Source organism: Apium graveolens, chromosome 11 (assembly GCF_009905375.1).
Source record: "Apium graveolens cultivar Ventura chromosome 11, ASM990537v1, whole genome shotgun sequence".
Taxonomy (NCBI): Eukaryota; Viridiplantae; Streptophyta; class Magnoliopsida; order Apiales; family Apiaceae; genus Apium; species Apium graveolens.
Genome location: NC_133657.1, coordinates 116,032,699 through 116,104,787, shown reverse-complemented (window position 1 = coordinate 116,104,787; position 72,089 = coordinate 116,032,699). Strand labels below are relative to the sequence as shown.

Genomic DNA, 72,089 nt, shown 5'->3' with positions numbered 1-72,089 from the left:
GCCCAAAAGCAAACATATCTTTAATAGCGCCTCTATTCCTGATAATAATCCAAATTGGAGGAATAGTTTCGTTGGGTTACGTTGGGAGAATGGCGACTGGGGCACGCTCTTTCGATCTTCCTTCGGGAAGGTCAGTGATGGTAGCCTCAAATCCATTCACTTAACTCCTGAAGAAACTATCATTTACAATGGGCTCACTCAGGATGATGGCACCACCACCAGCTGGACTCTTTTAGAAGAGTTTTCCCTGATTCATGTGGGACTATCCTCTGTTTCTCAACAGGGTATTTCTCTTCCCTTCTCAATTTTTCTTTATTTCACGCATTATTAACATCACTTATTTTGTCTTTTGCTTTGTTTCAGCTACTAAGGAGATTAACGAGGATAATGTCCCCTTGGTCGAGGAAACAGCTAGGATGAGAAAGCTCGGTTAGCAGGCCTAGACACCCGAGGAAAGGCGACAAGAGCCTATCTTCTTGAGAAAGCACAAGGAGCCTATGGGGGAGGCTTCAACTGAAGGAGCTGAGGGCCATAATGCTCCTATCACGTGCTTGCTGCCTCCCTGGCTTGCTGCTACAGGCGCCTTTCAGCCTCTCTGGGGATTCCGCCGAGGGGATACCGTGGTTGGTTCCACGAAGCATGCTTGGGATTGTCCTACCATAGCGTGACTCCAAAGGACTTTACTGATGTGGTGGCCACCCCTGACCTTGAGAGGATTAGCTCATGGGAGCCCAATCTCTGGCTTCGGTATGCCTTCTCTTTTTTAAACTTATTTCTCGTTCTTGTAACACTTTCTTGCCTTATACTTTGTAATTGTTTTGTTTCAGTCTAACGCCTACTTTCAAGGCGCTGTGAGGCAAGCCGAATCATGGAAGCGGGCTTCTGATAAGGCCGATAATGCCCTCAGGAGGCAGCAGAAGAAGTATGCTACCCTGGAGAAGAAGCTCAAGCGCAAGGAGGAAGAACTCGGAGAGTCTAACGCCGAGCTGGTGGTTACTGTCGGGCGGATAAGGATAAGGCTATAGACAACTATCTGGACTCGGAGGAGTTTGCCCAATCTATGAGGACTAGGGATGATTCAGTCTTTCCCGAGTTTTTTAGGACTGGTTGGGACACGGGCCCTTGGGACCGTGAACGGGGCTTGTCCTGATATTAACCCGGCGGACTATATCTGCCCTGATGACGAGGCTTTGCTACAGAGGTTTCGTACCCGAGTAGTTGTCTCAAGACCATGTTCCTCAGGATCCACTCCTTCCTCCTCCCGAGTCTTCTTCCAGACCTGCTGAGGACGACAGCTCTTCCTCCTCCTCCGAGACGACAGAGACATCCAGCGAGAGTGGAGAGGACGATGATATGGATGCCGAGGGTACTTCAGCTCCTTAGAGCTTTTTCAGCCCTGCGTGGCTTTTTTTTATTTTTGAGACTTTATTTATCAAACTTTTGTAACATCTATCAGATCTATTTCATTTATCACCTTTTATGCTTGCATCCATGCATTTGATTTTTATTTGTTAGGCCACAAACATACTTTGAAGAACTTATGAATTTCATAAAATTGTCTGGGATTCGTCCCTTACACAAGTCTTAATAAATTTCGTAATAAAACTAAAACATATAAATCCTAAGCAAGCAAAGCTTCAAGGTGCTTTTCAACCTACTCGCCATCCTGACGAGTGAGAATCGTACTTCGATCATCTCACACGTAGTAAACCTTCAGGTTTTGTGCGTGCCAGGTTCTCGGGACTTCAAAACCATCCATAGTCTCCAGCTTGTAGGTTCCTCTACCCTGAACGCTCTTGACTCTATACGGCCCTTCCCAATTTGGGGCAAGCTTTCCTTTCTGTTCGACACCAGAAGCCTCTATTTTTCTCAAGACTAGGTCACCTTGTTTGAAAAACCTCTCTTTAAACCCTTAGGTTGTAGTAGAATGAAGCCTTTTTCTGATATTCTACTATCTTTGCGTGTGCTTTATCTCGCACTTCATCGATTAAATCCAGGGCTACTTCTTTGCCCTTCCTCATTTTCTTTTTCATCAAAAGCCTGAATCCTTGGAGAAGAATGTGATATCTCCACGGGAAAACTACCTGCTTCCGCCCCATATGCCAACATGAAAGGAGTTGCATTTGTCGTGACTCTACAGGTAGTCCTATAGGCCCACAATATGGGAAGTATCTCCCACCCAGTTATTTCTTGACTTTTCGATCCTCTTCTTTAGTCCATCCAGGATTATCCGATTTGCTACCATCCGCTTGCCCATTGGCTTGCGGGTGAGCCACAGAGGTGAACCGTAACTCAATTTCATTTTCTTCGCAATACTTCTTGAATTCCTCGTTGTTGAATTGTGTTCCATTGTCAGTGACGAGGATACGGGGAATTCCTATCGGCACATAATGTTTTCCCACAGGAATTGTGCAACCTGCTTAGTTGTGATTTTGGCCAAAGGTTTGGCTTCGATCCACTTGGGTGAAATAATCAATGGCTACAATCAGAAACTTCCTTTGTGCTGTGGCCATAGGAAAAGGCCCTAGAATATCCATCCCCCACATAGCAAAGGGAATAGGTGAGTTGATAGAGGTCAGCATCTCGGGGGGTTGTCTGGCGACTGGTGCATGCTTCTGACAACGATCACACTTCTTTACATATTCTTTGGCATCAGCCATCATTTCTGGCCAATAGAAGCCTAAACGAGTTATCTTATGAGCCAAGGCCCTGCCCCCCAAGTGTTGCCCACAAATACCTCCATGCACTTCCTCAAGAGCTAAGCGTGCCTCATCGGGCCTGAGACACCTCAAGTAAGGAACCACGAAAGATCTTTTATATAGAATCCCATCTATCAAAGAGTACCTTAGTGCTCGAACAGTTAACTTCCGTGCCTCAATTGTATCGCTTGGCAACCAACCGGTCTGAATGTGAGCCTTGATGGATCAATCCATGACGTCCCCAAGCCTACGGGAGCCACAAGCTTAACATCTATGCTTCGTGTCTTCAAAACATGGAAGTACACACTTCCTGAACTTTCTTCAATCTCAGATGAAGCAAACTTTGATAGCGCATACTGCTTTAGCATTTTTCTTCCCTTGGAATGTGTTCAACATGGCATTCATTAAATTGGGTCATCACAGCCCTTACTAGGCGAACATACTTTGCCATCGTATCATCCCTTGCTTCAAATTCTCCCTTTACCCTGGATATGATCAACTTCGAGTCTCCACGGACCTTAAGTTTTTGACTCTAAGTGTCCCAGCTAGACCAAGGCCAGCAATCAGGGCTTCATTACTCTGCCTCATTGTTTGTGGTTGGGAAGTCTAGCTTCATGGCATACTCAATTAAGAATCCATCAGGGCTTTGCAAAACCAACCCCTGCTCCACTGGAAATTTGTTTTTGATGCTCCATCAAAATAGAGAACCCAATATTCTTTCTCCTTGTCCCCATTGTCGACTCCCTCTGTCTTGAGGTGTGGTATCTTCCATGCCCCCCGACTTCTTGGTTGGGTATGGTACATTCCACCACGAAGTCAGCTAGTGCCTGGGCTTTTATGGCCATACGTGGCTTATACTTGAGATCGAACTCTCCCAACTCTATTGACCCACTTAATCAGTCTCCCACTTGCCTTGGGACTGTGAATGATATTTCTCAGTGGCTGATTTGTTAGCACTTCAATTTGGTGAGCTTGAAAATAAGGAACGCAGCTTTCTTGAAGCCATTACCAAGGCTAAAGCGAATTTCTCAATGGCTGAATAATTCAACTCAGCACCATGCAAAATTTTGCTGACATAGTATAACGGGTTTCTGGACTTTCAGTTCCCTCTTAACCAACACCAGCGCTCAAGGCGCTTTCTGAAACAGCCAAGTACAAGAATAAAACTTCACCCAGAACTGGCTTGGCCAACAACGGGGCCTGGCCCATATACTTCTTTAACTCTTCAAATGCCTTCTGATTTTCCTCACATCCATACAAAGTCTTTAATGTTCTTTAATGACTTGAAGAATGACAAGCCACTTGTCTCCTGACTTGGAGATGAATCGTCCTAGCGCAGCAACCCTTCCTGTGAGTTTCTGAACATCCTTGACAGTTTTTTGGGGTTCCATGTCCAGGATTGCCTTTATTTTATCGGGGTTAGCCTCAATTCCCCTCTTTGAGACCATCAATCCCAAGAATTTCCTAGATCCTACTCCGAAAGCACACTTCGTGGGATTCAACATCATCTTGTGGTACCTCAGGACCTCAAAGCTTCCCTCAAATGGGTTATATGATCAGTCTTTTACTAGACTCTTGACTAGCATGTTCATCAACATAGACTTCCATAGTCTTCCCAATAAGATCCTTAAAAATTTTATTCACCAACCTTTGATACGGTGGCTCCTGCATTCTTGAGACCAAACGTCATAACAAGATAACAATAAACACCAAAGTCGTGATAATGATACCTTTGGAATGTCATCCTTATGCATTTTGATCTGGTTGTATCGCTAAACCCATCCATGAAACTCAGCATCTCATGTCCAGCGGTGGCATCAATCAAAGTATCAATTCTAGGCAGCGGAAAATAGTCTTTGGGGCATGCATCATTCAGATCGGTGAAGTCTATACACATCCTCCACTTTCCATTAGCCTTCTTCACCATTACAGGGTTTGCTAACCACTCCGGAAATTGAATCTCCTCAATGAAACCAGCCTCTAAGAGCTTTTCCACTTCCTGCTTTATAGCCTCTTGTCTTTCCGGGGCAAAATTTCTTTTCTTTTGTTTCACTGTCTTCCGGCTTGGATCCACGTTTAACTTGTGGGTAATTAACTCCGGGTCTATGCCTGGCATATCAGCTGCTGACCATGCAAACACATCACTATTTTCTTGCAAAAATTTCACTAACTTCCCTCTAAGGGGCTCCTCTAATGTAGCTCCAATGAAAGTCATCCTCTCAGGATTCTTGGGATCTAAAGGAAACCGAAACCAATTCTTCTGCTGGCCTTCCTCTATTCTCATCATTTTCTCGAACATCCATATCTTCAATAGGGAGAACCTGCCCCCCGACTCCATCTGCCCTCAAAGAGGCCACATAACAGCTTCTAGCCATTTTTTGATCTCCTCTCTCTTCTCCAATCCCGTTTCGGGTGGGAAACTTCATGACTGAATGGTAGGAAGAGGGGACTGCCTTGAAGGCATGTATCCCTGTTCTCCCCATGATAGCATTATAAGTTGAACTAGCCTTTACCACCACAAAATCCAGCATCTGCGTTGCTTGCCTTGGCTCCGTACCTATGGTGGTTGGCAATTTAATTATCCCTTCCACAGGACATTCTACTCCAGCAAATCCATATATCGGCATGTCGGTTGGTGTCAACTGGGAGTCGTTATACCCCATCCTTAGAAAGGTGTCGTGGAGCAAGATATCCACAGAAGCACCATTATCCACAAGGACCCTCTTAACCGGGCTATTTCCTATTATCGGCGTTATGACCAGCGGGTCGTCATGGGGAAACTTCACACCCTCTAGGTCGGAATCATCAAAAGCCAATGTTACTTCTGTCCTGGCCCTCTTCGGGCTTCTCCAACAATATGCATAACCTCTCTAGTATATGCCTTTCTGGAATTTTTGGACAATCCAGCAGCAGTTGGACCTCCAAAGATCGTGTTTATCACAGGCCCTCGAGGTCTCGGCCCTCCATAAATGGTGTTTATAACTGGTCCTCTAGGTTGGGGATTCCGCCCCTGATCATCTTGGTCCCTCCTACGATCTTCAAAGTTCTTCCTTCCATTATTATTTCTGTCTCCTCCATCTCCAGTATACTTGTTCAATCTTCCTTTTCGAATCAAAAACTCAATTTCATCTTTCAACTGCCTACACTCATCGGTGTCATGGCCAACATCTTTGTGAAACCTGCAATACTTGCCCTTATCTAGCTTGGCGGATCAGCCTTCAAGGGCTTAGGCCAGCGAATATCTCTGTCTTTCTCAATCTCCATCAAAATCTGACTTCTGGGAGCATTCAGCTTAGCGTATTCAGTGAACTTTTGCCCAGGTCCTCCCTTCTTGGGGGTTGAATCAGGGTTTTGTTCAGTTCTAGGATATTTATCCTTAGCGATATACTCCAAATCAGTTTTTCGTTTCTTGCCTCCAGTGGGCTCATTACTTACTACGGTCTTCCTCATACTTTCTTCAACCTTGATATACTTCCCTGCCCTCTCTGGAGCTGCAACATGCTCTCAGGGGGTCGTTTGGCCAAAGACATCTTGAAAAACTCATCCCTAGTTCCTTGTTGCAGTGCTATCATGGCTACCTTATCATCAAGGTCTGGGACTTTTAAAGCCTCCTTTGTAAAACGATTTAGGTAATCTCTTAAGGATTCTTTAGCTCCCTGCACAAGACTCATAAGAGATGCTGAACTTTTCTCATGGACTCTTCCACTGATGAATTGCTTAATAAAAGCCTGACTTAATTCTCTGAATGATCCAATAGAATTTGGGGGTAGGCGACTGTACCATCTTTGAGCCATACCCGACAGGGTTTGAGGGAAGGCCCGACATTTTATAGCATCATTCACGGGTTGCAGCAGCAGTGCATTAGAGAATGTCCTAACATGATTAGCGGGGTCTCCCGTGCCATCATAGGCTTTGATAGTGGGCATCTTGAATTTTCTTGAGATATGGGCATTCATTATCTCTTCTGTGAAGGGTGGAGTTGGATCATCAGGATCTCCAAGGGGAAGGAGATTGCTTGGATCAGTTCTTGGGACAGCAGCCCTTCTTCTTACCGGACCATCCAGGTCTATGATAGGAGGAGGATTTCTCCCCCTAGGAGGTATGTGGGGTCTGGTGGCTTGGTGAGCCTCCAAATCACGCCTCAGCCTTTGGATTTCAGCCTCATGAGCCCTGATCTTTTCCTGCACTTCTTGGGATTCGCCCCTGGGGTGCTTTGGGGGCGTTGCCTTCCATTGGCCATTGGCTCTTTTCCAGGACGCCTCCTTCTCGGGGCCACTTCATCATCCGAAGATTCGGAAGTCTCTCTCAGTGTATGGACCAGAAAATTCCCGATCCTCAGGGATAGGATCCAAACCTCGTATATAGGGGGGCGACCGCCCTCGTGCTTCGCTTCGCCCAGCATATCCACTTCCTCCAACCTCAGGGTGAAGGGGCATCCCATAAGGGGGGGTTAGTAGTAACAATAGTTGAATATTCATACCCGACGGGTCGAGAATTCACAGGTATATGTATTTGTTGAACTTGAGGATTCGTACCTTGAATAGTCGGGGGAGTTGACCCTTGTGGCTGAGGATGAGTTGCCCCTGTCTGGGCTTCCCCTGAGTAGATGCATAAGTTGAATGGGGAGGAACCTCCACGGTTGATGAAATCACCTGGGTTGTCCCTGATGGTGTTTCCCTCCTCCAGAGTGCTGGTTGTTCTCCGTGTTCTCGCCATGGTTGTTGTTCCGTTTGTCCCACAGACGGCGCCAAATGTTATGGATTAAAACTACTATATATAATTGCTGTATTTAATACTAAGGAACGTGAGCTCCAAGGCTCGATTTGACTGCTCTTGTGTTTCGTGACTCAATCTCCCTTAACAAGATGCCTACGTACCTTGCTGATTGCCAAGGATCAAGTCAAAAAACGTAGTTCTGATTTGTGGGGTGAGGCCCCTTATATAGATGTGGGAGTCCTTGAATTGGACTTGGTATAGGAGACTTGGTGGACAAGCCTCTGAATTAGGATAGACTTAGGAGTCCTAGGAAGTAGGAAGCTGATTCCTTATCCTTTTAGGTCCCCTTGAGGCTAATCTATAAGGATTTATATCCTTATCGGGACTCTTCTCAATAGCTGATTTTTCCCTTATTAATTAATTACGAAATTAATTAATAATTAGGGCTTTTGGGCCTTTTTTATTCCACCAGGCATGATCTGGTCCATCAGGCTTCACCTTTCTGGTCTGAATATTATACATCTTATTATTGGGCCTATCAGCCCATTAATTATAAAATCAGGACTTATTTATCCCTATCAAGTTTGATGATAAGTTAAACAAAACACTTAAGTAGAAATCTAGTGTTTGTAGCCTCAACGGATAAGACCATTCTGGCTATCCGTTGATGGAGTAGCTTTACTTAGAAATAAGTTTAGTATTGTAGCACATTTCAGTTTCTGTATTTAAAGTTATAATTCTTAGATGATTGTGGGAAATTATAAGTCATGTTGACTGCTAGTGGATATGCAAATAGGAGGGTTAATTGTAAATATATCATTCCTTGTAATTTTGTATAAGTGAAGTAGTATCAACTGATAAATTAAAGGCCTTCAACGGATGAGAAACAAAGCTTCAAACGGATGTCTCTAAAGCTTCAGCGGATAACATCCATCAACGGATGAGTGCATCAACGGATAAAGTTTCAACTGCTAATGCATCAACGGATAAAGCCATCAACGGATGAAAGCTTCAACGGATGCTCAGTTCAATAGCAGTTGACAGTGACAATTCATAAGCTGACAGAGGCACATGGGTTGACAGAAACAATTGGAATGCGGTAGCCTCTTGGAGGAATCAAGAAAATGCAGCATTTCCATTCTGGTGCAAACAAGGAAGTATTCAAAGATTCACAGATTATCCTAGATTGCATTGGATAGAGAAATGAAGAAGAAAGATGTGAAGAATCTTTTTAAATTATATTTGTACTTTATCTTCACTTGTAAACTTGGTGATATATAAACCAAGTTACAGCTAGTAATTAGATGGTGAATTTTCCAGAGCTGTTTAGAAAAAACATAGAGACTAAATCATCTAGTTTGTACTATGACGCAGCTGTGATCAATTCTTTTTGAATCACAGATTTTCTGAAATACACATCTATGGTGGAACAACAAATCCACCAGAAAAGTTTTTAAAGCCTTTGTATTTTTTACATTTGTGTTTTGAATATATATCTGTATGCACCTGTCCAAAGCAATTCACACACAACTGTTCATCAAAACACTTAGCCTTTGAAACTACTCAAAACTTGAAAAAGTTTTGAGATTTACATTCAACCCCCCTTCTGTAAATTTCATTGTTAGTTTCTTGGGAATAACAATGATTAATTTGTTTAAGATCTAATGATCCTTATTGAATTGGTAGTACAAGGAACATGACTACCAAAAATTGGATAAAATCGTGTTATGCATATTATATAGCATATAATATAGAAGGATATATTTTGGTTATATTTATAAATGTTATGTCTATTTTTTGAAATAATCATCCATATATATATTCTCAATATATATTTATTTTGATATTGCACTATATTGCACAAAATAGTCAAAAATTTAAGTCAAAAATGTGATTTTTATATAAAAAATACACAAAAAATTATAAATGATATAAATATACAATATTTGAATTATTTACTACCCTGTAAATTTAATTATATATTTTTGTCAAAGTATATTAATTCTATATATGTACTCTCAAACTATATTTATTTTGATATTGCACTAATATTGAACAAAACACTTTAGGTCAAATATGGAGGAAAAAGTACTTTGTTTACACTATGGTTGTCAGACCACTTGAAATATTATAGTTCATAAATTAGCACTTGCTATACTGTTCCAATTTACTTAAAAAGTGTGGCTGGTCATCAATTTTGTTTAACTCTGTTACTTCTTCCAGGGGTAATTAAGTCATATCACTTCATCTTCTTCATGTCTTCTTCCTCATCCTCATTTTCACCATTAACACATATTTGAGAAATTAAAACATGAATATCTTATTCGTATTTTAACGAAATCATGCATTCTAGTAATCAAATTGAATCCTAGATCATCCTCTATCCATTTATATCATCAAAATCATCAAAGGATGATGTTTTAAATTTCTCGATTTTTTATAAATTTTCATCGAATTTGGGGGTTTCATTTTCTCTTCTCTTAAATTGATTACATTGCACTTGTGTTATTGTACGTATAAAAGAAAGAGGGAAAAACTAGTTGAAAGAACTTCTGTTTCAAGTTTGCCAACTAAATGGGGTCTATTTCAAGCTTACGCTTATCGTTCGAAGTTAGATGGGATCGAGTATATCGTTCTTGTGAAGGTAACATTAAGTTTGTATAAGAGATCGTTTTGCAAATTATCTGCTGACTAGTCAATTCATAATCATAGGGGAACAATGATGATGGACAAGACGTTCTCGTAGGAGTTCACTTAGAATGCTTGACTGGCGATATATATTTTGGTTCGGCTAAGTGTGATTGTGGAAACTAGTTAGATTTCGAAATGCAGATTATAGATTATAGAGCAAACAGGTAGAGAAGTTGTCTATCTACGAGGTCATGAAGGGCAAGGAATTGGCCTTTGTCACAAACTTGATTGGGTCATGAAGGCAAGGAATTGGCCTTGGTCACAAACTTGATTGAGGCATATAATTTGCAAGATCAAAAAAGTTAATGTTACAAACTTAATGTTACAGCCTTTTGTATATATATATATATAAAAAAGTTTTTCCAATTAGGCTATTTTTTTATTCTCTTTACAGAAAACTAATCAAAATTCTGAACCACTGGTTCACTTCAGTTGGATGTGGACTAGTTTATAATAGGGAGAGCACTCAACTCCCATAGTCGCGTTTAGTCCAAATCCTCTGTACAGGTTTTAACTTAATACTAGCTTTAGATATCTTTTTTTTTATATAAACTTTTAAATTAGATTTAATTAATTTTTTTTTGAAAAAATTATAAAATAACATCTCTAACTCTAATTAGTTGCTAAAACTTATTTTATGAACATTAGTTTTTTATTTTACTTTAATTATTTTTTGCATAAAACTTCATATTTTTCTAATTTTAAAATTTTTAAATTTATACATGTTCACTTAATAAATTTATTATATCATATACAGTTAAATTTTTATTTTTGTTCTTTACTCCAATCATGTATAGGATATAATAAAATATTAAGATAATGATAGAAAATATGAGAATTATAATTATCATAAATAAGTTGATAATATTCTTTAGTAGTATTAACTTGGATTTATTTACTTTACTTGCTTTACTCATGAAATTTATGTTTTTTGTAATTTTTAATTAATTAAAATTTTCTATTTTTCACTCTATCATTTTTAGATGGTGAATATTATGAATTTCAATTTATTTTGTCTACTTTTTTATATTAAAAAGTTTTTAATAAAAAATTTGTGGGTGAAATTTGGTATAAAGTCCAATTAATCTTGTAGACTATGTTACTATCGTTATTAGCTTCTTTTTAAATTTTTATTATAGTTTAGTATTTATTGTGATTTTTATATTATTTTTTCCGTTTATAAGTATTATGATCTTTTTTTGCAAATCTAGTACGTATTATATTGTTTTTTTTGCTTAGCTGTTGTTCCTTGACACCCCCATCATCTTACCCTACCACCTAAAGGGCCTTACATAAATAATTTATTTTTTTGAAAAAATTATAAAATGACATCTCTAACTTTAATTAGTTGCTAAAACTAATTTTATTAACACTAATTTTAAAAAATCATTTTTTTCTAATTTTAAATTTATTAAATGTATACATATTCACTTAACAAATTTATTATACTATATTCAATTAATTTTTTTATATTTGTTCTTTACTCCAATTATGTATATAGAATATAATACAATATTAAGATAATGATAGAAAATATGAGAATTTATAATTATCATAAATAAGTTAATGATATTATTTTTATTAGTATTCATTTGAATTTATTTACTTTACTTGCTTTATTCATGAAATTTAGGTTTTTTTGTAATTTTTGATTAATTAAAATTTTCTATTTTTCACTTTATAATTTTCAGATGGTGAATATTGTGAATTACAATTTACTTTGTGTATTTTTTTATATTAGAAACTTTTTAATAAAAAATTTATGGGTGAAATTTGGTCTGACGTCCAATTAAACTTGAATTCTTCTTTTATAGACTATGTTTACTATTGTTATTAGCTTTTTTTTAAAAAAAATTATTATTATTTAGTGTGATTTTTATTGCTTAAAACTTAATATTTTTCTAATTTTTAAATTTTTAAATTTATACATGTTCACTTAATAAATTTATTATATCATATACTATTAAATTTTTTATTTTTGTTCTTTACTCCAATCATGTATAGGATATAATAAAATATTAAGATAATAATAGATAATATGAGAATTATATTTATCATAAAGAAGTTGATAATATTCTTTTTATTAGTATTAATTTAGATATTTTCTTTGCCATAATATTAATTTGGATTTATTTACTTTACTTGCTTTACTCATTAAATTTATGTTTTTTTGTAATTTTTAATTAATTAAAATTTTCTATTTTTCACTCTATAATTTCAGATGGTACGGTTAGATTTTTGGTCGTGAGGGTTGATAAGCTCATTTAAAAACTAAAGCCTAGAGTTGGGTTGATAAGGTCATTTAAAAACTAAAGCCTACTCAAATTGTTTTAAATAGTTTTCCTAATGAACTCATATATAATAAAAATCTAGTTTGTTCAATTAAACTCATTCTAATCATTTATACACTTTAGCACCCCTTATATAATAAAATAAATAAAATAAATTAATATATCTACACTTTAACGCGTGCAACTTGACTCTGACACCACCAAACGTACCACTAAAACCGCCTTACTCCAATTACATATCGATATAATTACAATATTACATGCCAACCTGCTCTGCATTAACTTTACGAGCGCCTTCTGGATGCATTGTGCAATTGGCCTGGTTCAACTTCGGTGACCTGATATTGTGAAGTTCGGAAATCTCCTGTTGTTAGTGAGATGTTCTGAAACAGAAATGCATTTGTATACATATATAAATGATTAACATATGCACAAGTTTGTCTGATCCAGCACTTGACTATTGCAGCAAAGTGTTACACAAGTTGCAAATGCACATGATTGTATATGTTCATTATACAGATGATGAAAGGAACAGGTAGGCTACCATGAGCACTAGCTGCGATGCAGTTAGAAGGAAGTTAACTTTTTAATCATGTAAGACTTGTACGCGTACTCTAAGTTGTTTAGGGCGAAGTGAGTCATCATCCTCTGAATTGTCCACACTGAGAGTCTTGCTCATCCTGGTATAAGTGAAGGAACTTAAGTATAAAAGAGTTGGAGATTAAAGAGAAGAAACTTGTTCTCAACAATCCACACAACTAACTCACACAGAAAAGATATAAACTCACACTTGTATTTTCACTCAAAATATTATATAAAACTTGATGATTACAAATGTTGAAAGAGTGTCCTATTTATAGGCCTCCATGGAACCTACTACAATATGTCACTCCCTAGGTACATGAAAAGCTAAAGGTCATAATCTCAAAAGACCATGAACTCAATCTCAAAGGTCTATTATAGGTGCTTCCATGAACATTCAATATTATTAAAATAATAATCTAAGTTTAGCTTATAATTATTTTAACATCCCCCTTAAGCTAAACTTTTTTCTCATGCCAAGTTTATTCTTCAACTCCTTAAAAATATCGGGCCTCAAAGGTTTCATAAAGATATCACCAATTTGATCTTGTGACTTGCAATGTTGAATCACAACTTCTCCTTTCTTCACCAAGTCTCGGATAAAATGATATTTGATTCTTATGTGCTTACTCTTTCCATGAAATACCGGATTTTCCGTGAGTGCTATCGCTGACTTGCTATCACAATAAATAATTGGACTTTTTTTAGCGGCATGCTTGAGATTCTCCAACACCCATGTGATCCATAATGCTTGACAACTAGCTAATGATGAAGAAATATATTCCGCCTCCGCTATTGAGAGAGCCACAACTTGTTGTTTCTTTGACATCCATGTGATTGCACAAGAGCCAACAAAGAAAACATTTCCTGAAGTACTTTTACTATCATCAACACTTCCGGCCCAGTCACTATCACAATATCCAAGCACCTTAGAGTCATTTTCCTTTTGATAATAAAGTCCATCTCCAAGTGTTCCCCGAACATACCTCAAGATTCTCTTTCTGGCCTCCCAATGTGTCCTCTTTGGTTGCTCCATGAATCTAATAATCAAGCTAACACCATATGTGATATCCGGCCGAGTGGCGGTCAAGTACATCAAACTCCCTACAAGACTTCTATATAATGTAGGATCAACAAATTTAGAATCATCATCCTTACTTAATTTCAAGCCAACTTCAACGGGAGTACTACATGGTTTCGCCTCTTCCATTCGAAATTTCTTCATCAAATCCTTTGCATACTTTTCTTGAGAGATAAAAATTCCCTTTTCATCTTGCTTTACCTCAATACCAAGAAAGTAGTGAAGTGAACCCAAATCGGTCATCTCAAATTCTTGTATCATATTCTTCTTGAATTCTTCAATATCATCATGATTATTTCCCGTAAAAACCAAATCATCCACATATAAGCCAATGATTGTAATTTTATCTTTGTTCTCCTTTATGTAAAGTGTATGCTCAAATGGACACCTCTTGAATCCCATCTTTACAAAATACTCATCTATGTGGCTATAACATGCACGTGGGGCTTGTTTTAAGCCGTATAAAGCCTTCTTCAACCGATATACTTTATTTTCTTCATTCTTCTTCACATAGCCCAGTGGTTGATCAATATACACCTCTTTTTGCAATTCGCCATTCAAAAAGGCAGATTTGACATCCATTTGGTGAACTTGCCACATATTTTGTGCGGCCAAAGAAAGTATCAAACGAATTGTTTCAAGGCGTACCACGGGAGAAAAAACTTCTTTGTAATCAACACCATACTTTTGTTTGTAACCTTTAACCACCAATCGCGCCTTATGTTTCTCAACTTCACCTTGTGCATTCATCTTTTTCTTGTAAACCCACTTGACTCGAATAGGTTTCTTTCCTTTAGGAGCTTCAACTAACTACCATGTTTGATTTCTTTCGATTGCATCAATTTCTTGATCCATGGCATGCCTCCATTTATTTTCTTTAGCGGCATCTTCAAAAGAGACCGGATCCGCATTTGCATATAAGACAAAATCAACAAACTCATCTTCCAAAATTCTTCTTGTTTCTCCATAGAGATCCGCCATAGTTCTTGTCTTTCTAGGTAGAGATTCGGAACTTGAGGATGATGATGAGTTTGGCGGAGTAGGTGGAGTGGAGCCTTCTTCTTCAATTGGATCAAAGGCATCATTATCAAGAAAAACACTTGAACTTTCTTTCTCATTCTTCCATTCCCATGAAACCTCCTCATTGAAGATCATATCACGACTAATTACAACCTTTCTTGTGATATGATTGTATAACTTGTATGCCTTGAAAACTTCACTATAACCAACAAAGATGCATTTTTCAGATTTGTCATCAAGTTTGCCTCTCTTTTCATCGGGCACATGAGAGTAACAAATGCTTCCAAAAATTCGGAAGTGAGAGACACATGGCTTCTTGTGGCTCCAAGCTTCTTGTGGAGTTTTCCCTTGTACACTTTTAGTAGATGCATGATTAAGAACATAACAAGCACATGCCACCGCTTCAGCCCAAAACATCTTAGGCAATCTTTTTGTTTTCAACATACATCGAACAAGCTCCATAATTATTCGGTTCTTCCTCTCGGCTACTCCATTTTGTTGAGGGGTTGAACGAACCGTTAGTTGATGGTGAATTCCATGCTTCCTCAAAAAACTTCCAAATTCTTCGGACATATATTCACCACCATGATCGGATCGTAGTGTCTTTAAAGAACAACCACTTTCTTTCTCCACATATGCTTTAAAATCTTTAAACACTTCAAATACTTGAAATTTTTCTTTGAGAAAATAAATCCACATCTTGCGACTATAATCATCAATAAACGTGAGGAAATAATGGCTACCTCCAATAGAGTTTGTGCGCATGGGTCCACACAAATCTGAATGTACTAATTCCAATGGCTTTTTTGTTCGCCATACCTTGCCTTTTGGAAATGGATCTCGATGATGCTTTCCAAAAACATAATCTTCACACACTTTATCTTGCCTTTGAATATTTGGGATGCCTCTCACCATATGACCTTTACAAATCTTGGATAAAGTGCTAAAACTCAAGTGATTATATCAAAGATGCCAAAGCCAAGACTTGTCATTCACAATATTAAAAAAGCATGGAAGAGACTCATTTTGAATTTTCAATGGAAACATTTTAGTTGATGTCATCTTGACTCTTACAACAAGAAGGCCATTTTTGTCTCTTATATCATAAAAATCATCTTTAAAATTCACATGATGTCCCTTTCTTAAAAGTTTCCCAACATTTAAAAGAATATGCTTAAGATCGGGAACATAATAAACACTAGAGATATAGTTTGTACCTTGCTTTGTTTGGATTGGAACATCTCCACACCCTTTGATGACGAGCCTATTATTGTTACCCGTCTTGACTTCTCGTTGGACGCTTTCATCAAAAATTCACAAAACAATTTTTATTTCCGGTCATGTGGTTGCTACAACCACTATCGATATACCAAAATAGACAAACTTGACTCGAATAGGTTTCTTTCCTTTAGGATCTTCAACTAACTCCCATGTTTGATTTCGTTCGATTGCATCAATTTCTTGATCCATGGCATGCCTCCATTTATTTTCTTTAGCGGCATCTTCAAAAGAGACCGGATCCGCATTTGCATATAAGGAAAAATCAACAAACTCATCTTCCAAAATTCTTTTTGTTTCTCCATAGAGATCCGCCATAGTTATTGTCTTTCTAGGTAGAGATTCGGAACTTGAGGATGATGATGAGTTTGGCGGAGTAGGTGGAGTGGAGCCTTCTTCTTCAATTGGATCAAAGGTATCATTATCAAGAAAAACACTTGAACTTTCTTTCTCATTCTTCCATTCCCATGAAGCCTCCTCATTGAAGATCACATCACGACTAATTACAACCTTTCTTGTGATATGATTGTATAACTTGTATGCCTTGGAAACTTCACTATAACCAACAAAGATGCATTTTTCAAATTTGTCATCAAGTTTGCCTCTCTTTTCATCGGGCACATGAGAGTAACAAATGCTTCCAAAAATTCGGAAGTGAGAGACACATGGCTTCTTGTGGCTCCAAGCTTCTTGTGGAGTTTTCCCTTGTACACTTTTAGTAGGTGCACGATTAAGAACATAACAAGCACATGCCACCGCTTCAGCCCAAAACATCTTAGGCAATCTTTTTGTTTTCAACATACATCGAACAAGCTCCATAATTATTCGGTTCTTCCTCTCGGCTACCCCATTTTGTTGAGGGGTTGAACGAACCGTTAGTTGATGGTGAATTCCATGCTTCCTCAAAAAACTTCCAAATTCTTCGGACATTTATTCACCACCACGATCGGATCGTAGTGTCTTTAAAGAACAACCACTTTCTTTCTCCACATATGCTTTAAAATCTTTAAACACTTCAAATACTTGAGATTTTTCTTTGAGAAAATAAATCCATATCTTGCGACTATAATCATCAATAAAAGTGAGGAAATAACGGCTACCTCCAATAGAGTTTATGCGCATGGGTCCACACAAATCTGAATGTACTAATTCCAATGGCTTTTTTGTCCGCCATGCCTTGCCTTTTGGAAATGGATCTCGATGATGCTTTCCAAAAACACAATCTTCACACACTTTATCTTGACTTTGAATATTTGGGATGCCTCTCACCATGTGACCTTTACAAATCTTGGATAAAGTGCTAAAACTCAAGTGATTATATCGAAGATGCCAAAGCCAAGACTTGTCATTCACAATATTAGAAAAGCATGGAAGAGACTCATTTTGAATTTTCAATGGAAACATTTTAGTTGATGTCATCTTGACTCTTACAACAAGAAGGCCATTTTTGTCTCTTATCTCACAAAAATCATCTTTAAAATTCACATGATGTGCCTTTCTTAAAAGTTGCCCAACACTTAAAAGATTATGCTTAAGATCGGGAACATAATAAACACTAGAGATATAGTTTGTACCTTGCTTTGTTTGGATTGGAACATCTCCATACCCTTTGACGACGAGCCTATTCTTATTACCCGTCTTGACTTCTCGTTGGACGCTTTCATCAAAATTCACAAAGCAATTTTTATTTTCGGTCATGTGTGTAAGTCATATGTCATAGCCTATTTGTATATTCGAGGATTCAACTCAACTCAAATAAGAATGTAATAAGTAAATAGTGGATCGACCGTCAAAGAGATCTCGCAAAGTAATATATGTCAAAGGATTCAGAAACAAGGTTCATCTACAGACTTGAGGAGTTAATTCACTGGAAGAAGTTCAAGAAGTTGATCATGCCTCAGTGATATAAATCAAGATCGTGGATTTAATCAAGTGACAGAGATCTCGTTAGAGTATCATTAATTACAAGGATTTAATCTGAAGAAAATCAAAGTGTCAGAGTCAAGACATGAAGAAACGTCACGGAAGTTAGTCACTCATGAACCAGACAGTACATCGAGTGTCAACGTTGAAGTGGTGGAATTGATTCATAATTTTCAGTGATTTTCAGAAGATTTGCAAAAGAATGGTTGCTGCTCAAGACTAGAATTAATTCTCTATTAATTAATTAATTCATCTAATTTAATTAAGAAAATAAATTATTTCTGCGAAGAATAATTTATTTATTAATTGAATTAATTGATTAATTAATTCTGAATTAATTCTAGGAATTTTAGGAATTTTCAGAAGCTTAATTGGATTACATTCAAGCATTAAATCAGCAAGACAATTGAAAATGAACTAGCATGACAATCAGGATTGTCATACCGATTGTCATGCTAGGCCATTGTCAATTGTCTCACCGAAAGTTACTCTAGGAGGATGATTGTCTTGCTAGTTCATTCTGATTGTCATGCTAGTTCATTCAGATTGTCTTGCTAGTTCATTCAATTGTCCTACCGAAAGTCTTGCCAGCTATAGGATTGTCATGCCAATTCAATTCTATTGGTTTGTTGATTAAAAAGAAGCAGAAGACTTTCTTTCAATTATCCATCATTCAAACACAAGTCAAGAACAAAAGAGCAGCCGCCTTGAAATATATCATCCTTCATCTGCAGAAATTCAAGATCAATTTCTAGTTTGTTAATGTTAAATCCAAACCACTAGAATTATTTATCTTGTTCTTGTGTAACAATCTAGCGGATCAAAATCCCTAGAACTTAATCTCAAATTGCGTTTAGCATTTGAATCTTTTTATTACAAAAATAGAAAAAGTTCATGTCGAATTTATTCTAGATTTGTGATAATTAATTTGAGATTAATACCTTGTAATCGATACAGTTGTTGTAACACCTTTCAAGTTTAATAATATTTTTATTTAACTTGAATTTTGTTTCACATTTTTTATTCTGCATTTAATTCGATTATTAGGTACTGTTTGTATTCAACCCCCCCTTCTACAAACACATTGGGACCCAACAATTGGTATCAGAGCCTTCTGATTAACGAACAAATCAAGATCCTAGACTTTTGTGATTTTTCAACTCCTTGAATTTTTATTTATTCAAAAATTCATAATGACTTCACATAAAGTTGGAACCGTTAAAATTCCACAATTTGATAAAGAGAATTATATCATGTGGAAGAAGAAGATGCTATTATTCTTACAAGTTGCAAATCCCAAATATTCAAACTTGTTAAAGAAGGGTATAAAAACTCCGATGGTTATTGAACCGGAGGTAATAATAGATGGTGTGGTGACTACTGAAGCTAGAACCTATCCAAAAGAGCCTGAAGATTTTACTCCTGCTGAGAAGGAAGAAGCCTCCTTGGATGCCAGCCTTCAATTAATATTAATTGATTCCCTTGATCCCCTGATGAACAGACATGTGATGAACTGTAAAAATTCCAAACACATGTGGGAAACTATTGAGGTGATTAATGAAGGCACAGAGGAAGTTAGGGAGAACAAGTTGGAAATCCTAACCTCTGAATATGAACATTTCAAATCAAATCCAGGAGAAGGAATTACTGAAGTGTTTGAGAGGTACAATGCGTTGATCAACAACCTGAACATCAATGGAAAGTATTATTCAATCAGGGAGGTCAACAAAAAGTTCCTTTTAACACTGCCAGCTCATCTTGAACATAGAATCACTGCCATTAGAGAAGCTAGAGATCTGAGTGAGATTTCTTTGGACAGGCTCTATGGAGTGTTAAAAACCTATGAGTTGGAGCAGATTCAACAGAAGGAAGTCTACGGGAAGGATAGAATGGTCAGCACATCTACTGCACTTGTAGCTGAAGGTCAACAACAACAACAATCTCAACAGTTAGAAAGAATGGTACAGTTTTCCAAGGGTGAGGAAAATGAGTTAGTAGCAGAATATGATCCTCCTACTACAAATCAATCAAGTGATGATTTTTATTCCTTGGAAGAGCTGGAGCAATTGGAAGATGAATCAATGGCCCAAATTGTCAAGAGATTCTCCCATGTCAGATTCAGGAGGAATCCCAAGCTTAAGTACAAGTCCAACTACAACAAATTCCAGAAAGGTGGATCTTCATCCTATAACACCAGCAGTGGTGGGTACAAAACAGGGATGGTTGATCGAAGCACCATTAGATGCTATAACTGCAATGAGTTGGGACACTTTGCCACAGAATGTAGGAAGCCAAAGCAAGTAAGAAAGAACTCTGAAAGGGCTTATCTGGCAAAGGGAAGAAGCTGGGATGATACTGACAGTGAAGATGAAGATGAAGGAAATCTTGCTCTTATGGCTATTGATGGAAAAGCTTCATCGTCAAGAATAGAGGTAAAACTTTCTGATGCTGAAATGGTTTATCATCTAAGAGGTAACTTAGATTGTGCACGTCGTGATAATGAACTGTTAAGTTTACAGATCACAGACCTTGAGAAAGAGGTCAATGAATTAAGACTTGTGCACATTAATCAAGACAAATTAAAAGAACAGGTATCTTTTCTAGAGAATAGAGTTGACTGTTATAGAAAACTCGAAATTATTCTCAAAGACAAGATCACCGGTCTTGAGACTAAGGTTAGAGCCTACTTCAATTCTTGTTCGAAGGCTAAAGAGTTCTACAGTAAGCAAGCTGTTAATCAAACATCTGGAATAGGTTATGATTACAATGCTGCTATTGGAGAATTAGGCATAAACTCCCCTCCTCATGTCTGTGCTAAAGGGAGGGAAGTACCACATGTGCTTAAGGGTGTTGATGAACCCCTCTATAAAGCATCAATTGCTGAACCATTTGATGCGACCTCTTCTGTTATTCAAGAGGAAATACGTGCTGAGGATCATGCTAATGAGAAGATTGTTTCCAAGTCAAGTGAGTCGAAAGTTCCAGTCAAAGTTGTGAAAGCAACTGAGACTAACTCAGACACACATGAGTTGGATAACAATAATGCCATGTCTACCATGCATAAATTGCCTGCTGTTAATCACTCTCATAAAGCATGTGGTGTTGCTAATTGTATGTCTTGTGCTTTTAATATGATGTATGCTTATTTTAATGGTAAGCATGTGTCTAATGATAAGACTACTCCTCGTCAGCATGTGAATAACAAGAAGCATGATAGGTCTAAGACTGCTAGTCCTTCTAAGGCTAGAAAGGAGACATTTGTGCCTAAGCTTAAACAGAAATTTGTTAACGCTGTTTACAAGGTCAAATGTTCAGTCATTGAGAAAGTTGAGGCAATTAAAATTAAAAATGTTGTTTTGCCTGACAAAGGACAGTTCTACAAGTATGCCGGGCCCAACCAAGTTTGGGTTCCGAAGAAGGTCTAATCCATTTGTAGTGCAGGGCATTAAACAAGTATAACCGGTAGTGTGGATTCTTGACAGTGGATCATCAAGACATATGACCGGAGATAGAGCCCTGCTATCAAATGTGGTTGAGAAAGCTGGCCCCCTGGTTACCATTGGAGATAACAGCAAAGGTTTATCTGAGGGATATGGCTGTTTGCAAGCTGGGAATGTTATCATTGTAATTTTGTATATTGTGCTAGGTTATTATCAGGAAGCAGTATCTAACATATAGCACCAGTGACGAGACTTGGGAATATTACGACATATCAAGCACCTGATGCACATTACACTTGGAATTGGACTCTAGTAAGATGTGTACAAGTGTACTCCTGGTTGGTGAGTCAAAAGAGGAAGTCAATGCACCACAGTTCATGGACTTTGCAGCTGCAGATCTATTGGACTATGCAATCTCTTCTTCACAATCTCACTTCAGGTTGGTATGAACTAGTGTACTACTCAAGCAATCGTCAAGGACATGGTATGGCACTCTAACAGAAGTTATAATTTTATATGAACTAGTAGAGTCGTCATATTTATAACTATCATATCATTAGGCACAATCATATTGTTTTATATGTGCAGTGATATATTGATTATGCAACATAACAATTAGTATCTAAAGTACTTGACAAGTATCGGTCAATGATATGTTGTTAACATTATGTTGCAGATATTTGTAAGCTTTTGACATGAATGAGAATTACTTAGACTTTACCCTAAGTGATCAATGTTTTATCAAAAACTCATTCATTTTGAAAAACAAAAATCAAACTTCTTTCTACATTAGTGATTTCTTATTTCATGTAAAATCTTTTGAAATCACTATTGTAAATCATTTTCTCTCTATTACCATATGTTCTATGATACAGGTTCAGTCTCCAATGACTTTCTTTCATTGACAGTCATGAGGTTGAAAACCCACAACGTCTATCCCAGACTGTAAAGACGAACACAAAAACAGAACCAACCAACACTCTTTTACCACTAAAAGTAGTATGAATGAGCGTGAGGGAGATAGTGCCTAGTGCACCACATAAGGAAGGTTCTGTAGTCAACCCAGTAGCTCTGTCTCCTACATAGATGAGTAGTATTTAAACCGAGACAACTGCTAGCCCCCATACATCTTCTCAAAAAGATGTAATGGCTGAAAAGGCACAAAAACAGTTACTAGATTCATTCTCTCAACAGGGTGAGTCTATTGAATTTTGCCTGTCGGCCAAGGTATCCGATGTAGTGTCACCACTTCAAACATAAACAATTCTTGATGCACAAGAAGAGGTTACACACACAAAGGATGAGTTGACGGAAACAAGAGTTTCGACCATTTTAAGGTCAGATTCGATTGTTCAAGGTTCGTTAACGGACCAATTGCCTTTACAGGTGTTAGGAGAGGATACTGATCCAAAAGCCATATGTCAGTGGTCAGTATCTACCTCCCCAGGCTTAAATCCCCTGGATGCATCTGCGGATAGTGGATCTGACATAGGTGCAGATCGGCAACTTGTTGACAATGATTCAGATATTACCTGATGAGTCACAAGGAAATGTCTTCACAGACATTAGAAGGGAACTTTGATCTTTATGCTAAATTCGTTGGATCATTGTTTACCTTCCCAGAATTCAAATCTGGAACCCTAAAAGGGAAACTAGCAACTTGTAAATTATGACTCAGATTCATCTGACGAGTTTAACAAGGATGGGGATTTGTGAACTCCCATTGCACCACCTGTGACCTCCTTAAGGATGGCTAAGGTGATTTTCCTTGCAGGTACAGCTGGATTATGGAGCTATGAGAGAAGAGTGATACACTTGTGAGAATGAGTGTAAACACGAGTGGAGAGAAGAGTGAAACACATGTGAGGTACACTAAAACACAATCACACACTCACAGTGAGGAAGAAAAAGAAACTACTTGTTATTTCTTTTCCAACCAAGTGAAATATGAGAACTCCTTCAGACGACGGCATACATTCCTTCTTTAAGGGGGAGATAGAAGCTTAAGTAATAGTTTGGAGGATTCCTCAACTAAGGGGGAGAAATAGCAGGGAGGAAGAAAAAGATCCTATATGTACACTATACCACACCATTGTTGTTTGTAACTACGGATCCTATTGTACGGGAGAGGTGGTAAACACAAGGTGATTTCCTAGTAAGGGAAGAAGCTGTTAGGGGAGTACCATTGGTTTTTATCTACGGATCCTATTGTACGGGAGAGGTGGTAAAACCAAGGTGATCTTCTTTAATCAGTTGATTCTCATAGGGGGAGAAGCAAGAGATATGGGCTTCTCAAACAGGAAATGTGGTTGTACAAATGAAGATGGAACTACTTGAAGATATGTTCAGTCTAGAGGAACATCTACTTGGAATCTGGAAAATGTTAAATCTCATCCAGAAATTTTCTGCTATTTACTTTGTATTTCTGTTTATATCTTTTTCTTATTTGTTAGTTGAGTTATCCTCTAGGTATTTGTGTGTTATTGTCTAACAAACAAATAGGGGGAGATTGTAAGTCATATGTCATAGCCTATTTGTATATTCGAGGATTCAACTCAACTCAAATAAGAATGTAATAAGTAAATAGTGGATCGACCGTCAAAGAGATCTCGCAAAGTAATATATGTCAAAGGATTCAGAAACAAGGTTCATCTACAGACTTGAGGAGTTAATTCACTGGAAGAAGTTCAAGAAGTTGATCATGCCTCAGTGATATAAATCAAGATCGTGGATTTAATCAAGTGACAGAGATCTCGTTAGAGTATCATTAATTACAAGGATTTAATCTGAAGAAAATCAAAGTGTCAGAGTCAAGACATGAAGAAACGTCACGGAAGTTAGTCACTCATGAACCAGACAGTACATCGAGTGTCAACGTTGAAGTGGTGGAATTGATTCATAATTTTCAGTGATTTTCAGAAGATTTGCAGAAGAATGGTTGCTGCTCAAGACTAGAATTAATTCTCTATTAATTAATTAATTCATCTAATTTAATTAAGAAAATAAATTATTTCTGCGAAGAATAATTTATTTATTAATTGAATTAATTGATTAATTAATTCTGAATTAATTCTAGGAATTTTAGGAATTTTCAGAAGCTTAATTGGATTAAATTCAAGCATTAAATCAGCAAGACAATTGAAAATGAACTAGCATGACAATCAGGATTGTCATACCGATTGTCATGCTAGGCCATTGTCAATTGTCTCACCGAAAGTTACTCTAGGAGGATGATTGTCTTGCTAGTTCATTCTGATTGTCATGCTAGTTCATTCAGATTGTCTTGCTAGTTCATTCAATTGTCCTACCGAAAGTCTTGCCAGCTATAGGATTGTCATGCCAATTCAATTCTATTGGTTTGTTGATTAAAAAGAAGCAGAAGACTTTCTTTCAATTATCCATCATTCAAACACAAGTCAAGAACAAAAGAGCAGCCGCCTTGAAATATATCATCCTTCATCTGCAGAAATTCAAGATCAATTTCTAGTTTGTTAATGTTAAATCCAAACCACTAGAATTATTTATCTTGTTCTTGTGTAACAATCTAGCGGATCAAAATCCCTAGAACTTAATCTCAAATTGCGTTTAGCATTTGAATCTTTTTATTACAAAAATAGAAAAAGTTCATGTCGAATTTATTCTAGATTTGTGATAATTAATTTGAGATTAATACCTTGTAATCGATACAGTTGTTGTAACACCTTTCAAGTTTAATAATATTTTTATTTAACTTGAATTTTGTTTCACATTTTTTATTCCGCATTTAATTCGATTATTCGGTACTGTTTGTATTCAACCCCCCCTTCTACAAACACATTGGGACCCAACAATGTGGTTGCTACAACCACTATTGATATACCAAACATCATCAAGTGACTCTTCTTGAACATTGCTAACAAGAAGCATACTTTCATCTTTCTCCTCAATATCCTCATGTAGAAAATTGGAATCTTTTTCATCATTAATTCTTTTATAACAATCTTTTTTCATATGCCCAATTTTATGACAATAATGGCATTGAAAATTAAAAGAATTACCTCTTCCTCTTCCATTTAAACCTCCACGAGCTCTTCCTCTTCCTCTTTGATTTGAGTTAAAATTTCTACTTTGCACATTTCCTCTTCCTTGTCCTCGAACCCACGAAATGATCATCTTCCACCTCTTCCTCTAAAACCACCACGACTAGTATCTTGAACTTGAAAAACTTGCTCGGAAGGAGAGGAGTCAAATTGCTTGATGCGGAGCTCGTGAGATTGTAGTGAGCCCAACAATTCTTCAAGAGAGAAAGTATTTAAATCTTTTGATTCTTCTGTGGCCACAACAACATGCTCATATTTTCTAGTCATACTACGAAGAATTTTTTCCAAGACTCTTTTATCCGAAATATCTTCTCCATTAACACGAAGTTGATTAACAATTAAAATTGTCCGATTATATAATTCCTCCACCGTTTCACTTTCTTTCATTTTTAGTAAATCAAACTCACCTCTTAGAGCTTGAAGTCTCACCATTTTTACTTTTTCTTCACCTTTGTAGGCCTTGTTGAGGATGTCCCATGCCTCCTTTGATGTTGATGCCGTCGAAATTCTCTCAAAAATTACTTCATCCACAGCTTGATAAATAAAGTAGAGGGCCTTCTTGTCCTTCTTTCGGTTCTCCTTTAAAGTGTTCAATTGTTGCGGTGAGAGATTGGCTTGATTTGCCGATTCTTCATAACCATTTTCAACTATCTCCCAAAGATCTTGAGATCCATATAACACCTTCATTTGGATTCTCCATTGTAATTCTTTCCCGTCAAACGTGGAAGTTGAGGTTGCAACATATTGTTGCTGGAAGACATCACTTAACCTGGCTCTTGATACCACTTTGAAGGAACTTAAGTATAAAAGAGTTGGAGATTAAAGAGAAGAAACTTGTTCTCAATAATCCACACAACTAACTCACACAAAAAAGATATAAACTCACACTTGTATTTTCACTCAAAATATTATATAAAACTTGATGATTACAAATCTTGAAAGAGTGTCCTATTTATAGGCCTCCATAGAACCTACTACAATATGTAACTCCTTAGGTACATGAAAAGCTAAAGGTCATAATCTCAAAAGATCATGAACTCAAAAGTCTTGAATCTCAAAGGTCTATTCTAGGTGCTTCCATGAACATTCAATATTATTAAAATAATAATCTAAGTTTAGCTTATAATTATTTTAACAATAAGGTTAAAGACGTCTTTCGTGTGAAAATGATCTGTACCAAAGCTTGTAATCCTTTCGCTTTGTTCCCTTCAAGGAACTCAAAACCTCAACATACTTTAGGGGCAGAAGCTGGTATCACTTATCAGCCTTGGCGATAAGTTTACTTATATTTTAAGCTATACTAAAAACATTTTTAGTATAGCAATGTTCCGACTATATTTAGTTAAGTATACTAAGAATTGTGTTCCGGGATAAGTTAATATTTTTAGTATTAACTTATGTAAATACTAAGTGTTTATAATTCAACCAAACACTTAACACAATCAAAAATGTTACTTAGTGTTTATAATTGTTTATAAATATTACCTATAAGAATTGTGTTCCGGGATAAGCTATTGGTTCAACCAAACCAAGTGTTTCCAGAAAATTTTCTCCTAGTGACAAGAACGTAATTCCTAAATCATCAACAAAGAATGATAATGCAGCTGGTCCTAGCAAAGGTAGTGGTTCAAAAGCCTCAATAAAGTGCTTCAAATGTCAAGGTTTTGGACACATCGCCTCTGATTGCCCAAACCGTAAAGTTGTCACAATTTTGGAGGAAGAAATAGGAGGAGAGACTACATGGGATGAAGGAGGAAGTGAGAAAGAGGAGGAGGAAATCACCTATGAAGATCAGGGGGAATTTTTGGTTATTCGAAGAAGTTTAAATTCCATGCAATCTCCGGATGATTCTTGGCTTCGTAGCAACATATTCCACACAAGGTGTACTTCACAAGGAAAGGTGTGTAATGTCATCATAGATGGAGGGAGCTGTGAGAATGTGGTGTCCAATGAAATGGTCCAGAAATTAAACTTGAAGACAGAGAAGCATCCATGTCCTTATAAGCTTTCATGGTTTCGCAAAGGTAATGAAGTAAGAGTTGAAAAACAATGTTTAGTGCAATTCTCAATTGGAAGTAAATATAAAGATGAAGTGCTATGCGATGTTGTTCCTATGGATGCATGTCATTTACTTCTTGGTAGACCTTGACAATATGATAGAAAGACTCAGCATGATGGTTTTAAAAACACGTATAGTTTCGTTAAAGATGGTGTAAAAATTATTTTGGGCCCTTCTAAAATGGACAACATTCCTAAACCTTGTAAAGGGGAAGGAAATAATCTACTATCAAGGGAAGAAATTTACAGAGCTATTCATGAGTCTAGAGAAACTTATGCTTTGGTTGTCTTAGAAGAAAATGAAGAGGTGTTTGACATTCCAGCTCTAGTGCAGCCTCTACTTCATGAATTTTCAGATGTAGTACCTGAAGAATTACCTCCCGGGCTGCCTCCAATGAGAGACATACAACATTGCATTGATCTTGTTCCGGGAGCTAAATTGGAATTAACTGTCATTCAGTTAATTCCAATTTAGTATACTTAACGAAACAGCTGAATTATAAATATTTTTAGTATACTAAAAATATTATGTCACAATTCTTAAATTCCGGTCCGAGTAGAGCCATTCAGTTATTAGTCACACTTATTTTTAAAATATTATTAACTGATATTCACACTAAGTAATATTAAGAATTGTGTTAAGAATTGTTTACACTAATATTACTTATTTTAACCATATTAAAAATTAGTTAATAAATTACTAAGAATTTTAGCTAGCCCGTGCATATAGGCTAGTATAAGTAAAGATATGATCATTATCATAAACTTGCCAAACAGTAGGTAAAAACACGAAATGGGCTTTAAACCCATTTAAGCAAAATGATTACCCTGCCAAACAAGCACTTATTTTGCTCATGTTGAGTGTAATGGCTGTACCATGCACAGTTTATGCCGATTTCAAGCCTTAAGCTTCTGAAAATGTTACTCAAAATCAAACAGTGTGCAACTGATAATTAAGATCGACTTTGAGTAGAGTTCACCCTTCAGTTAATATGGCTTTGACACTAAGTAATATTAAGAATTTTTACCGTTTATAAGTAAACCAATTCCTAAAGATAGTGTTATCTGATTAATATTAAATTTCAATTATTAGTTTCTAAGCAGATTTGGGAAGAATTGTAGTCATTTAATTGAAATAATAAAAGTTGGCGTTTACTAGTTTCGTGTTATCTGATTATTCTCTTTGTGAATAAAATATTTTGATTCTTAAACATTTAATTAAAAAAGTTTAAAATATAACAAAAACCTATACATTCAATTTACTTTAAAATACACATAAAAATTAAAGTGTATTTTTCATCTATTCACAATAACACAATATATTATTGTATCCGTAATAGGAGAATACAAATTTAATTTTTGATACCGGTCCACTTTAACTTTTTCTCCAAATTCAGGGGTGTTGAACACATATCTCTATTAATTATTTAAAACTTTTTTATAAATAAAAAATTTAAATCACCTTTAATCATAAAAAAATTGAATATAAATATGCTTTTGGGACCGAATGAGTAACATATTTCATCCAATGACGAATAATTACCTCACGGAATCCAATAATTATTTTTAGTTTTGTGATTCCCGTGTGCGTAGCACGGGCTATAAACTAGTATTAAAAACAATCCCATCACAAGTTAATATCCTCTTAAAATGGGATTTTAAAATTTTAATTAATAATCCTATTTATCGGACCTAGTAAAATCACAAAACTAAAAATAATAAAGATTAGCATCTAATGAAATAAAATATAACTTTTTTGCAAAGCAAGAATAAACTCTTAGTAAAAAAAGGAATATTGAGTTTCATAACAATATAAAAATTATATTTTTTTATGAATTTTTAATGAGTTTATTAAATTCATATTGGAATACTTTAAATTTTAAATATATATAATAATTATCTTATTTGGAAAAATTGAAGCTTATTGTGAATTCGAAATAAAGTAAAATATAAAAGATAAAGGAAAAAAGTGGAAACGACGACGTTTGGCATCATAAGGCTCTAAAGCAGAACATAGTAGCAATCAATCTCCCTCCGGCCTCCATCTCGATCTCTCTACTCGCATTTTCATTTTTAAAATCTCAAAGATTTAAAATTTCATCAATTAAATCATGGATAACCCTAAAGTTCAAGAGGTACTCATTCAATTCCCTCTATCTTTCTTATCTATACACATAAATTTGTATGTACTTGTGTACGCATACATTCCTCATATATGTATGTCTATGTTTTACAATTTAATTTTTAACCTAGAAATGTATGTTTATTGATGTTTGTTTGGTAAATGTTTGTGTTGTTGATTAAGAGAGAGAGGGAGAGAGAGAGAGGGGGGGAGAGAGAGAGGGAGAGAGGGAGAGGGAGAGGGAGAGGGAGAGAGAGAGAGGGACCAAGGCTAAATATAGTCGGAACAATTCTTAATATAAAAATATATTTAGGCTAAATAGATAAGTTTCATTCAATCATAAATATTTCTAAAAACAGCTGAATGTAAAAAATATACTGTATCTATAAATTCATTATGTTAGGATTAGAGAAATATATTATCTTAATGAAATTATTACTTTATCGATGGTTATTTTATCACGGTTCAACTATCAAGTTTCAACTATATAAGAGAAATATGATGTTAGTTAAGTTATACTTCCTCTGCCCCAACAATTTTTTTACACTTTCCTTTTTTTTGGGATGTTTCATCCAATTCTTTACATTTAAAAACTTACCACAAATAGTTAATGGGTCGCACTACTTTCCTACTTTCCTTCGTTTTTACACTACTTTTACTCCACTATCTCCCTTTTATACATTAAAAATCAATAGATCCCACCACTTCACTCGCTTTTCTTTCTCTTTTTTAACTATTTTATACATATTTCTTAACCTTCGTGCCCAAACCAAACGTAAAGAATTGATTGGCATGGAGGGAGTACATAATTTTAAATATCGGTCAGAGATGAAGCAGGGGATCTAAAGAGCGGCACCGATGGAGGGGGGTAATGACCAGGTCTGCCTTTAGTAAAACAACCATGCAGTGTTGGGAAGTACGTTGTTTTATGACATATTGGGCTTTGACAGTTAATTCTTAAAACAATTCTTAGTATACTTAACTTCTCTTAATATGGTTAAACTAATATTATAGGTTAAAATATTATTAACCTATAATATTATTCCGGGTAAACAATATTAGTAAACACTTGGTTTACTAATATTATTCCGGGTAAACAATTACTTAGTTTACACTAATATTATTAACTGATATTCACACTTATTTTATTCACACTTATTTTTAAAATAATGGTTAAATTTTTATAAATTGTTAGAAATCTTTTTTTTAAGAATGGTTTTCTCTTGCTACACAAACTCAGTTTTTTCACTTCTTTTAATTCAATCAAGTATTGAGTTCTATATTTTTTCAACTTCCTTGCACAAAAACACGAATACAAAATTTAGCAAAAATATAAAAAAGAGTATCCAACCATTGGAAAAACTTACAACCAAAGTAATAGTGATTTATAAATCGACACCTAGTATTATGATCAATCTAAAACAACTCTTTAAAACTTTTCCTTAAGTGACAATATGTCATTATATTGAAAATTTAAAAGTGTAGTCATTATTTTAAAGATAAGTGTAAAATATAGCCACATTATGTAATTTACGTTTTAAATATATTAGTTAACGGCGAAGATCTAACGGGAGTTGATGATAATAATTTTTTTGAAAGGCGGAAAAAAAAATTGACCACTGTTTTGATAATTTGAAAATTTAACCATTATTTTGAAAATCGATGTAAATTACGGCAAAACTCTTAATTTACTCTAAAAACAATCAGGGTATTAAATTTGGTGGAATTGTTTTTACACAGTTTAATGGTTTTAATTTTTACACCCTTCTCTTTTAACCACTTCGATGTTCATAGATGGAGGTATAGAAGAGCTTCCCTGAGCTTGCGCCCGGATGATTTAAAAAACAAAATTTACTAGTTATATTTAATTAGTTTTTTCATGGCCCAGCTTTTATTTAATATCTAGTTACAAATAAGTATAATTAGATAGCTAAATACCGGTGAAACTTTGCTAGCAACCAGGCAATCAAATTATTTGAATTTCAAGTCACCTGTTGTGTTTAATTTCAGTTACATTCTCTCATTATTGTGGCGTGAAATTAGTAGTACTATTTTGACTAGCTAAATTTCTGTTGAGTGTACGTAGTTTTGAATCTTGCTTTTCTTACACCTTTTACACTAATAGCAAAGGATAAAAATTAGTGCAATGTTGTTATCTCATGAAATAGAAACTAAGTAGGAAAAAGTAAAAGCCACGCAATATTCTTAGTCCATTTAAAGAGTAGAATTCAAAGATTATATCACTCGTAAGATAGAGTAATTCGGTGAAAATTGCTTTTTTACGTGACGTGTTTGTTTAAATGTTAAAAGATGGGCCTCTTTATTCTCTCAAAGTGACTGCCCAGACAAGTAGGAGAATCTTGCATTATTTGATCTATAGTAATTTAGTCTGCATAAACCTTAATCCCTATATTTTGGAGTATTTAGAATAAGTCAACTGCACCCTTCTTAATCCCAAATATATAAAATATGATAAAAAAATTGCACTCCCACAATATTTTAGTGATTCTTTATATCACTAATACAGCTCTCTCATATCTTATTTTTAAGGAAGCACAAGTTATTCTTTATTTCATTTTCATCAATAAAAAATTATTTGCTCTCTCTTCTTTTTAGTTATTTTCTCTCTCTTCCTTTCATATCTCATTCAAATTTCTTATTATTATAATAATAAGAAATGAAGATAAGAATTACTGTTGAAGTTAAAATTCAAAAAAATGTTTTAAATCACTAAAAATTACTCCCTCCGTCCCTAAAAACTTTTCCCACTTTCCTTTTTAGGTAAATCAATATACTTTTCTCACTTTTCTTTTTTAACACAAAAACTGAAAACTATACTAATATTAAAACCTACTACTGGTTTAATGGGCCAGGGTCACCAGTTTTATTTTTTTTACCTAATCATTCCATTTCCTCCTTCCCGTCTCTTTCACTTCATCACTCCCTTATCTTTCCTCTCCGCCACCAAAACCCTAATTTCTATTCACACAAATGAGCGGTCATTATTGGTTTGTGATTTCGATGATGAATCCACCAACATGTACGAGTGCTCTGACCCCAATCACTGTGATAAAGGTGATTGGTGTGAGGGGAACCACACTTATAGTCGGGAAAAGGTCCGAATGGGTTGTGGTCGAATTCCGTTTGAGGAATCGGCGGCGAAATCAGAGGATACGGTGGATGAAACCCCTAAATTGGGGTTGCATGCAAGTGAGATCGAAGTTCCCTTTGATGAAGACGATGCGCCTCCTTCCCCTATGTCTTCAGTTGCGAAGACTGTGGCCACCGTTGTTGCTCCCGGAACACAATGCTCCATTGTAAAAAAATTGTTAAGTATACTAAATTGGAATTTAGTATACTTAACATAATATAGTCGGGAGCTAAATGAACTATGCAAGGGATCAAAGAAAAAGAAAATGATCTGCTCAGCCTAAAGGAGCATCCTTGGAAACAATGTAATTCTTCAATTCTATCTCAGTTCATAAACTTTTACAGAACTTTTGAATTTCTACTTGACTTCAGTTCATATATTTGTTAAGTATTTTGTTATCATCAAGTTAAACCTGAATTTATGCCTACAATTCTAGTAGACATAAATAGGGGAAGATTGTTAGGAATATGGGTATTAGTTTGATGATAAGTTAAACAAAACACTTAAGTAGAAATCTAGTGTTTGTAGCCTCAACGGATAAGACCATTCTGGCTATCCATTGATGGAGTAGCTTTACTTAGAAATAAGTTTAGTATTGTAGCACATTTCAGTTTCTGTATTTAAAGTTATAATTCTTAGATGATTGTGGGAAATTATAAGTCATGTTGACTGCTAGTGGATATGCAAATAGGAGGGTTAATTGTAAATATATCATTCCTTGTAATTTTGTATAAGTGAAGTAGTATCAACTGATAAATTAAAGGCCTTCAACGGATGAGAAACAAAGCTTCAACGGATGTCTCTAAAGCTTCAGCGGATAACATCCATCAACGGATGAGTGCATCAACGGATAAAGTTTCAACTGCTAATGCATCAACGGATAAAGCCATCAACGGATGAAAGCTTCAACGGATGCTCAGTTCAATAGCAGTTGACAGTGACAATTCATAAGCTGACAGAGGCACATGGGTTGACAGAAACAATTGGAATGCGGTAGCCTCTTGGAGGAATCAAGAAAATGCAGCATTTCCATTCTGGTGCAAACAAGGAAGTATTCAAAGATTCACAGATTATCCTAGATTGCATTGGATAGAGAAATGAAGAAGAAAGATGTGAAGAATCTTTTTAAATTATATTTGTACTTTTATCTTCACTTGTAAACTTGGTGATATATAAACCAAGTTACAGCTAGTAATTAGATGGTGAATTTTCCAGAGCTGTTTAGAAAAAACATAGAGACTAAATCATCTAGTTTGTACTATGACGCAGCTGTGATCAATTCTTTTTGAATCACAGATTTTCTGAAATACACATCTATGGTGGAACAACAAATCCACCAGAAAAGTTTTTAAAGCCTTTGTGTTTTTTACATTTGTGTTTTGAATATATATCTGTATGCACTTGTCCAAAGTAATTCACACACAACTGTTCATCAAAACACTTAGCCTTTGAAACTGCTCAAAACTTGAAAAAGTTTTGAGATTTACATTCAACCCCCCTTCTGTAAATTTCATTGTTAGTTCCTTGGGAATAACAATGATTAATTTGTTTAAAGATCTAATGATCCTTATTGAATTGGTAGTACAAGGAACATGACTACCAAAAATTGGATAAAATCGTGTTATGCATATTATATAGCATATAATATAGAAGGATATATTTTGGTTATATTTATAAATGTTATGTCTATTTTTTGAAATAATCATCCATATATATATTCTCAATATATATTTATTTTGATATTGCACTATATTGCACAAAATAGTCAAAAATTTAAGTCAAAAATGTGATTTTTATATAAAAAATACACAAAAAATTATAAATGATATAAATATACAATATTTGAATTACTTACTACCCTGTAAATTTAATTATATATTTTTGTCAAAGTATATTAATTCTATATATGTACTCTCAAACTATATTTATTTTGATATTGCACTAATATTGAACAAAACACTTTAGGTCAAATATGGAGGAAAAAGTACTTTGTTTACACTATGGTTGTCAGACCACTTGAAATATTATAGTTCATAAATTAGCACTTGCTATACTGTTCCAATTTACTTAAAAAGTGTGGCTGGTCATCAATTTTGTTTAACTCGGTTACTTCTTCCAGGGGTAATTAAGTCATATCACTTCATCTTCTTCATGTCTTCTTCCTCATCCTCATTTTCACCATTAACACATATTTGAGAAATTAAAACATGAATATCTTATTCGTATTTTAACGAAATCATGCATTCTAGTAATCAAATTGAATCCTAGATCATCCTCTATCCATTTATATCATCAAAATCATCAAAGGATGATGTTTTAAATTTCTCGATTTTTTATAAATTTTCATCGAATTTGGTGGTTTCATTTCTCTTCTCTTAAATTGATTACATTGCACTTGTGTTATTGTACGTATAAAAGAAAGAGGGAAAAACTAGTTGAAAGAACTTCTGTTTCAAGTTTGCCAACTAAATGGGGTCTATTTCAAGCTTACGCTTATCGTTCGAAGTTAGATGGGATCGAGTATATCGTTCTTGTGAAGGTAACATTAAGTTTGTATAAGAGATCGTTTTGCAAATTATCTGCTGACTAGTCAATTCATAATCATAGGGGAACAATGATGATGGACAAGACGTTCTCGTAGGAGTTCACTCAGAATGCTTGACTGGCGATATATATTTTGGTTCGGCTAAGTGTGATTGTGGAAACTAGTTAGATTTGGAAATGCAGATTATAGATTATAGAGCAAACAGGTAGAGAAGTTGTCTATCTACGAGGTCATGAAGGGCAAGGAATTGGCCTTGGTCACAAACTTGATTGGGTCATGAAGGCAAGGAATTGGCCTTGGTCACAAACTTGATTGAGGCATATAATTTGCAAGATCAAAAAAGTTAATGTTACAAACTTAATGTTACAGCCTTTTGTATATATATATATACAAAAAAGTTTTTCCAATTAGGCTATTTTTTTATTCTCTTTACAGAAAACTAATCAAAATTCTGAACCACTGGTTCACTTCAGTTGGATGTGGACTAGTTTATAATAGGGAGAGCACTCAACTCCCATAGTCGCGTTTAGTCCAAATCCTCTGTACAGGTTTTAACTTAATACTAGCTTTAGATATCTTTTTTTTTATATGAACTTTTAAATTAGATTTAATTAATTTTTTTTTGAAAAAATTATAAAATAACATCTCTAACTCTAATTAGTTGCTAAAATTATTTTATGAACATTAGTTTTTTATTTTACTTTAATTATTTTTTGCATAAAACTTCATATTTTTCTAATTTTAAAATTTTTAAATTTATACATGTTCACTTAATAAATTTATTATATCATATACAGTTAAATTTTTATTTTTGTTCTTTACTCCAATCATGTATAGGATATAATAAAATATTAAGATAATGATAGAAAATATGAGAATTATAATTATCATAAATAAGTTGATAATATTCTTTAGTACTATTAACTTGGATTTATTTACTTTACTTGCTTTACTCATGAAATTTATGTTTTTTGTAATTTTTAATTAATTAAAATTTTCTATTTTTCACTCTATCATTTTTAGATGGTGAATATTATGAATTTCAATTTATTTTGTCTACTTTTTTATATTAAAAAGTTTTTAATAAAAAATTTGTGGGTGAAATTTGGTATAAAGTCCAATTAATCTTGTAGACTATGTTACTATCGTTATTAGCTTCTTTTTAAATTTTTATTATAGTTTAGTATTTATTGTGATTTTTATATTATTTTTTCCGTTTATAAGTATTATGATCTTTTTTTGCAAATCTAGTACGTATTATATTGTTTTTTTGCTTAGCTGTTGTTCCTTGACACCCCCATCATCTTACCCTACCACCTAAAGGGCCTTACATAAATAATTTATTTTTTTGAAAAAATTATAAAATGACATCTCTAACTTTAATTAGTTGCTAAAACTAATTTTATTAACACTAATTTTAAAAAATCATTTTTTTCTAATTTTAAATTTATTAAATGTATACATATTCACTTAACAAATTTATTATACTATATTCAATTAATTTTTTTATATTTGTTCTTTACTCCAATTATGTATATAGAATATAATACAATATTAAGATAATGATAGAAAATATGAGAATTTATAATTATCATAAATAAGTTAATGATATTATTTTTATTAGTATTCATTTGAATTTATTTACTTTACTTGCTTTATTCATGAAATTTAGGTTTTTTTGTAATTTTTGATTAATTAAAATTTTCTATTTTTCACTTTATAATTTTCAGATGGTGAATATTGTGAATTACAATTTACTTTGTGTATTTTTTTATATTAGAAACTTTTTAATAAAAAATTTATGGGTGAAATTTGGTCTGACGTCCAATTAAACTTGAATTCTTCTTTTATAGACTATGTTTACTATTGTTATTAGCTTTTTTTTAAAAAAAAATTATTATTATTTAGTGTGATTTTTATTGCTTAAAACTTAATATTTTTCTAATTTTTAAATTTTTAAATTTATACATGTTCACTTAATAAATTTATTATATTATATACTATTAAATTTTTTATTTTTGTTCTTTACTCCAATCATGTATAGGATATAATAAAATATTAAGATAATAATAGATAATATGAGAATTATATTTATCATAAAGAAGTTGATAATATTCTTTTTATTAGTATTAATTTAGATATTTTCTTTGCCATAATATTAATTTGGATTTATTTACTTTACTTGCTTTACTCATTAAATTTATGTTTTTTTGTAATTTTTAATTAATTAAAATTTTCTATTTTTTACTCTATAATTTCAGATGGTACGGTTAGATTTTTGGTCGTGAGGGTTGATAAGCTCATTTAAAAACTAAAGCCTAGAGTTGGGTTGATAAGGTCATTTAAAAACTAAAGCCTACTCAAATTGTTTTAAATAGTTTTCCTAATGAACTCATATATAATAAAAATCTAGTTTGTTCAATTAAACTCATTCTAATCATTTATACACTTTAGCACCCCTTATATAATAAAATAAATAAAATAAATTAATATATCTACACTTTAACGCGTGCAACTTGACTCTGACACCACCAAACGTACCACTAAAACCGCCTTACTCCAATTACATATCGATATAATTACAATATTACATGCCAACCTGCTCTGCATTAACTTTACGAGCGCCTTCTGGATGCATTGTGCAATTGGCCTGGTTCAACTTCGGTGACCTGATATTGTGAAGTTCGGAAATCTCCTGTTGTTAGTGAGATGTTCTGAAACAGAAATGCATTTGTATACATATATAAATGATTAACATATGCACAAGTTTGTCTGATCCAGCACTTGACTATTGCAGCAAAGTGTTACACAAGTTGCAAATGCACATGATTGTATATGTTCATTATACAGATGATGAAAGGAACAGGTAGGCTACCATGAGCACTAGCTGCGATGCAGTTAGAAGGAAGTTAACTTTTTAATCATGTAAGACTTGTACGCGTACTCTAAGTTGTTTAGGGCGAAGTGAGTCATCATCCTCTGAATTGTCCACACTGAGAGTCTTGCTCATCCTGGTATCACTACAAGAAAAAAGGCTAAATTCGACCGAAAAAAATCGGTCGAATTTAGCTTAATTCGACCGCGCGCGGTTGAATTAAGCTAAATTCGACCGATTTTGAATCGGTTGTAATAGAGGGAGTCGAATTTAGTAGTTCGGTCGTATTTAACTAAATTCGACCGTCTAATTACGACCGGAAAATTACAACCGTTTAAATTCGACCGGAAGAATTCGACCAAGGGCGGTCGAATTTGATTTTTGACAAAAAAATTGAATATCACGCCCAAATAGTTAAATTTTATGAAAAAATTTAAAAGTCCCGCCCAATAATTAAATTCAACCATATATGGTCGAAAATACAATCTTAAATTCGATGTCCTTCAGTCAAATTTAAAGAACACCATTTTAAAAAAAAAATCGCCGGAATTTGGAAAGTTTCCAAAAACCGGTGAGTTTTCCCACATTCCGGCAGCCCCAAGACTTGTACCAGTAGTTCCAAAAGATTTCTCAATCTCTTGCATCTTCTCAGAATGAAGAGTCTATAGATCTTGCAATTTAATTTGGGCGTCATCAGTATGAATTTGTAGATCTTGTAATTCACTTTCAGCGTCATCAATATGACAGCCAACTGAATTAAGCTCTGGTAAGAGCCGGGAAATGTGTAACAGGTAGTGTAGACGATTAACAAGCCAACTTATACTGAATCCCAATTTCTGCAGTTCAGCAAATATGTCTCTGTACTCAGCAATCACCTTAGCATCAACCTCAGTCAAAGGTTTTTTTGTGAAGTCAATCACCCAGTTGCACAACATGTTCAGCTTCAATTTATAAAATTTCTTGTTATTAGTTGTAAGGTGTTCAAAGGTGCGTGGGTATTTACTCATAATCTGATCAAGCAGACCAATAAACTCTGCTTCAACTTCATAGCCCCGCACCCCAGAGTAAATATTTGCCCTAGAAGCGCTCACCTGATCATTACATGTCCCTTCAACCAAAGCATCAACCTGAACTTCAGAATTCTGCACCACGTGCTCTTCTTGCACCCCCAACTTCTCAATCTTGGTTGGAAGTGATGGCCTCCTCAATCTCCACATTTTGAGATTTTACAGAAGCGGCCTCTGTATGAGGAATAATTTTCTGGAAAAAAAACCGCAACATTGGTAAAAATATATCTCAGGAAATAAAAAGAAATATGTCATTGATGAGCAGCTTGGTCTTGGATAATAATTTGAGCCATAAGTTCTACAGCAACAAGACCACCTGAAAAGCTCACAAGACCTGAACACTTAATGGGTTAAAAAATAGATCTGAAAAGTGAAAACTAAACAATTCATTCTCACTTACAGATCTCAGTAAAGCTACATGACATTACTTAGAAGATTTTAGGCGACCACTTTTCTCAAACATGGTGATGACGACTTCCAAAGGTGCCATTTCCATATTTATCCGTTTATTATCTACTACTCAGTACTCACTTTTCTACTTTACCTTACCTTTTGGGATTTTGATCGGACACTAGTTACACTTCGATTCAGGGCCTCTATCTTGAAGAACACCGGGAGCATGGCTTCGATTCAGAGTATATTCTCTGTTTTTTTCTGAAAAGAAGCAGGGGAGGGGTGGTACTGGTTTGTAATTTTTGGTCGTGTGTTGGTGAGGGATAAATGGTAGCTTGGCAGTAGCAAATTAGATACACTCACTCAGCCTCTCTCTCGCTCTGTAGCCGCCTCCCTCTCACTTGGCCGCCGTGGTCAATTTTATGCACTGCATCTAGTTTATGTATGTAAATAAACCCTAGTCACCTGTGTTTTTTTCTGGGTGATCAACTTGGGCTGGGTTTACTTTTTTCTAATTTCATGTATCACAAAATTACTTTGGCCCACTACTTATAAATAAACTAAAATACATTATCTCGAAAAACATAATTATTTTTTCAAGAACTAAATTTTAATATTTGGATAAATTTTATTCTCTACCATTCACATATTTTTCTTTAAAAAAAGTTCAAAATATAGTATGAATAAATAAACTAAGTAAATATAATAATATATAAAAATATTTTGACTAGTACAACTACCTAGTGTTTAGTCCTGAATTGGTATTTCAATTTTTTTAAAAATATTTTTCATCGATCCAACCATATGTATGTCACTAGATATATATATAAAAGATATAACCAAAGTTTCATATCAAAATAATTTTATTTGGGTTGCCATTTTAAAAGTCAAACATCAGTTTGACTAGTACAACTAGTCCTGAATTGGTGTTTCGATTTTTTTAAAAATATTTTTCATCAATCCAACTGTAAGGATGTCAATAAATATATATATTAGTTTTATAACCAAAGTTTCAGACCAAAGTAATTGTATTTGGTTTGTCATTTTAAAAGTCAAGCATCAGTTTGACTAGTAAAACTAGCTAGTATTCAGTCCTCAATTAGTGTTTTGATTTTTTCAAAAATATTTTTCATCGATCCAATTGTATGGTTGTTAATAGATATATATATATATATTAAATATATAACCAAAGTTTCAGATCAAAATAATTTTATTTGGTTTGCCATTTTAAAAGTCAAACATCAGTTTAACAAGTACAACTAGTCCTGAATTGGTGTTTCGAGTTTTTTAAAAATATATTTTATTGATCCAATTGTATGAATGTCAATATATATATATATTAGTAATATAACCAAAGTTTTAGTTCAAAATAAATTTATTTGAATTGCCGTTTTACCGGTCAAACATTAGTTTGACTAGTACAGATTACTAATGTTCAGTCCTAAACTGGTGTTTTGAATTTTTTAAAAATATTTTTCATCGATCCAAACATATGGATGTCAATCGATATATATATTAGTGATAAGACCAAATTTTCATATCAAAATAATTTTATTTGGTTGCCATTTTAACAGCTAGGCATCAGTTTGAGTAGTACAACTAACTAGTGTTTATTCCTGAAGTGGTGTTTCGATTTATTTAAAAATATTTTTTCATTGATCCAACCGTATGGATATTAATAGATTTATTGATTAGTGATATAACTAAAGTTTTAGATCAAAATAAGTTTATTTGGATTGCCATTTTACCAGTCAAACATCATTTTGACTAGTACATATAACTAGTGTTCGGTCCTAAATCGGTGTTTCGAATTTTTGGAAAATATTTTTCATCGATCCAACCGTATGGATGTCAATAAATATATATATTAGTGATATAATCAAAGTTTCAGATCAAAATAAATTTATTTTGATTGCCATTTTACCAGTCAAACATCATTTTAACTAGTACATATAACTAGTGTTCGGTCCTAAATTGGTATTTTGAATTTTTAAAAAATATTTTTTATCGAGCCAACCATATGGATGTCAACAGATATATATATATATATTGGTGATATAACCAAATTTTCAGATCAAAATAATTTTATTTGGTTGCCATTTTAACAGTTAGGCATCAGTTTAACTCGTACAACTAACTAGTGTTTAGTCCCGAATTGGCGTTTTGATTTATTTAAAAATATTTTTCAATGATCCAACCATATGGATCTTAATAAATTTATAAATTAGTGATATAACCAAAGTTTTAGATCAAAATAAATTTATTTGGATTGCCATTTTACTAGTCAAACATCATTTTGACTAGTACATATAACTAGTGTTGTGTCCTAAATCAAGCATCAATTTTATTTTTTATCAAATAAAGAAATTAGAAAATTCTTTTAGCGCACAATTTATTTTTTCAAGAATTACATTTTTTTATTTGGATAACGTTTATTCTCTCCCATATTCATAATTTCAAAATATTCACTAACATTTAAATAAGTTTTTTTAATAAAAAAAATAAATTTTAAAAAATCCTAAATACAACCGAATTCCATTGAAATATATTTTCAAAACGGGCGGGAAATTTCCCTCACTTTTTTCGAAAATTTAAAAAGTCTGTGTAAATTTCCCGCCATTTTTAAATATAAAATTTGACTGGAATCGGTTGAATTTAGGAGGGCCAAATAAATTACTTTGTTGGAAAATTCCCTCCACTTTTTTATTAGGGCTAAATTCGACCGAAAAAAAATTCGGTCGAATTTAGGGGTTAAATTCGACCGATATAGTTTCGACCATTTTAATTTCAACCGTTTTCGGTTAAAATTGGTTGTAAATACGACCGTTTAAATACGACCGTTCGAATTCGACCGAGGCCGGTCGAATTTAGCCGTGTCTAAGGGATTTGACCGCCAGCAGTCGAATTTAACCCCGGTCGAATTTAAATCAGTTGTATTTAACCTTGTTTTCTTGTAGTGTATAAGTGAAGGAACTTAAGTATAAAAGAGTTGGAGATTAAAGAGAAGAAACTTGTTCTCAACAATCCACACAACTAACTCACACAGAAAAGATATAAACTCACACTTGTATTTTCACTCAAAATATTATATAAAACTTGATGATTACAAATGTTGAAAGAGTGTCCTATTTATAGGCCTCCATGGAACCTACTACAATATGTCACTCCCTAGGTACATGAAAAGCTAAAGGTCATAATCTCAAAAGACCATGAACTCAATCTCAAAGGTCTATTATAGGTGCTTCCATGAACATTCAATATTATTAAAATAATAATCTAAGTTTAGCTTATAATTATTTTAACACCCCCTTAAGCTAAACTTTTTTCTCATGCCAAGTTTATTCTTCAACTCCTTAAAAATATCGGGCCTCAAAGGTTTCGTAAAGATATCACCAATTTGATCTTGTGACTTGCAATGTTGAATCACAACTTCTCCTTTCTTCACCAAGTCTCGGATAAAATGATATTTGATTCTTATGTGCTTACTCTTTCCATGAAATACCGGATTTTCCGTGAGTGCTATCGCTGACTTGCTATCACAATAAATAATTGGACTTTTTTTAGCGGCATGCTTGAGATTCTCCAACACCCATGTGATCCATAATGCTTGACAACTAGCTAATGATGAAGAAATATATTCCGCCTCCGCTATTGAGAGAGCCACAACTTGTTGTTTCTTTGACATCCATGTGATTGCACAAGAGCCAACAAAGAAAACATTTCCTGAAGTACTTTTACTATCATCAACACTTCCGGCCCAGTCACTATCACAATATCCAAGCACCTTAGAGTCAGTTTCCTTTTGATAATAAAGTCCATCTCCAAGTGTTCCCCGAACATACCTCAAGATTCTCTTTCCGGCCTCCCAATGTGTCCTCTTTGGTTGCTCCATGAATCTAATAATCAAGCTAACACCATATGTGATATCCGGCCGAGTGGCGGTCAAGTACATCAAACTCCCTACAAGACTTCTATATAATGTAGGATCAACAAATTTAGAATCATCATCCTTACTTAATTTCAAGCCAACTTCAACGGGAGTACTACATGGTTTCGCCTCTTCCATTCGAAATTTCTTCATCAAATCCTTTGCATACTTTTCTTGAGAGATAAAAATTCCCTTTTCATCTTGCTTTACCTCAATACCAAGAAAGTAGTGAAGTGAACCCAAATCGGTCATCTCAAATTCTTGCATCATATTCTTCTTGAATTCTTCAATATCATCATGATTATTTCCCGTAAAAACCAAATCATCCACATATAAGCCAATGATTGTAATTTTATCTTTGTTCTCCTTTATGTAAAGTGTATGCTCAAATGGACACCTCTTGAATCCCATCTTTACAAAATACTCATCTATGTGGCTATAACATGCACGTGGGGCTTGTTTTAAGCCGTATAAAGCCTTCTTCAACCGATATACTTTATTTTCTTCATTCTTCTTCACATAGCCCAGTGGTTGATCAATATACACCTCTTTTTGCAATTCGCCATTCAAAAAGGCAGATTTGACATCCATTTGGTGAACTTGCCACATATTTTGTGCGGCCAAAGAAAGTATCAAACGAATTGTTTCAAGGCGTACCACGGGAGAAAAAACTTCTTTGTAATCAACACCATACTTTTGTTTGTAACCTTTAACCACCAATCGCGCCTTATGTTTCTCAACTTCACCTTGTGCATTCATCTTTTTCTTGTAAACCCACTTGACTCGAATAGGTTTCTTTCCTTTAGGAGCTTCAACTAACTACCATGTTTGATTTCTTTCGATTGCATCAATTTCTTGATCCATGGCATGCCTCCATTTATTTTCTTTAGCGGCATCTTCAAAAGAGACCGGATCCGCATTTGCATATAAGACAAAATCAACAAACTCATCTTCCAAAATTCTTCTTGTTTCTCCATAGAGATCCGCCATAGTTCTTGTCTTTCTAGGTAGAGATTCGGAACTTGAGGATGATGATGAGTTTGGCGGAGTAGGTGGAGTGGAGCCTTCTTCTTCAATTGGATCAAAGACATCATTATCAAGAAAAACACTTGAACTTTCTTTCTCATTCTTCCATTCCCATGAAACCTCCTCATTGAAGATCATATCACGACTAATTACAACCTTTCTTGTGATATGATTGTATAACTTGTATGCCTTGAAAACTTCACTATAACCAACAAAGATGCATTTTTCAGATTTGTCATCAAGTTTGCCTCTCTTTTCATCGGGCACATGAGAGTAACAAATGCTTCCAAAAATTCGGAAGTGAGAGACACATGGCTTCTTGTGGCTCCAAGCTTCTTGTGGAGTTTTCCCTTGTACACTTTTAGTAGATGCATGATTAAGAACATAACAAGCACATGCCACCGCTTCAGCCCAAAACATCTTAGGCAATCTTTTTGTTTTCAACATACATCGAACAAGCTCCATAATTATTCGGTTCTTCCTCTCGGCTACTCCATTTTGTTGAGGGGTTGAACGAACCGTTAGTTGATGGTGAATTCCATGCTTCCTCAAAAAACTTCCAAATTCTTCGGACATATATTCACCACCATGATCGGATCGTAGTGTCTTTAAAGAACAACCACTTTCTTTCTCCACATATGCTTTAAAATCTTTAAACACTTCAAATACTTGAAATTTTTCTTTGAGAAAATAAATCCACATCTTGCGACTATAATCATCAATAAACGTGAGGAAATAATGGCTACCTCCAATAGAGTTTGTGCGCATGGGTCCACACAAATCTGAATGTACTAATTCCAATGGCTTTTTTGTTCGCCATACCTTGCCTTTTGGAAATGGATCTCGATGATGCTTTCCAAAAACACAATCTTCACACACTTTATCTTGCCTTTGAATATTTGGGATGCCTCTCACCATATGACCTTTACAAATCTTGGATAAAGTGCTAAAACTCAAGTGATTATATCAAAGATGCCAAAGCCAAGACTTGTCATTCACAATATTAAAAAAGCATGGAAGAGACTCATTTTGAATTTTCAATGGAAACATTTTAGTTGATGTCATCTTGACTCTTACAACAAGAAGGCCATTTTTGTCTCTTATATCATAAAAATCATCTTTAAAATTCACATGATGTCCCTTTCTTAAAAGTTTCCCAACATTTAAAAGAATATGCTTAAGATCGGGAACATAATAAACACTAGAGATATAGTTTGTACCTTGCTTTGTTTGGATTGGAACATCTCCACACCCTTTGATGACGAGCCTATTATTGTTACCCGTCTTGACTTCTCGTTGGACGCTTTCATCAAAAATTCACAAAACAATTTTTATTTCCGGTCATGTGGTTGCTACAACCACTATCGATATACCAAAATAGACAAACTTGACTCGAATAGGTTTCTTTCCTTTAGGATCTTCAACTAACTCCCATGTTTGATTTCGTTCGATTGCATCAATTTCTTGATCCATGGCATGCCTCCATTTATTTTCTTTAGCGGCATCTTCAAAAGAGACCGGATCCGCATTTGCATATAAGGAAAAATCAACAAACTCATCTTCCAAAATTCTTTTTGTTTCTCCATAGAGATCCGCCATAGTTATTGTCTTTCTAGGTAGAGATTCGGAACTTGAGGATGATGATGAGTTTGGCGGAGTAGGTGGAGTGGAGCCTTCTTCTTCAATTGGATCAAAGGCATCATTATCAAGAAAAACACTTGAACTTTCTTTCTCATTCTTCCATTCCCATGAAGCCTCCTCATTGAAGATCACATCACGACTAATTACAACCTTTCTTGTGATATGATTGTATAACTTGTATGCCTTGGAAACTTCACTATAACCAACAAAGATGCATTTTTCAAATTTGTCATCAAGTTTGCCTCTCTTTTCATCGGGCACATGAGAGTAACAAATGCTTCCAAAAATTCGGAAGTGAGAGACACATGGCTTCTTGTGGCTCCAAGCTTCTTGTGGAGTTTTCCCTTGTACACTTTTAGTAGGTGCACGATTAAGAACATAACAAGCACATGCCACCGCTTCAGCCCAAAACATCTTAGGCAATCTTTTTGTTTTCAACATACATCGAACAAGCTCCATAATTATTCGGTTCTTCCTCTCGGCTACCCCATTTTGTTGAGGGGTTGAACGAACCGTTAGTTGATGGTGAATTCCATGCTTCCTCAAAAAACTTCCAAATTCTTCGGACATATATTCACCACCACGATCGGATCGTAGTGTCTTTAAAGAACAACCACTTTCTTTCTCCACATATGCTTTAAAATCTTTAAACACTTCAAATACTTGAGATTTTTCTTTGAGAAAATAAATCCATATCTTGCGACTATAATCATCAATAAAAGTGAGGAAATAACGGCTACCTCCAATAGAGTTTGTGCGCATGGGTCCACACAAATCTGAATGTACTAATTCCAATGGCTTTTTTGTCCGCCATGCCTTGCCTTTTGGAAATGGATCTCGATGATGCTTTCCAAAAACACAATCTTCACACACTTTATCTTGACTTTGAATATTTGGGATGCCTCTCACCATGTGACCTTTACAAATCTTGGATAAAGTGCTAAAACTCAAGTGATTATATCGAAGATGCCAAAGCCAAGACTTGTCATTCACAATATTAGAAAAGCATGGAAGAGACTCATTTTGAATTTTCAATGGAAACATTTTAGTTGATGTCATCTTGACTCTTACAACAAGAAGGCCATTTTTGTCTCTTATCTCACAAAAATCATCTTTAAAATTCACATGATGTGCCTTTCTTAAAAGTTGCCCAACACTTAAAAGATTATGCTTAAGATCGGGAACATAATAAACACTAGAGATATAGTTTGTACCTTGCTTTGTTTGGATTGGAACATCTCCATACCCTTTGACGACGAGCCTATTCTTATTACCCGTCTTGACTTCTCGTTGGACGCTTTCATCAAAATTCACAAAGCAATTTTTATTTTCGGTCATGTGGTTGCTACAACCACTATTGATATACCAAACATCATCAAGTGACTCTTCTTGAACATTGCTAACAAGAAGCATACTTTCATCTTTCTCCTCAATATCCTCATGTAGAAAATTGGAATCTTTTTCATCATTAATTCTTTTATAACAATCTTTTTTCATATGCCCAATTTTATGACAATAATGGCATTGAAAATTAAAAGAATTACCTCTTCCTCTTCCATTTAAACCTCCACGAGCTCTTCCTCTTCCTCTTTGATTTGAGTTAAAATTTCTACTTTGCACATTTCCTCTTCCTTGTCCTCGAACCCACGAAATGATCATCTTCCACCTCTTCCTCTAAAACCACCACGACTAGTATCTTGAACTTGAAAAACTTGCTCGGAAGGAGAGGAGTCAAATTGCTTGATGCGGAGCTCGTGAGATTGTAGTGAGCCCAACAATTCTTCAAGAGAGAAAGTATTTAAATCTTTTGATTCTTCTGTGGCCACAACAACATGCTCATATTTTCTAGTCATACTGCGAAGAATTTTTTCCAAGACTCTTTTATCCGAAATATCTTCTCCATTAACACGAAGTTGATTAACAATTAAAATTGTTCGATTATATAATTCCTCCACCGTTTCACTTTCTTTCATTTTTAGTAAATCAAACTCACCTCTTAGAGCTTGAAGTCTCACCATTTTTACTTTTTCTTCACCTTTGTAGGCCTTGTTGAGGATGTCCCATGCCTCCTTTGATGTTGATGCCGTCGAAATTCTCTCAAAAATTACTTCATCCACAGCTTGATAAATAAAGTAGAGGGCCTTCTTGTCCTTCTTTCGGTTCTCCTTTAAAGTGTTCAATTGTTGCGGTGAGAGATTGGCTTGATTTGCCGATTCTTCATAACCATTTTCAACTATCTCCCAAAGATCTTGAGATCCATATAACACCTTCATTTGGATTCTCCATTATAATTCTTTCCCGTCAAACGTGGAAGTTGAGGTTGCAACATATTGTTGCTGGAAGACATCACTTAACCTGGCTCTTGATACCACTTTGAAGGAACTTAAGTATAAAAGAGTTGGAGATTAAAGAGAAGAAACTTGTTCTCAATAATCCACACAACTAACTCACACAAAAAAGATATAAACTCACACTTGTATTTTCACTCAAAATATTATATAAAACTTGATGATTACAAATCTTGAAAGAGTGTCCTATTTATAGGCCTCCATAGAACCTACTACAATATGTAACTCCTTAGGTACATGAAAAGCTAAAGGTCATAATCTCAAAAGATCATGAACTCAAAAGTCTTGAATCTCAAAGGTCTATTCTAGGTGCTTCCATGAACATTCAATATTATTAAAATAATAATCTAAGTTTAGCTTATAATTATTTTAACAATAAGGTTAAAGACGTCTTTCGTGTGAAAATGATCTGTACCAAAGCTTGTAATCCTTTCGCTTTGTTCCCTTCAAGGAACTCAAAACCTCAACATACTTTAGGGGCAGAAGCTGGTATCACTTATCAGCCTTGGCGATTTTTCTTACAATATGGCAGCAAATAGCCCCTGCTAAACTTGAACAATATACTTATGTCATTATCTTGATAAAACAACTAATGTTTCATGATCTATCTGAAGTCTAGGTGAAGGACTCTCAAGGGCATGCATACGAAGCATTTGGCGAACACTTTGATCTTCAGTAAAAACTTTTCTTGACAAATGTCCCAGCAAATAACACGATAGTTCGAGATCGAATATGTGAGCTCTGCAAAGTGGGCAGCTTGAGTGAGTCTGAAACCATCGATGTAAGAAACATGAAAAACATGACAACAATTTGGTAGATGTTTTATCCAATCGCCTTCTTCTAATTCACCCAAACAATGCACACTCTGTTGTTTCTTCACCAATCTCTGCATCATTCATCTTTTTGAACTGGACTATTGGCAAAGAGCGGGCAATATGAGAGTCCAGTCCTTGGCTCTGAAAATTCATAAAAAAACGAGAAATTTAAAACATCAGCCTTTGATGATTTTGATGATATAAATGGATAGAGGATGATCTAGGATTCAATTTGATTACTAGAATGCATGATTCTGTTAAGAAACGAATGAGATATTCATGTTTTAATTTCTCAAATATGTGTTAATGGTGAAAATGGAGATGGGGAAGAAGACATGAAGAAGATGAAGTAGAAAGGACTTATTTACGTACACAAAGTATTTTTTACTCTCAAATATGTGATCATTGTGTAAAAATACAAAAAGAAAAACTTTAAATGATATAAATACAAGATACTTGAATTGTTTGGTACCCTGGAAATTAAATTATAAATTTAACATAGTAATTATGTGGTGGCCCCAGGAAGTAAACTCCGCCACTGCACTGCACCCACAGTAGAGCGATGGGGGCAACGATGATAGAAGTAGCAAAGAGATTCCCTTGATAAGTGTTGTATATAAAAGCCTAATGTTCTTAGCTCCATTAGCTTGACCACAAATTGGTCCCAAGACAGAGAAGCCAGTGACATTAGCAAAAGTGAAGCCAAGTGTGCCACCAGCCAGCTCCGGTCTCCAAGCCTTCCAAGAAAAGAGGAAGTTATCACTATTCTGGCAAAACCACATCACATTCATGACAATCAATGGAACTGCTAATCTACTCTGCCTTCTGATCTCCTGTAGCCACATCAATCTAGGAACTGTAGGTGAAGATGACTTAGTGACTGTCTCATTCTTTCTTTCAGTGAAAATGAAAATGTGATAAAATTGTACAATTGTTATCTCAGGTACTACTAATACGAGCTCTCTTAGCTGGTTATGATTTGGTTATTCAATTACAGTCTGTTAGGAATTATGAGCTGGTTATCAAATTGCAGTTTGTTAGGAATAAATGCCAGAATTGTTTGCAAATAGCAGTCTCTTAGTCTCTTTCTGTAGAGTTACTGTACTTTACAAACACCGAGAGATTTGATATATTACACTTCAAACATTAATTCAGAACCCATGGAAGTCAACAATACTCTTTACCTTGCCATATAATTTAAATATTCTCAGCTAATAACCGAAATTAAAATATAAAATTTAATAAATTAAAACATAAATTATATTCTTATATCTAATTAAATTTGAACACAGACATAAATATACAAAAACGGAATCCGAGCCAACAAGCTACAACACAAACATGCAAAAGCTAAACTTAAACATAAAAAACTGAGTAACTCAACAAAAACAAAACATGTAAACCAGGCACATTCACCAAACAGTTCAAGCCAACACAATCTAGTCTACTACAGTCACTTTGAGACACTAACGAATAAGATGGAAGAGACAAGTCATGGATAAATGAGAACCCCAAAAAAAGAAAAAAAAATAGGCAAGCAGCATCCCCTCATACATTGATAGTCCATGGTCGTCGCTGACTGAGACTTAAGTACCACATACCTGCTGTCATTATTTTGGATTATCATGACTTTTGTCCTTTTAATAGAACAAAACAAAGATCACATAAACTTCCATTCTAACCTGCCTACTCTCTACAAATCACTGAAGTATCATCCCACTTGCCAAGGGGCAGCTTCTAAGGCTTTAAACTCCAGGTCAAGTTTCCTGATGTTATTATTAGCATCATCAACTGTTGATTTCAGATGAGTAACAGTTGAATCTTTCTGCCCTTTCGTTGACAAAACTAAGGCAAGCTCTTCTTGCAGTAAAAGTATGCGATTATTCAGATCTTTAACATTTTCTTCCTCTTCCTCTATCTGATCTGAACCTTCCTTTGCCTTAGCCTCAAGTACTTCCCGCTTGTTCTTGATTAATAGCAACTGCACTACACGATCCCGTACTATATTGACATCAAACCCATTATCTTCCAAATCATGAAGAGTTTCCACAGTATCCTCTATAATGCTTTTCGGGCCATCAGGTTGCAAGGTGCAGATCTTCTCAACAACATTGACAAAGTCAACCATTAAAGCTATTGCCAATCCTTCACGGGATCCCTCTTTTTTTGAGAACAATGTTCGAAAGTGTGGATTCTGTGGGAACAGGTGAAATACCTGCATAGACTCGATACTCTTCCAGAGTGGGCTGCTTTTCACAAATGGTAAAATATGATCATTACATTGGGAGGATCGGATAACAATATCTTGACTACAGTTTGTAGTACATTGCTGATTGACTTCCCTCCCTTGTGAGGTGCCTGCAGAAGCAACTAGCTTACTTATGGCATCAGCAGTCTTTGGAGGTTCCAACCACATTGAGAGAGGTTCGTCATCGGACATATTAAAGGGTAACCGAACCGAGGACGCTTCTGCTTCTTTCACCAAACCATCCTGTCCATTAACCTCTGCAATTTTTCCAGCACTTGGGACTTCAAAATCTGCAGGAAGGCAAAAGTACACAATTGCTTTAAGTAACAATGAAACAGAAATAGCCGGTGACAAAAAGGCTCAACAAACAGATCCATTTGTAAATGTCTGATTGGTGTTTTATACGAGTAATTTAGTGCTCCATTTGTTTGAGGAAATCCAAAGGAATGAGAGTTCAATGAAATATTTACTACTTGTAAGAAATTGTTACCCTACATTCCAGTCAAATATTTAAAATAGATCTGAATCCCACGAATCTAGGTATGAGTGATGATTCCTACTTCCTAATCTTACCCTTCAAAAAGAAGATTCAATAAAAATTTGTAATCTATCAATCTTTTCTTCCACCTTTCATCACCACAGCAGGAACCAAACGGGGGGCAAGAGTTTGTGGGATGGTCAATTACTTGCATCTTCCCAAAATCCAACCAATGGATGAAGATAGAAACACATGTTTCGTGCTGAACATGCAAAGAAATCTCAAATCACCCTATTATAAATTTCATACTCTTTTCTGCTAGCTACGATTTAAGATTTCAAAATAAAATGAATAAGCTGCTGATAGTTACATCATAAAGCTATGTGCATACTAATAAACTGACTCAGTGCCCAAGTAAACACTATGGAAGCAGCTCAGATCTATAGTCAAGTAAAATAGATGGTAAAGGATGTAGCTTATGTGATCCATGACAGTTGTACGACAGATACTGTTTGTACCTTGATTTGGAGATCCAGCATCTATGTTTAAGGCTTTTCCTCTTTTTAAAGAATCCTTTTCTTGTTTTCCTGCTAAAACTTGCTTTCCTTTTTTGCTTCGAAGTTTATCCTTTTTTGCAGTACAAACTTCAATCTTACTGCTTGATTTGCTTTTCTTATCTACTAAACCATTAACGATATTTTTAGAACCTCCAGTCTTTTCCTTATTGAACATAGAACCCTCCACCTTTGTTGCTTCCAGTCCGACAACTACTGGCAACACGACTTCTGCGGAAGCCATATCTCCAGAAGTAACACTTCGATTTCGCTCTGTAACTTTAAGGCGTTTAGCCAATTTGCCTGCCTTTTGCTGTCCAGCTATAGGGCTTTTATGCAACTTGGGTGGTCTTCCCCTTTTCCTTTTCTCGGTGCTCTCTATATGTCGTTCTAGTTGATCAGCCTCCTAGAAGCATAAGAGTCGTCATGAAGTATTCAAACAAAGCTAAAACAGATGTTTGCAGTTCAACCTATGACTAGCATATAGCTAACACATCACAGTAACCATTATAATCAACAGGCATTGGTTTGATTGTGTCCATCTTTGTCAGAGACTGGCATTGGACACCAATTTAAGGCATTTTAATATAAATTAAAACTGAAGTGACTGTAGCACGCACAAAAAATATCAGCTTACGCAGCATAAATGAATTCTACCATAGCACTACAGCCCTAATTTACACTCATACCTTGATTTTCTCAACTGGTGGATCCTGGACTAGCTGCTGATCTCCAGAAACATCTAGCAAGACTTCAACGGGTAGGTTTTCAGCTTGGCTGCCTTCTATTACTGCTTTTTCTGAATTATGAGTGATTGAAACTTCTGTAACACAGTCTTTCTGAACAAGGTTTTCTTCAGTACATTTAACAGCATCATCATTTTTATCTGCAGAGAAAGCATTCTCATTAAAGAGCTAAAATCGTTGTTTAAAAAATATTTCCAAGTAATTCCAGATCAGCTACGTGCCTCCTGGTGTTTCTGCATTGCTTATTTGAGCTATTGGCAGCACTTGGCTCTTCCCTCCTAATTTTTCTGGTGTACAATGTTCTAGTTCACCAACTGTTTTATCTGGAGAAGGCAAAGCATTAACAACATTTGTCATCTGTTGGGGGAATGTATGCATGTTTTATCAAATAAGGTGTAGAGCATGAGTGAAATACCTGCTGCCAAAGCTTGTGCCTCGGTTATCCGCGATTTTTGTCTCCCCGCACTTCTCAAGCGTTGTGGAGTATGGTACTCAAGTTTATCAACTTTTTGTCGTTTACCTCTCTGCAGAAGTACCAATTAGAATGAATAAAAATATTTGGTCAATAAGCAAAAGGCTATTTCAAACCAGCACGTGTTACTCTGTAAATAATTACTTTTGCATTGTTGTTCCATCGGATTGGCATACCACCAACCACTCAATCATGTGAACTCTTGAATATGAATCATATACATAGCTTCAATCTCTCTCGACACAATTATAGTGCAAAGTCAAAAAAATCTGAAGGATTCATAGATACTCCCTTTGTCCCTAATAAGTAGTCACTTTAACTTTTTGCACGTATTTTAAGGTGCATAAAACTGATAGCTCTACAAATTATTTTTTGAATTTTTTTTCTTCAAATAAAAAGATTAATGTAAAAAAAAATTTCAGGAAAGAAAATTCGAAATTATAAGTGGAGCTATCTTCTTTATGAACCTTAAAATACATGATAATAGTAAAAGGGACTACTAATGTTGGACAGGAGGGAGTATAAGATTGCCGAGTAAAATCTTCCCACTTCAGGAACCATGTATAATGTCAGGAAAAGGATCAATTATTATATTACCCGAGCAAGCTCAATAGGGTATGTCAAATGATTTATCTCTCTACAATTAATCACAACAGTTTAAACTGGGAATGATCTCTGGTAAGTTAGAGGAACTCCTAGATAGGGAGGTTATGTTTTACAATTATTATTTCATATATAGTGAAGAGTTTTCCTAGGCACTAACAAGACTTTGATGCGGAAGCGGTAAACTAGAACTTGCGAATGATATCTTGCAGGTACAAGAAGAAACAGTAAACAGAGAACTCTGTATCCGAGAACTGGTGACTCCTTACCATAAGATGAAATTATTTTGAAAGGAAGAATCAAATACTTGAATGAGAAATTTAGATTATTGATAAGCCCAAGATAAACTCATATACTGAAGTTTAGCTTGATGACAATATTTGCAACGATATTTCACCTTCAATGCATTTGCTAGTTCTTCACAAACAAATTACAATCAATATAACATCTCCGTCTCAAATGAATTAAAAAAAAAAAAGGAAACCACATAGAAAATATTCGATGAAAAAATATCTCACTTACAGCTCTCTTTCCTTGCGAGAAGTTCTCTGATGGCAAATCAACCATGGACTGTTTTAAGTTATTGGTTCTAGCACCGCCATTGATTGATGTAGAAGTTAAATGTATGCCTTCATCTAAAGGGTTCACTGAAGATAGATTCACATGATCTGTTGGGAGAAGTCGAAGGTCGGAATTATTTGCATGTTGCATCTTTTTGCTGCTCTCTTCAGAAACAGCATTCACCAGCTTCACTTTTTCGTTTTCGGATGTTGTAGGTGCTTTTAAACTAGGAGGTTCCCACTCCACTCTTATGTCCAGAGTATTTAAGGAATCAGAAGTTCTATTTTCAGGAATTCCCTTTAGTGCACCCACACTATCTGGTGAGACTAGTGAGGCAGGTACATCCTGAGACAGCAGTGCAATCAACTTGGAATATTTAGATACAACCGGCAAAGACAATACAAAATTACAACAAAATAATAAAAACTAGACAGTAACATCTTAAAATTTTAAAACAGAAGGATGATCGCGACAATGACAAAAATCTACAGCCAGAAAAGTACATTTAACAGATAAATATAGTGATTGATGAGTATATACTTTCCAGGAGAGGGAAAAGAGGTCATACCTGGGATGTATTAAACCAATTCCCCTCTTTCCACTCCATGTGTGGTCTTATGTCTGACTGATTCACTAACCTCTCTTTGTTCGTTTCCTTGAAGAAAATATTATACTTATTATCAGGAAGTTTTTTGGTTATTACTCCAGTCCACCAACCCAACTCAAGGTAGGCATCCACCTTCTCTTGCACATCATAATTTTTGCCCTTCAACTGAGGAGGAGAAGGCCGAATATGTAAAGAATCAACTTTCACCTTCACAGAGTCATGTTCACCATTTTTCCCAAGGCACTGATACTCTACCAAGAAAGAGCCGTTTCCTGTGTCTTCCAGTACGATTGCTGGGAACCAAACTTCAGTATTCTCAACTTCCGCAAGAGAAACTTCTACCTGTTTCCCTTTGCTAAAAAGCATCCCCGTTGATCTCTTTATTAAAAAAACAGAAAAAGGAACATCACAATCAGAAAATTGAATTAGTATTTGTTGTGAACTGTCAGGTTCTCCATGAATGTTTGTGTGTTTTTAGATGTATTTTTGGTATTTTCTGGTTTATAAGTGCAGAAATAAGAGGTTAGCAGAGAAACAGAGGGATTCAGAGAGATTTAGGCAGAAATGAGAGAGAAACAAGAGTTCTAAGCTAGAAACCTTAGAGAGAAAAAGTTGTCATAGAGAGAGAATGAAGCTTGGTGGAAAAGTTTCCAATATCTGATATTCAATATAACATTCACACACAGTACAAGTATCTATAGACAACACTGACTGAACAGTAAATAAACGGTAAAAGCCACTTGTAGCCTTACTTAAGCAACACAGACATAACACCTACGTACTACACAGAACACAGCACATCACTACTAACACCTCTAATTCACACATGCTCATTTTTAGTATCAATGCAGGCTAACCTGACAACAACTAAGCCTGACAACGACCAAGAGGCCAATGGCTATCATTTAAGCCAGTGACTTCAAGCCATTTTTTACTTTAAGCTAAAAAATGTATGATAGTGTAATAAGTTAAAAAATGACTTGAAGTTAAAAAATCAGCTTTAAGTCAAAAGTTGGTAGGAGGTACTGTTTTGAACTACTTTATTTTTGTTTGTTTGATAGAAGTTAATATCATCATTCACATTTTCAAATTAATGATTATATTTTTATTTTCCATTTTTAATAACTCATAAGTTGTACAGAACAATGCATTTCCCAAACAAATATCAACGCGAAATTTTTACTATTCACCCATAACTTGTAAATTTAAGCCATAAGTCATTCTTTTAAGCTCACCCAAACGACCTCTAAGAGGATCTCTATAGGTTAGATGTGATGATTCCAGTTTATGAAAAGCAATCATGAAAGCTAATGTGCTTACTCATTCCTATTTAAGACATTAAGCAAAAGGATTCCAATGGCACAATGGTTTATCCTCGACTTTTTCTGAATCATGAAACCAAATTTGCAATGGATGCTATTTTATACATTTAATGAACCTCGTGTTTAGGGTTCCCACGAATATAAATTCTTCCTTATAGGGTGATCCAATTTTTTAAAAGGAGAGGAGATATTGTGGACAAAAGGAGGACAAGGGAATTGACAACAATTGTTGAATATTATATATACACTAGTTTTAAGCCTGTGATTCGCGCTCTCTTGAAAAAATTTAACTTTCACATACTTTAATATATTGTATATATCTTTACATATATTATATTAATTAATACATTCAATCTTAGTATAAAGGTAAAGCAAAGTCCTGCTCAAAGAAGCGAGAAAGAAAGGTAGGATGTACACTACCTTAACCCTACTCAAGAGAGTCAAGAGGCTGTCACGGAAAATAACCCACAACACGTTGGAAGCAAAAGTCAAACCAAACTGGGCACGTAAACTAAATTTAATTTTTATTCATCTTAAAACCTAAATAAGTGAAAAAATTTCATGCGGTTGAGGATCATAAAATAATATAAATACATACTTTGATTACACATAAAAGTTATAAAGCTAATCTGAGAATCTAATGTCACAGATGAGCTCATTAAATTAGAAACAGGAGTATATACATTAAGCATGTACAAAGGGTAGCCTAAAAATTACATATATTAAAAAAATTAAAATAACATTTCAATCGCATGACCAAGTAGAATTACGTTTAAATAAATATTATTATTGGTTATATTTTACAAATCTATATTCAATTACATGAAGTGTTATTAGGTAGAATTACGTATAAATAATAATTATAATGGTATAATGGTATTATCAACCACACGAAAAGTAATTAGGTAGAATTATGTATAAGTGAAAAATATTAATCTTTATTCTTTGCATACAATAAGAGAATAATTAATATGAAGCACGGATGAAACTTTTCACATTTTACAATATTTGAATCAGGTTGTGGGTTTATATATATATTATATATATATATATTGGGAGTAACCAAATCTAAAATAGTTGATTTTTTAGTTTTGCAAGTTTGATCTGAAAGGAGATTTACTTTAGTTTCGCATGTGAGGGGCATGGGTCAAAAATATTAAGTTTAAAACAATCAAAACTACATAACTTAGTACAGCGTAGTTATCAAGTATGAAAAATATTAAAAAATAAAAAACATTCCAAACCTTAATAATGTGCTATTGAACTTTTATGCGTATACAGAATAATATTAATGATAAATTAATTACAACTGATTAGATGTTTTAGTCATACTAGGTAAGTACTTTTGTATTAATATTTTCTTTTATTACGATTGAGACATAAAGGAGGTGTTTCCTTCTCAAGACCATGACCATATAACAACAAATCTACCACACAAGTACAAATCTAAAAAATATCTCTTGTAACCAATCCTAATATAACTATAATATACCTAGACAATCATAGATACTATTCCTGAATAACAAATATTAATCCTCATTAATAATGTATAACTGAGAAACATTAATTTATTACTTTGTATGAATCAATAAATATTTAAAATTTTGATTATTTCCTAATGAATGTATCTGTTGATACAATACCGAATATTATCCATTATTCCCAAAAATTTTATCATTTTCTTTTACTTAGGTTATATATACTGATATGTGTAAATTAAAATAATTAAAAAATTATTAATTTTCACTTATTTTAAGGTGTAAAACAAATCTCCATATTTATTTCTAAATTTTGTTTTTTGAATGGAAGTACAGCTTTGAAATTTAACTGAAAAAAAATGTAAAAATGAGTAACGAAAGCTTGTAAAAATGAGTAACAGAAGCGCCTTTCTTCACACCTTATACTTGCAAATAATCAAAGCGATAATTATTATTGTATAGAGGATTTAACTTTCATTTATTTACTGAATAGACCAACTAATAAAAAATAAAATAATGCATACACTCGATTAAAAAAAAATCAACTTATGGAATCTAAACTTTGGGTGTCTCATGCTTACAAGCTTTGGATAGCCTGCACTAATTGAGCAAAATAATTCTTTTGTGAACGTATTAGCGACTATTAACATGGGCACAAATTTGACAAAAGAACATTTAAATAATTTGATTGGCATGTAATGAAGAAGAGTGATTAATTCTTCAAATTTGAAGAACTAACAAGTAATAAAGATTAAAACATGTTAATTTTGTTATAGATATGGCATTCCGATACAGTTAACGAAAATGAAATTGAATATACAGATAACTAATAAATAATTAACCAAATATGTATACTTGATCTATACACATGAACCAGAGTAGAAAGAAAGCATGAGGACACGAAGAGAAAATATTACCTAATGTCACTTAAATCGGTGTGAAACGGCCAAACTCGGTGAAAATCTCACTGAAAACTTCTCATCGCGGCGGCATTATGAGATAGGTGAAAGTTGTGTTATAAGTTAAGGGTTGGCCCTAGGGTTTTTTTTATTTATAGAAGGAGCTTAAGATGGGCTATGGGCTGTTAAGGCCGTTTTTATTTAGCACCCAATGCGCAAGTGGGCGTTTGTCGAGTTATGAAAAAGAAGCGTTATAAAATGGGCTCGTCTTTAAGTTCTCTTTTATTTATAAAATGGGCTTAAAACAAATATGGGCTTGATATTAGGATGGACTGTTGGACATTGTAGTTCGAGACAATAAGAAATATGGACTAGTGAAATAAAAAAAATTGAAACATAGGCTTAGGTGATTTTAGCCCAATGATTTTTTCTCAAAAACGTTTGGATCACAATCCTGACAAGTGGAAGAATCTCGATTTCAAGCATAAAAGGCTTGAAGAAAAATGGAAGCTAACTTCTTAAACAATAAGAACATGGAATAAATTCTAAAAAATTGTACCTGATTTCCAATGGAACTACTCAGCTAAACTAACCCTCCACCATTATTTAATAAATGAAACTACTTTAGACTAATATATACTACTGCTAATGATTTTAAAGATAATATATATACCGTTCAACAATAATTATCTTCATTTATGTTAGATCATTTATAGTATTTAATAAAACACATACTGCCTATTTTCTTAATTATATTATTACATATTTCAAAAGCAACCCGGAATAATTTACATTATTAATTATATTATTTTCATGCTGTATTAATACAACTATTACTTAACAAAAAAAAAAGTTAGTTCTTGTTTATAGACATCTCTACATGGTCTGGCTCAGAATAATAACCTTTATGAGCAAAAAAGGTAAGAATCTGTGAAATTTGTAACTATGGTTATCACATAACATGATCTAATATTCTCCATAATAGCCATAGGACACAATAATTAAATGTTTACACTCATGTTTTAATAAAACTACTTGTGTATACATCACTTTCAATTCATTAAATTAATTCCCTTTCATTTATGTTGTTATCCACATTAAGAACTCTTCATTCTCAAAAGAGGGGTTGTCCCTTTTACATAACTCAAGTTCATTTCATTAGTGTAATGGATCCTTTGAAGCACCACTATTCCAAAATAAGGTACATTTACTTCCTTTTATTTCAATACTTAACACTTTAAGAATTTTGAGACTAATTCTCAAATTTCTCAGTATCCGTAGGTTCACATTTAAATCCTCTACATACTCACACACACATCGCTTAGTCAACATTCTATTCTATTATGCACTTGACTGGTTACAAATATTAAGTCTTTCAAGACTAAAAGAAAAGAAATATAAAAAAGGTTCCCCAACATTCACATTTACATGTACGTCCTCAAACCAACTCAGTGGAATCAGTTTAGTTTCTTATTTAACCAAAATCAACCTGTTTGTGTAAAACCGGATTAGTCATAAAAATGGGTGGCTCTAGTTCAATTTGAATTTTAAACCTTAACAAATCACAAAATCAATCAATAATCTTTAATCCAACCACACACTTCTAATTTTTCTACCTATATTTCCTCATATCTTAGACAGGTCCAGTTCCACCGATTTCAAAAGCAGTGGATAAGTATTAATTTCCCTTAATACGAACATCAATAACTGCATATACACACACAAATATCTCTTAAACCGGTCCGGTTCAACCAGTTCCAAAAGTAGTGCATCATCAATATTGCATATCTACACACAAAAGTATCTTAAACCGGTCCAGTTCAACCGGTTCCAAAAGCAGTGCATAATTATTAATTTTCCTTAACATCAATCATTCCATAAAATTACAAAAACACAAACAAAACACAGTAAAATAATCCAATTACAGAAATAAACAATACCTGTTTCTTCTTCGGCCGAATCCATTTCCCTCGGACCCAATCGCGATGAACCCGTAAATCCTCAGCTCGAAAAACAATCAAATCAGGCGGGTTCGTAAACGTCACCTCAAACCTCGAATTCTCCTCAAACACATTAGTAATCATCCCAGTCCACCACCCATCTTTATAAAAAGCATCCACAACATCATTAAGCTTAAACCCTTCAACCTTTTCGGGTTCTTTCGGAGGAATGGGCCTAACAAGACTGGAACTCACAAATTCCTTCAGGGGCTTCGATGATTTCTCATCCAAAAGAGTTTCATACTGAACATAAACATGATTAGGCTTTTTTCTGGGATATGGGTCAATGATTTTAGCAAGAAACCAAGCACCAGTGAAGCCTTCTTCTTCAGATGTGACTTCTACACGAGCGTTTTTTGTTCTACAAGAGGCACTTTCTGGAGATGTAACACCCATTGTTGTGTGTTTTGAGTTTTGAGAGCATTTATTTATATAAACCCTAGGGGGTTATTTTCACTTTAAATTGTTGTGGAAAATGTTTGTATTTATGTTATTGAGTAGCGTCATTGTTGTTAGGGGATGGATAGAGATTGTTGAAATTTTGGGACAAAAGACAAGAATGGGAGGTGTTTGGTAAGTTGTGTGTTTATCTCTTAGGTTGGGACTTGGGAGTTGTGTAATACTGGAAAATCGAACACTTTATTTTCAATTTTATCCGCAAAAATGGTAAATGTTGTTAAATTGATATGGTTTGGTAACTTAATTATTTAATGCAGATTCGATTTTTGAAAATTTAGGTTAATGTCAGTTGAAATGGTAACCATTTAAGGTTTTGTTTTAATTACTTCTATCATCACATACGAATTCGAAATTTGAATTTACAAGTTCAAATGCTCAAAATGGAGTATGTGTTAATTAAGAGTTTGGTTTAGCCAAACAAATAAATTAACATCAGTGTTTTAAGATGGGGAATAAGCGGCCGTTCAACTCGACTTGCTGTCCATTAGCTACACGAAAAGAAATATACAAAAGGAGGATTTTATCACAAAACGTTTCGGTTATATTTTACATTAAGTATTTTTAAAGATTAAGTGGGGTGTATTTCATCAATATTTTAAAAGATTTTTAAGGATTTTTAAAACTCATGGTATTTAATTAGATATTGAAAAAAGCGTTTAAAATCCAGAGGCATTCAATATGAATTCTAAAAATTCTATTAAAATTTGAATGTATTCCATTTAGGTCATGTTGGTATTACTGTTGCAGATAATTACAGCAGTTTTTTGCTAAAAAACTGTTATAAAGGTATTTGGTAAATTTTAAAAATTGTTGTCCGTAAAAGCGTTTTTGGTTTAAACAGTTTAGAATTAAACAAGTTTTCTCAATTAAACTCTGCTCGAATTACGGCCTCTTCGAAAATCGACTCAAAGCTTTCAAGAAGAAAAAAAGGCTCTTGAAGCACATGTAGACAAATTGTTAAAAGTATTAATTCCGCTTCATTGTGATTAGAGGTCGTCAGTAAGTCACACATTTGGACAAAGACTCTACTTACCGATCTCTCATCTTTCTAGTATTAGTACTAACTTTTTATATACCATAGTATCTCAAAGACAGTTTTTTGTCCCTATTTTAGCACTATCCTGACCTCAAGTGATTTGTTCATACAATTTGAATGAAGATATCAATTATCTAGATGAGATCAATTTTGATTAAATTTGATCCCAAGAATGCCTTATCAACTGATTAGAAAGTTATATTCAATATTACAAATGAACATTTTTTTTCTTTTGTCCCAAAGCAGTCGTTAATAATCTATTATCTTTATAATACTTCAACATCAAGTTTTTGGGGAAACATTTTATTCGAAATTATTGTTGTGCCCGTGTATTTTAATAAATATCAAAAATAGTTGTTGTTGATAGGAATCGAACCTATGCCAACTATTTGCAAATTAAACACATCAATCACTTGAGATAGAGACACTTTTAGTTATACTTTTATAACATTAAGTATTGAGTTAGAACTTATTTATTTACACGAGATGTCTTGCCTTACATTAAATTTTATATTTATTTTAATATTTATATAAAATTTGTTATCTTTATAATCTGCAACATCAAGTTTTTAGGGAAACATTTTATTTGAAATTACTGTTTTGCCATATATTTTAATAAATATCAAAAATAGTTGTTACTGATAGGAATCGAATCTATGCCAACTATTTGCAAATTAAACACATCAACCACTTGAGCTAGAGACACTTTTGGTTAAACTTTTATAACATTAAGTATTGAGTTAGAACTTATTTATTTACACGAGGTGTCTTTCCTGACATTAAAATTTATATTTATTTTAATATTTATATAAGACATAATGATTCGAGACTTGATTGAATAACTCATTTCGATATGTTAACTTTACACTTATAACAAACATATGACTTCAACCAATTGAGCTAGAAGCTCATTTGGTTAAATTATGATAAAATCAAGTATTGAGTTACATACTTCTTTCTTTATTTTGGATGACTAAACCTATATAATTCGATATTCATATAGAATAAAATTATTCTAACACTTGGGTAATTAGTTGATTACAATATAATAACTGTTAGGGTGAAAAGCATGCTCTAAAATTACACGTAAGTATAGGCATTCGCAAGTTGTAAAAGATATCAATCAGATTCGTTTACACAGAGACCGGTTTAGATTAATTTCAATTTATGCACTTATTCAACAATGGTATGGTTATTGTTCAATGCTAAGACAATTAAATAGTTGAAATTGATTATAACTAAGATTAAACTAACATGCAAATAACTAAGAGATTAAAAGGTTGAATTAATTATATGAGACAAACATGGAATTCTAACTTCATTACTACTTCATTCAAAGTCATTATTCTTAACCTTAGCATGTAATGGTGATGACAACTAATCAGATAACATGAAACTAGTAAACGCCAACTTTTGTTGTACGAATACCCTACTACCTGACATCCATAAAAGAGATAGAAGCTGAATAAATACCAATTATGTTGAGACCCTATATGTCTATAGAATTTGACAACATAAAGGTTTAATGAACAAGTTATCTATCGTGATTACATAGGGCAAGTAAGATGGTTAAAATTACCTACGAATCATGCATAATAATTATACATGAACCTATACTAGCATGGAAAGTTCTAAACCTCTATATTCACTTTCGCTTCTGATAAGTGGCATTTTATACCACTTAGAACGTCTTAAAATGGCTTAAATTGGTGTCTTAAAATCAAGTATTTTGTGTATTTGATGCGTTTTTCTAGTATTTATGCATTTCAGGGTATTAGTTGCATTTCGGGGGAGGAATCATCAAGAATAAGCCTTGGCATGTGTTCACCATTGCGAGAGGAAAGGAATGGGCAGATTACGGCGAAGAAACGGAACAAACCTGGATTTTTTCCAGTAGAGGCCTGCGCGCCCGCGCAGCTATGCTGAGCGGCCGCGCAGGGTCGGGGGAAAAGATAAATTATTTTAAACTTCTACTTCTGTTTGGATTCCAACTTCTATGTAATCTGAGTTTTATGGGACTATTATATAGGTAGATTTGAGACGTTTTCACAGAGAGTATTAAGGGGATTATGTTTTAGATTGTGTTTTACGCAAGAAGCGAAGGAGATAAGGAAGAAGACCGATTTAGCACACTGCAACGAAGAGGAAGCATATATTCTTGTGATTCTTGTTTCGTTGTAACGTTGGATGCTAGTTTTCTTGCTTTGACTTATTTACTCTTGTGACGTACTCTGTTTTAATATAATTAGTTTAGTTATTATTTTCTTGTGTTTGTTTGTCATGATTTCATATGAACCCATGATGGCGATAAGTTCTATTATGGGCTAATCGTGATCATGGGGTTGCAACAGATTTATTATGGAATTCTTTAGTTAATTGTTTAATACTTTAGTGTGTGATGATTGTATGATATCTAGTATTGGTTGTGCGTATTCGTCTTATGTGCGTCGCGAACATATAAGATAGGGTGTTAATCTCTTGTGAAGCGACGGTGGATCTTGAGATTTAGAACTTGCCATGCTAGCATAGGTTCATGTACGTTGAGCATGATTAGTGGGTAACTCTAACAGTTTTATTTGCCCTGTGTAATCAAAAGGGATAACTTGTGCTTAAATCGTTGTGTTGTCAATTTCTGTAGATATATAGGAACTCAACATAATTGATGACTATTCAACTTCTATCTTAATTGTGGATGCTTGGTAGAATGGTATTAGTACAATGAAAGTTGGTTTTTATCAGTTTCGTGTTATTCGATTAATATCATCACTGTCACATGTTAAGGTTAATAACAATGGCTATAGAAGGAAGTAATAATGAAGTTGTGATCTCATGAGTGTTTTATTATTGATAAATTGAAGTGTTAGTTAAGTGGTTAATTGAGTAGTTAATTATATTTAATATTTAATCAACAATTTTAAGTGTTATTATCTTAACATTGAGAAGTAATCATACATTGGTGAGTGAGTTTAATTAGACAATAATTTAGTCTGAGTCTCTGAGGGAACGAACTAGAAAGTATTCTATATTACTTGCGAACGCGTATACTTGCGTGAATATTAGTGCGTGTTTTCGCCCTAACAAGTTTTTGGCGCCGCTGCCGGGGACTCGGCGTATTTGTTTAGTTTATGTACTTACCATCATTGGTCATTAGGACTCAGTGATTAGGACGTAGTAGTTACTTACTCTTTTCGGTTGTGTTTCAGGTACTTTAGCAAGCTTTTATGCAAACTCGTTCTCGTGCTCGCAAGAGGACTTTAGATATAGCTGAGGAGACAGACGAAGTTCTTGATATTCCGGAGAAGTTAGATTTTGAGGATTCGGATTCAGGAACTGAGCAGAAAGAACCAGTAAACATGGGAGATCGTATTGTTCAAGCTGATCCAGCTCTTATGGATTTTTCTCGGCCTAAAATTGATGACATTCAGTCAAGCATCCTTCATCCGGCTATTCAAGCTAACACCTTTGAAATCAAGCCGGGCACTATTCAGATGGTGCAGAATTCTGTTTCTTTTGGAGGAGCGGCAACTGAAGACCCCAACATGCACATAAGGAATTTTATCGAGATCTGCAGCACTTTTAAGTATAATGGCGTGACTGATGAGGCTATCAAGTTGAGGCTTTTCCCATTCTCACTGAGGGATAAGGCTAAAGACTGGTTACATTCTGAACCAGCTGGGTCCATCACTACGTGGCAAGATCTTGCGCAAAAGTTTCTGGTGAAGTTTTATCCAATGGCAAAGACTGCTGCTATGAGGTGTGCTCTTACTCAGTTTGTGCAGCAACCTACAGAATCTATGTGTGAGGCTTGGGAACGCTACAAGGAAATGTTGAGAAAATGTCCACATCATGGAATGCCGGATTGGATGGTGATCACTGGTTTTTATAATGGTTTGGGGGCCCAATCTCGGCCCATGCTCGATGCAGCAGCTGGAGGAGCCTTATGGGCTAAAAGCTATACTGAGGCGTATAATCTTATAGAGACGATGGCTGCAAATGAGCATCAAAACCCAACTCAGAGGATGACGTCAGGCAAGGTCGCAGGTATTCTGGAAGTTGATGCAGCCACCGCTATTGCAGCCCAGCTCCAAGCGCTATCAATGAAGGTTGATTCTCTGGCTACGTATGGAGTTAATCAAATAGCTATGGTTTGTGAGCTTTGTGCAGGTTCTCATGCTACGGATCAGTGTTCTCTTGTCAACGAATCTGTTCAGTATGTGAATAATTATCAGCGACAACAGCAGCCTGTGCCAGCGACCTATCATCCTAATAACAGAAATCATCCAAATTTCAGCTGGGGGAATAATCAGAATGCTATTCAGCCACCATATCAGCAAGGAGTGAGTAAACAGTTTAACCCACCTGGATTCCAGCAACCACAGCAGTATGCTACAAGACAATCATATCCTCAACAGGGAAGTGCAGCTGCACCTACTAGTGCTAATTTTGAGGAACTTAAGTTGTTGTACAAGAGTCAGGCGGTTTCTATCAAGACCTTGGAAAATCAAATCGGTCAATTAGCCAATGCAGTGCTCAATCGTCAACCTGGCACTCTTCCCAGTAACACGGAAGTACCAGGAAGGAAGGAAGCTAAAGAGCAAGTCAAGGCTATTACCTTAAGGTCTGGAAAAGTAGCTGAGGCTGAAAAGGCAAAAGAAGTAGAAGCTGAAATTAGAGAAGAAGAATCTAAGCAAAAGGAGAAAGCGGCGGAACCAAGGAAGACTACTGCTGAACACACTCTGCCTGAGGCTAATACAGGGGAGAAACAACTCTATCCTCCACCACCTTTTCCTAAGAGATTGCAGCAACAAAAGCTGGATAGACAGTTCGGGAAGTTTCTGGAGGTGTTCAAGAAACTTCACATCAATATACCTTTCGCTGAGGCTCTGGAACAAATGCCTAGTTATGCGAAGTTTATGAAGACTATTCTTTCAAGGAAGGTGAAACTGGATGACCTTGAAACTGTTGCGCTCACGGAAGAATGCAGCGCTGTTCTGCAACAAAAGTTACCACCAAAACTGAAAGATCCAGGAAGCTTCACCATTCCTTGCACAATTGGCAATCTAACTTTTGACAAGTGCCTTTGTGATTTGGGAGCAAGCATTAATCTGATGCCGTTGTCGATCTTTAAAAAGCTGGATCTGCCTGATCCAAAACCCACATACATGTCGCTACAATTGGCGGACCGTTCCATTACTTACCCAAGGGGCATAGTTGAGGATGTGCTCGTCAAAGTGGATAAGCTCTTCTTTCCAGCAGATTTTGTTATTCTGGATTTTGAGGAAGATAAGAAGATTCCCATAATCTTGGAAAGGCCTTTCTTGGCTACTGGCCGTACCTTGATAGATGTGCAAAAAGGTGAACTTACTATGCGGGTCCAAGATCAGGATGTGACCTTCAATGTATTCAAGGCAATGAAATTCCCTACAGAAGATGAGGAGTGCTTAAAAGTGGATGTGATTGATACTGCGGTTACTTCGGAACTCGATCACATGCTAATGTCTGATGTATTGGAAAAGGCCTTATTGGGGGATTTTGACAGCGATGATGAAGATAGCAACGAGCAATTACAATATCTGAACGCTTATCCATGGAAGCGAAAGCTGGACATACCATTTGAATCTCTTGGTACTTCTGACCTTAAGAATGCTGAAGGGAAGCTCAAACCATCAATAGAGGAAGCACCTACCTTGGAGCTCAAACCATTACCTGAACACTTGAGGTATGCTTTTTTAGGTGATTCATCTACGTTACCTATTATTATTTCATCTGACGTTTCAGGTAGTGAGGAAGACAAGCTCTTAAGGATTTTGAGAGAATTCAAATCGGCTATAGGATGGACCATAGCAGACATCAAGGGGATAAGTCCTTTATATTGTATGCATAAAATTCTGCTAGAGGAAGGTAGTAAGCCAACTGTGGAACAGCAGCGAAGACTGAATCCCATCATGAAGGAGGTGGTGAAGAAAGAAATTCTGAAATGGCTAGATGCAGGCATCATTTATCCTATTTCTGACAGCTCGTGGGTGAGCCCCGTACAATGTGTACCTAAGAAGGGAGGTATCACTGTGGTCGCAAATGAAAAGAATGAGCTCATCCCTACTCGAACAGTTACAGGATGGAGAGTATGCATGGATTATAGAAAATTGAACAAAGCCACAAGGAAGGATCACTTCCCCCTTCCATTTATTGATCAAATGCTTGACAGATTAGCGGGTCATGAGTATTTTTGTCTTCTGGATGGTTATTCCGGGTATAATCATATTTGTATTGCACCAGAGGATCAGGAAAAGACTACCTTCACTTGTCCATTTGGCACATTTGCTTTTCGCAGAGTTTCGTTTGGGTTATGTGGCGCCCCGGCCACTTTTCAGAGATGTATGATGGCTATATTCTCTGACATAATTGGAAATAACGTCGAAGTGTTCATGGATGACTTCTCCGTCTTTGGACACTCATATGATGAATGTTTGAATAATCTGCGCGCCGTACTCAAAAGATGCGTGGAAACTAATTTGGTGCTTAATTGGGAGAAATGTCATTTTATGGTGCGTGAAGGCATTATCCTTGGGCATAAGGTCTCTAGCAAGGGTCTGGAGGTGGACAAGGCCAAGGTGGGAGTCATTGAAAATCTTCCCCCACCTAATTCTGTGAAAGGAATCCGTAGTTTTCTTGGTCATGCGGGTTTTTATCGGTGATTCATCAAGGACTTTTCAAAGATATCTAAGCCGTTATGCAATTTGCTTAAGAAAGATGTGCCGTTCAAATTTGATGATGAATGTTTGGCAGCATTCGAGACTCTCAAGAAGAGTTTGATCACTGCACCAGTTATTACAGCACCAGATTGGACAGAACCGTTTGAGATGATGTGTGATGCGAGTGATTATGCGGTAGGTGCAGTTCTGGGACAGCGCAAGAAAAATCTCTTCCATGTGGTCTACTATGCGAGTAAGACTTTAAATGGTGCCCAATTGAACTACACCACTACTGAGAAGGAGCTTTTGGCTATAGTCCTTGGCTTTGAGAAATTTCGATCTTATCTGCTTGGTACGAAAGTAACAGTATTCACTGATCATGCAGCTATTCGCTATCTGGTTTCTAAGAAGGATTCGAAGCCGAGACTCATTCGTTGGGTGCTTTTACTTCAGGAATTTGAGTTAGAGATCAAAGATAGAAAAGGTACTGAGAATCAAGTAGCTGACCATCTCTCTAGGTTGGAGAATCCCGATTCTACTTCACAAGATAGGACGTTAATCAATGAATCTTTTCCGGATGAGAAGTTGTTTGCAATTCAGGAGGAAGAACCATGGTTTGCAGATATTGTAAACTATCTTGTCAGCAATATAATGCCTCTTAATTTGACATCCGCTCAAAAGAAGAAGTTTCTGCATGAGGTGAAGTGGTATATGTGGGATGAACCATATTTGTTTAGACAGGGAGCTGACCAGATCATCAGGAGATGTATCCCTTTCTGTGAGACGGAGGGGATATTACGAGACTGCCATTCCACAGTTTATGGTGGACACTATGGAGGTGAGAAGATGGCAGCTCGTATTCTGTAAGCAGGTTTTTTCTGGCCTACTTTGTTCAAGGATGCTCATCAGTTTGTTTTAAGGTGTGATCGTTGCCAAAGAGTGGGAAATTTGTCAAGGAAGGATGAGATGCCATTAAATGTGATGCTTGAAGTCGAGGTCTTTGATGTGTGGGGAATCGATTTCATGGGGCCTTTTATCGCGTCTTGTAATAATCAGTACATCTTGCTGGCAGTCGATTATGTCTCAAAATGGGTCGAAGTTAAAGCTTTACCGACAAATGATGCAAAGGTAGTGCTAAATTTTCTTCATAACAAATTTTCACAAGGTTTGGAACACCTCGGGTAATCATAAGTGATGAAGGATCACATTTTTGCAACCGTAAGTTCACTTCTATGATGCAGCGTTATAATGTGAATCATCGAGTAGCTACTGCCTATCATCCGCAAACAAATGGTCAAGCGGAAGTGTCTAACAGAGAGATAAAGCGCATTCTAGAGAAGGTTGTTTGTCCGTCAAGGAAGGATTGGTCTTTAAAGCTCGATGAAGCTGTTTGGGCTTACAGAATAGCATACAAAACTCCACTTGGGATGTCACCGTTTCAGTTGGTGTACGGTAAGGGATGTCATCTACCAGCGGAGCTTGAGCATAAGGCCTACTGGGCATTGAAGAAATTGAACCTGGATTTAGATGCAGCTGGTAAGAAAAGAATGCTTCAGCTTAATGAACTTGATGAATTTCGACTTCAAGCGTACGAGAATAACAAAATGTATAAGGAAAAGGTGAAGAGGTGGCACGATAGGAAGCTACATCCTAAGTTATTTGTGCCAGGGCAACAAGTTCTTTTATTCAACTCTCGGCTCCGACTTTTTCCTGGGAAGTTGAAATCAAGGTGGTCTGGACCTTTTATTGTCAAAACTGTGTTTCCACATGGAGCGGTGGAAATTTTTGAGAATGATTCGGACCAAGCATTCAAGGTTAACGGTCAGCGGTTGAAGCACTACTATGGGGACATGGCAAACCGAGAGGTGGTTAGTGCCATTTTGTTGACTACTTGAGAAAGGTACGGAACGTCAAGCTAATGACGAAAAAGAAGCGCTGCGTGGGAGGCAACCCATGAATTGTTGTTACAAGAACCCTTAGAAGTTAATAACCTATCCAAAAACACAAAAAAATCAGAAAACTGGGGCTGAAATTTTTTTTTTCAGAGACCCTCTGCGCGCCCGCGCAGCTATGCTGAGCGGCCGCGCAGCTTGCTGCGCGCCCGTGCAGAAATGTTGAGCGGCCGCGCAGGGGTTGAGTTCCAGAAAATTTTTTACAGTTCAGAA

The 72,089-nt window shown here is 35.1% G+C and overlaps 3 protein-coding genes, 1 long non-coding RNA gene and 1 other non-coding gene across 6 annotated transcripts; all 5 read right to left on the bottom strand.

Moving 5' to 3' along the window:
* Window positions 1-25,869: 25,869 nt before the first annotated feature.
* On the bottom strand, window positions 25,870-26,487 carry LOC141695792 (uncharacterized). The gene has a single exon (XM_074500007.1). The coding sequence runs from the start codon at window positions 26,485-26,487 to the stop codon at window positions 25,870-25,872; it is 618 nt and encodes a 205-aa protein (XP_074356108.1).
* A 12,473-nt stretch (window positions 26,488-38,960) lies between these two features.
* On the bottom strand, window positions 38,961-40,540 carry LOC141698698 (uncharacterized). The gene is made up of 2 exons (XR_012565208.1): window positions 39,643-40,540; window positions 38,961-39,492 (listed from the first exon to the last, which is right to left on the bottom strand). It is a non-coding gene; the product is annotated as an uncharacterized LOC141698698 (long non-coding RNA).
* Window positions 40,541-48,261: 7,721 nt separating this feature from the next.
* On the bottom strand, window positions 48,262-48,879 carry LOC141695789 (uncharacterized). Its single transcript, XM_074500005.1, has one exon. The coding sequence runs from the start codon at window positions 48,877-48,879 to the stop codon at window positions 48,262-48,264; it is 618 nt and encodes a 205-aa protein (XP_074356106.1).
* A 2,114-nt stretch (window positions 48,880-50,993) lies between these two features.
* Window positions 50,994-62,334, bottom strand: LOC141696685 (DUF724 domain-containing protein 6-like). 2 transcript variants are annotated; one of them, XM_074500798.1, is made up of 8 exons: window positions 61,678-62,334; window positions 56,000-56,416; window positions 55,393-55,776; window positions 54,211-54,319; window positions 54,017-54,118; window positions 53,739-53,935; window positions 53,014-53,452; window positions 50,994-52,307 (listed from the first exon to the last, which is right to left on the bottom strand). In XM_074500798.1, exons 1-8 carry the CDS (start codon window positions 62,131-62,133, stop codon window positions 51,481-51,483), a joined length of 2,931 nt encoding a protein of 976 aa, XP_074356899.1. In that variant the 5' UTR covers window positions 62,134-62,334; the 3' UTR covers window positions 50,994-51,480. The 2 variants fall into 2 exon arrangements, with proteins under 2 accessions (XP_074356899.1, XP_074356898.1); XM_074500797.1 differs by having other exon boundaries at window positions 53,014-53,455; window positions 61,678-62,332.
* Window positions 62,335-66,978: 4,644 nt separating this feature from the next.
* Window positions 66,979-67,085, bottom strand: LOC141698755 (small nucleolar RNA R71). The gene has a single exon (XR_012565258.1). It is a non-coding gene; the product is annotated as a small nucleolar RNA R71 (small nucleolar RNA).
* Between the last annotated feature and the right edge of the window lie 5,004 nt (window positions 67,086-72,089).

Bases quoted from the DNA above. Each gene is read 5' to 3' on its own strand.
- LOC141696685 (XM_074500797.1), bottom strand. From the start codon at position 62,133: ATGGGTGTTACATCTCCAGAAAGTGCCTCTTGTAGAACAAAAAACGCT. The intron at 55,777-55,999 runs GTATGACCTCTT...CTGCTGTCTCAG, and splicing joins ATTGGTTTAATACATCCCAG to GATGTACCTGCCTCACTAGT. The intron at 54,320-55,392 runs GTAAGTGAGATA...GTACTTCTGCAG, and splicing joins TCTCGCAAGGAAAGAGAGCT to AGAGGTAAACGACAAAAAGT.
- LOC141695792 (XM_074500007.1), bottom strand. From the start codon at position 26,487: ATGAAGGTGTTATATGGATCTCAAGATCTTTGGGAGATAGTTGAAAAT.
- LOC141695789 (XM_074500005.1), bottom strand. From the start codon at position 48,879: ATGAAGGTGTTATATGGATCTCAAGATCTTTGGGAGATAGTTGAAAAT.